This window comes from Phoenix dactylifera, chromosome 7 (assembly GCF_009389715.1).
Source record: "Phoenix dactylifera cultivar Barhee BC4 chromosome 7, palm_55x_up_171113_PBpolish2nd_filt_p, whole genome shotgun sequence".
In the NCBI taxonomy this organism is placed as follows: Eukaryota; Viridiplantae; Streptophyta; class Magnoliopsida; order Arecales; family Arecaceae; genus Phoenix; species Phoenix dactylifera.
The window spans coordinates 10,549,063-10,620,698 of NC_052398.1; the positions used below are offsets into that span (position 1 = coordinate 10,549,063).

General features: G+C 38.1%; 4 protein-coding genes across 6 annotated transcripts; 3 read left to right on the forward strand and 1 right to left on the reverse strand.

The window, feature by feature from the left end:
* The first annotated feature begins 7,027 nt into the window (after positions 1–7,027).
* Positions 7,028–17,908, forward strand: LOC103696592 (probable WRKY transcription factor 4). 3 transcript variants are annotated; one of them, XM_017840476.3, is made up of 4 exons: positions 7,028–7,503; positions 8,889–9,573; positions 9,656–9,812; positions 17,300–17,908. In XM_017840476.3, exons 1-4 carry the CDS (start codon positions 7,126–7,128, stop codon positions 17,733–17,735), a joined length of 1,656 nt encoding a protein of 551 aa, XP_017695965.1. In that variant the 5' UTR covers positions 7,028–7,125; the 3' UTR covers positions 17,736–17,908. The 3 variants fall into 3 exon arrangements, with proteins under 3 accessions (XP_017695965.1, XP_038984200.1, XP_038984201.1); XM_039128272.1 differs by having other exon boundaries at positions 7,030–7,503; positions 8,889–9,567; positions 9,650–9,812; XM_039128273.1 differs by having other exon boundaries at positions 7,030–7,503; positions 9,048–9,567; positions 9,650–9,812.
* A 314-nt stretch (positions 17,909–18,222) lies between these two features.
* LOC103696591 (phospholipase D Z-like) lies at positions 18,223–29,581 on the reverse strand. The gene is made up of 7 exons (XM_008778265.3): positions 29,259–29,581; positions 28,940–29,144; positions 26,243–26,444; positions 25,665–25,858; positions 22,134–22,287; positions 19,520–19,684; positions 18,223–18,898 (listed from the first exon to the last, which is right to left on the reverse strand). Exons 1-7 carry the CDS (start codon positions 29,407–29,409, stop codon positions 18,455–18,457), a joined length of 1,515 nt encoding a protein of 504 aa, XP_008776487.2. The 5' UTR covers positions 29,410–29,581; the 3' UTR covers positions 18,223–18,454.
* Positions 29,582–33,240: 3,659 nt separating this feature from the next.
* LOC103696589 (ubiquitin-NEDD8-like protein RUB2) lies at positions 33,241–41,633 on the forward strand. The gene is made up of 3 exons (XM_008778264.3): positions 33,241–33,520; positions 38,990–39,249; positions 41,225–41,633. The coding sequence occupies exons 1-3, from the start codon at positions 33,428–33,430 to the stop codon at positions 41,331–41,333; spliced, it is 462 nt and encodes a 153-aa protein (XP_008776486.1). The 5' UTR covers positions 33,241–33,427; the 3' UTR covers positions 41,334–41,633.
* An 18,554-nt stretch (positions 41,634–60,187) lies between these two features.
* LOC103711013 (transmembrane 9 superfamily member 8-like) lies at positions 60,188–70,504 on the forward strand. Its single transcript, XM_008796980.3, has 7 exons — positions 60,188–60,562; positions 67,766–67,930; positions 68,051–68,160; positions 68,265–68,373; positions 68,473–68,585; positions 68,705–68,858; positions 69,008–70,504. The coding sequence occupies exons 1-7, from the start codon at positions 60,443–60,445 to the stop codon at positions 70,163–70,165; spliced, it is 1,929 nt and encodes a 642-aa protein (XP_008795202.1). The 5' UTR covers positions 60,188–60,442; the 3' UTR covers positions 70,166–70,504.
* Positions 70,505–71,636: the final 1,132 nt, after the last annotated feature.

Genomic DNA, 71,636 nt, shown 5'->3' on the forward strand with positions numbered 1-71,636 from the left:
AGGAATAAAGATCAACATTTTTTGTAGATTGGATGAATATATTCTATTTTTAGAATAGTTTCGTGGTTCATAAAATTCAGGATCTATATCTCTTCTACCAATATGGTTTGCCAAAATTGCAGTTAAAATTCAAAGCCACTCTAGAAATGCTGTCAAATAAAATTTGTGAAACGATCTCTAGAATCTATTAAACTCTAAATTAATTCAGCCTAATGAAATTCTGTGGTACAACAAGCTTGCCATGGATTCTCAAATGGGAGCTTACTATAACAAATGATTAGGTTCCACTTTTTTTAGTTTGGACAACGTAATGTGTTTGATGAAAACCAATTATTTAAGGATATGTCAATTGGCTAAAACACCAACAAAAAATAATGACACATCAAGCAACATGAAATAATGATATATCAGGTAGAGTTACAAACATCTCAGGACCTAAAGAACAGAAATCCAAAATTATCTAAAAAGATCGTCGAATAGAAGATTAAAATCGTGTTTAAGACAAAATCTCCTCAACTACTTAGTATGATGTTTGGAGATATTTATTGTCTACAAGATATTCAAACATCTCAACTTTTGTTGATGCTTCATCATCACTTGGAGCCCATACAACTTAAGGCCAATAAATATTAATTAGACAATCCATGTCACCTAGTTGAGCAAATTATTACTTTACACTTAAACAAGAAAAGGGTGAAGAAATTATAAGTCTCTTGGATACAGAGGACTGATCTGATCAGAAAGATATCTCTCAACCGCTCAACTCGAATATCTCAAAACTCAATAGAAAAAAATGAAAAAATCACAAAAATAGGGCTTACGTCCCCTTTTTTTTAATGATGATCCATACCTCTTAAACTGAGGTACATAACTCCTATTTATAATATTAGCGAGGCTCTTCCCTTCAGAATTTAGGTCAGATCCTCTCTTAGTTTGAATAGAACTAAATTTCCAACGATAAATATGACAGATAGAAATAAAAAAAATAAAATTCTACATGAGGTAAATCTCGACTTCTACATCAACTTCGTCTTCTGTTGCTCCAGCTACTTCTTCACAAATTGAGAGATAATATCTAGTCAAAATCTTTCTCAAAAAGGAAGATTTTGGTTTGACTAGTCCGTTTTGGAGCTTAAACAATGAAATTTTGATATGATTCGATCTTTTAGAGAGTTAGCCTAAAGTTATAAATCTTGAAAAGCTACCCAATTTTTTTAAAAAAGAAAAGATCATCTCAATCGGGCGTCGTATGACTAAGTTATGGCCTCCGAAAACTTGGCCTGCGACCTAGCTTCTCAATATGGTGAATCTCGCTCCTGGACCTTATCCAGCCCTACTCGTAGTAGGCAAAATGGTCCAAATCAAGTCTGGGCATCCTCCTGGATTAGAGATCCTCTTAGATTAGAGATCTTCCTCTTTAGAGAATTTAGCTTCCTCTCAATCAGAATTAAAGGTGAGAAAATACTTGCTTCTCTATTTTGCAGTTGAACCACCTGGCTTTGCTCGAAGATAATTTTTAGCCTTGCTCATTTTTACTCTCCAGTCTTAGTAAGCCACTTGCTCTGCTCCTGCATCTAAACTTCATAGTAGGGATGCTCATTGCCATTTTTCCTCGTCTATGAAGACTACGGTGACTCCTCTCTTTCATTCTTAATAGATTGGTCAGTGGAACCAAGGAATGAGAGCTCTGCCTCTCATGAGTGGTATGAGCTTGTTATACCATCATCCCAAATTTATTGTAGGTATTAACAAGTCACTTCGCTTGGACAACAATTGTAAGGCATTGATCATAAACTCCTCATCCTTTACGAGATGATACTTTCTCTAATACATGTAAGATATAGGCTTCCAAGGATAACTTGGCAAACATCTAAAGAAACTATTTCACGAGTTACCTCATCAATATACCTCTTAATTATTGCAAGTTTCAAGGTAGATTGCCTGATGATCTTCAACTTGATGTTATTCTAAATCCAACCAAGAGGGTAAGAACATGGATGAGGCTTGTTCTACAACTTAGCTTTTGAGCTAGATTTTCTAAGATGAGGTTCTTCTGGCTTCCAAGATCTACAATAGCCTTGATGATTCTCTGCTTCACTTAGATCTTTAAGTGGAAGAGTTCCTCTTGCACCTTTAGATCTGCCTCAGCTTCTGTCTCGAATTTTCTCGCCATCAAGCTCAAATTGGAATTTACTTGCTCAAGCTTGGGCAACTTCTCAACTTTTACAGCATTGAGAACGCCTTTCCTTTCTTCTTGGAGTCCTCATCCTTCTGCGTCTTCCTCTTCAGCTGCAGCTTGGGGTGGAGCTATCAACACTTCTTCTTGGTATATCCATGAAGATTATAGTGATCACAATAATTTTTTTGAGTCATGTTGGCTTGCTTTTTGCCCTGTTCCTTCTTCTCGCTTGTTTTTTCGCTTCCTTTCTTAAACTTGTCGCCCTTCTTGCCTTCCCTTGGCCTATTCTTTTCCTCAATTCCCATATCCTTCATGTTGGTTTCATTGATGTTTTCAACCTTGAAGAGTTTCAGCTCTTTCTAAATGCTCTCATGAAGACCTCCAATGTACTTCATGAAAATTAATAGAGATTCCGAGAGAGATTACTTGCTTAAGAAACTCGGTGGTAGTCTTGGACAGATTTATCATACTGCTACTGTAGGTACTGCCACTTGATCAACTAATCCTCCTTATGATCGATTAGGTAGAACTGTTTCTAGATTAGGCTCTTAAATTTGCTTCTTATCCGATTAGAAACGTCATTGTTCCTCATGTATAAATCCCACTAAGTAAGCACATGGCTAGAAAACTTAAGATAGACAAAAGTTACCTTCTGAATACTGGAGTATCTATAGATATTAAAGTAGATCTTTAACTAGTCTAACCAGTTGTCTAGCTTCTCTGTACCAACAATCCTGTCGTATATAGAAATCTCGATTTGAGCTTCAACTTTAAAGGGTTGAAGAGAGAGATTTTGCATGCCTATAGGTTGCTCATCCTCTTTGTTGGATGGTGAATCTTCATCTCTAGATGTAAGAGAGCTTTGCAACAAGTGTTGCTAGTGCATGTGCTGAAGGTATCGCTATCTTGCTGAGTTGGGCAATCTTCTCCTCTAGCTGTGAGACGTCTTTTTATCTCATTATCCATCAAGAAAGAACTAGCCGGCATACTCATCTTTGTCCTTCGATATACTTGAAGCATGGATAGCCCTTCTCCTGATTGCTTGTATTATTCATGCGTCTAAACCATGAATAAAAGCCCCCACATATGTAAAAAATCGTTGCTCTGATATCAACTTGATTCGATCAGAAAGAAAAAAAAATTTCTCAATCCACTCAACTCAAATCTATTAAAAAAAATTATAAAAAGATGGAAGAATCACAAAAGTAGGACTTAAGTCCTCTTTTTATTTCATTAATGATCCATACCATCTAAATTAAGGTATATAGCTCCTATTTATAATACTAATAAGCTTCTTTCTTTCATAATTTAGGTTAAATTCTTCTCCTAATTTGAATAAGATTAGATCTTCAAAAATAAATATGATTAATAGAAATAAAAAATTAAAATTTTATAGGAAGTAGATCTCAATTTTTACATCAACTATGCCTTTATTGCTTTATCTAATTCTTTGCAAATTGAAAGATAACATCCAATCAATTTTTTTTCCAAAAAGAAAAGTTTTGATTGGACCAACCTGTTTCGAGGCCTAAACGATGGAATTTCGACCCAATTTAACCTCCTAGAGGGTTGGCCCAAAGTTGTAGGCCTCGAAAAGCTATCCAATTTTAGAAAAAAGATCATCTTAGACGTCGTATGATAAAGTTATAGCCTCCGGAAGCTTGGTCCACAACTCGACTTTCCGATGCAGCAGATCTTGCTCTTGGATCCTGTCCAGCCTTACTCATAGTGGCCAAAATGATTCACATCGAATTTGAAGATTCTCTTAGGTCAAGAACTATCCTAAATATAATCTAAAGTTAAGGGACTAAAGGATTCTGGACCACGCTGGAGATGACACGAACAAAAGAATAAAGTGACTTATGATGCCAAAGTAAGAAGCGCAAGTGATTTGTACAGTAGAGATTCCAAGGCAAAAAGTATCAAAATCCAAAACGAAGGGACAACATTTTTAGGACGTCCATAGTAAAGATTTCCAAAAATATTCAGCCGAGTCAAAGAAGTGGACTTTGATCCAGTTTACGTCTCTCTCTTCCTACCGCTTAATAAGGCCCTTAGCTGAAGCTCTAGACATCGAAAGCCCACTAGCTATTAGCACTTCGGTCTGCTCTAATTTAACTATTTAGTAATTTAGTAAGCTTGAGAGTGTTCGTAAAATTGTGCTTTATTGGATGTACTACTTCTGTACAAAGTATTACAGCTCCAGTTTGTAAATTTGTTTTTAAAGTAAACCTCTAATTTAGCATATATTTTGATAATATATCTGCAACTATAGACCCACTATGAAACGTTGTAGCAATTACTGTAGCATGGTGATATTGTGCCGCCACTAGGATCAAGAATTTAGACCTCTTATATAGTGGAGTCTTAGGCGAGAGGTACCAACTAATTGAGCTAATAGTTATTGTCGATATTTTAAGTTTGTTAAATTACTTTCTAGATACAAAATGAACGAAGTATAGAAAAAAATAATACATCGACTTTGTTTATAAAGATATTTCAATCCATTTAGTTTCTACATCGGACAAATTAAACTTTTTACGTGGAATAAATATAACTACTCAGGAATTGGATCTTGCTGTTAATTGTTTTGGAGTGATATATAGTGCTCACTTTTAAAGTTTCAAGTATAGTTAGGGCTAATGTTTTATTAAGATATTTTACTTGGATCTCAAAACTTTCTCCAAACTATGTGAGCATGTGTCGCTTCTAATAGAGTCAAAATTTCGTAACATATGATTTTAGATTCTTAAATACAATGTTTACCCTTTATAATGCTCCCATTTTAACAACCTAAGACAATAGGTTTTGAAGACTAATTTCATCTAGGTTAGGCTAATATTATTCAACTCTTCAGTTACATATTAATTTATTATCTAGAATATTGTAGACAAAATATATGGTGTTATGTTTTAAGATCTAGTACTTGCTGCTACACTTATTTTCTATGCTTTTGTTTCTTTTTCAATTGACTAATATGTCTATGAAGACCAACTTCAACTTAAGTGGCATTATTAATGTTTATTTTTTTTGTTGATCCTAAATCCATTCTGTTGCTGGAAATTGGACCCGGGGGCGACCGTCGGCTGAGAGGGGAGGAGCTCCGTTGCTAGAACGGTAGGTGGCGGCGCGTCAGCTGGTGGCGTCCTCCTGGAGAGTCCTACAAGAAGCCGGTGGCTGGAATCTCCGGCGCCGGCCCTCCAATGCTTAAGTCAGAGGGGGCTAGTTTATGAGTGGAGTAAAAGAGGAGAATGTTTGTTCTTGTGTCTGTCCCCTTTCTTTTTCCCCCCAGGTTTCCTTTTATAGAAGGATATTATGTTACCTGAGAGGTGACAGGGCAAATTGTCTTTTTCGTGATAATTGGGCATGATCATGCTCATTAATGGCGTTGTGGAGAATAAGACCGGATCAGACCGGAGTCAGCGAATTGTCATGGTTGATCGGACCTGTTGGAGTGGTTGAACCGCCGGCCGTGGTGGGCCTGGGGTTCGTAGATAGCAAGTGCATTAATTGCTGAGTGAACCAGTGATCAGGGAGAGCCATACGCTTTGATGGTCTAGTGATCCGGAGATCATCTTGAGCCGTGTTCATTAATGGTTGAGTGCATTGGAGGCCCGCAGGGGTCACACGCATTAATGATAGGGCGTACCGAAGGCCGGCGGAGGTCACGTGCCTTAATGGCTTGACGACGGTAGCAGAGTACGGTGGAGTTGGGTATCCAGTCGACGCCTTCCTGGTCGGGCGCCTTTCTAGTCGGGCGCCTTTCTGGTCAGCGCTCCTTTCTGGTCGAGCGCCTCCGGGCTGGCGGGACTTGGGTTTTCCCCCAACACATTCCATCATGTGTTTTCAAATATAAAACCACCAAATATACTCATGAAGAAAGAAAAAAAAAGAGAAGAAAAAAGAACTAAATTCTAAGTTTGGGTCAATCATCACTTTCTCTCCAATTCCACTTAGTGCGAATTCTAGGTATTCAAGATCAAATCAATCAAATTTGTCTATTTTAATCAATTTGGGTCTTGTAAATTCTCATATTAGATAGTGCCTATTCAAATAAAAAGATAATAAGAAAAAACAAAGATTTTTTTTTTCGAAGGCACAAAGTAAGCTATTTTTAGAAAAAGTCACCATCTCATGCACTTTGTGATACTCTATTTATTTTGCCTAGACTTGCAATTAATAAGTAGAGTGTCGCAACACAAATCATAATTGCTTTCTATCATTTCATTAATATAAGAAAAGTCAAATTTAGAGAAGCAAATATAATAAAATAAAACTTCAATATTCTCTTATACCAAACCAGCAATATCCCTCCCAAGTGTCCATCGCCATCAATTTTAATTACAAGTTCAAAGATTAGTATAGTTGACTTTTCAAGTGCATGTTGTCATCCCAATAAGATATTTCCTTTTAAGTCCATTAAACTATTAATAAGTCCTCCCTATTTACAATTTATCCAAACAAGTTGTTCACCTACTCAACCATTCATTCAGCCCCCCTCTCCTAAATTAGAAACAGTCCAATCCCTCACCAGAAAGTAAAATAGAATTAGCAAATGAAAAAGTTAAAATAAAAGAAATTAAAAGAACTCCCGGAAACTGAACTCGAGCTGCAGCGACCGGACCACGCGGTCCACCCCCCTCCGTTACTACGCTGAGGTCAAGGTGAAAACGGCAAACGGTTTTTACCAACAAAAATAAAAAACGGCGAACGGCCGTCCCCGCCGTCACGGTAAACGGCGGCCCCACTGTCTCCAGGTGGCCAGGTTCCCGGTCCTCCGTTAACGGACATTAGGACGCCGTTAAATTCCCCCTCGGTCAGTTCCAGTCAAAAGCCAAGGAACCCCCTGCCCCGCTCTCTCTCGACCTCGTCCTCCTTTCCCTCCTCCTATCCACTCTCTCGCCCTCTCCGAAGCTCGAAACCCTCGGAAGCTTCCGGAAGCTTCCATGGCCGAGAAGCGGCCGAGCTCCGACGCCCAGGTGGAGGAGAAACCCGACGCGACGGGCGGCAGGCCGCCGTCGCCGCTTCCTACGGCAGAGAGCTCCCTGCCGACCGAACCTGGCGCGGATGCTGCTCCAGCCGTGAAGGAAGACGGCTCAGAGGCCGTGGAACTGCCGAATTCCACAGCCGGGGAGAATCCGGCGGCGGGGGAAGCCGACGGGCGGTCGTTCTCGCAGCTGCTGGCCGGGGCCATGGCGTCGCCGGAGGGGAGCCCCCGCGCGAGGCAGATCGTCTCCGTGCCGGTCGACTCCGTGCGGCTCCCGGTGGTCGCCGTGCCTTGCTTCCTGGCTCCCGCTGCGCTGCTGGAGTCGCCAGGATTCTCGGTTGGTTTCCTTTCTTAATTTTATTCCGAGGGTTTTGCTTGTGCTTTTGGCTTTCTTTATTGGTTTAGTTAGATTCCGATACCTTGAGTGTTGCTAATTCTTCGGAGATAATTGCTCGTATCGTTCTCAGTTGGGTTTTGTGCTCGTTAGTTGAACTGGGGATTTCTATGATTAGTTTTCAATCAAGAAAAGCATAAAGTGGTACTCAGGTTGTCAATACCGTGTCAGGTCAGGCGTTCTTGGAGATGTCACCTGGTTTGATATATTTGCACTTGGCGGAAACTAGGTTGCAAGGAATTCCTTAGGGTTGACTGGATACCCAACTACTTTATCTGTGCAGGGGTGGGGAAAACAGTTTGAATTCTTGGTATGAAACTGAGCTAAGGATGGTAGATGGAAGTAGCGAGAAATAGAGGGACTGAAGATCAGATATTTGAAATTGAGCTATTATTTCCACAATTCCAAGTTCCTTATGATGGGATTGGTTTTGATCTGAGACTCCAACTATAACTAAATATGCACTCAGGTATCCTCTTATCATACCATTCTCATCCATATATAATAGTAGGGATCTTATGGATATCTTAGTGAGGTATTTAAACTTCCCTTTAATTTTGAAGAAAATCCCTTAGAGCAGGCATTAAATATACATGAGAAAATGGGCACTCTAATTCTGGTTTGGCAACTAAATGTTCAACCATCTCTCATGTGTCGCACTAATTCCTGCAAGTTGCATCAGTTCCATGTGCAACATAGCAGGAATACTTTCGCATGTACAGAACAGGTGTCCCCTGGCATTACTCTAATTTTAATACGCCAACCTAACCCATCTATATTGAACTGGCTTTACAGATCTACATATGATTCATTAGAATTTGAGAAAATTATGCAACTCGCTGTCCTCATTCTTATAACGTCCTACTGAACAATGCTGAGTTGGACCAAGGAAACTATTGGTGGGATTGTAACCTGTGTATGAACCTTAAAGAGCAGCAGGTAGGTAGGTTGCCAAAAAGGAAATATGTAGGGACAATCTCCTAATTGATAGATTGTTTGCTTAGCTTACTTGTTCTTTTATGCCCTAAAAATCACCTGGGCCTGTTACATCTATGACTTTCATGGTGGATTTCATTTGACTGGTGACAATCGCTCTGTTTATTCTTGGCATGATCTGCGAGCTGTTGTATTTTACAAATTTTTGTATCTGTCTTGGATGAAGTATTTGACCATTCTAGTTAGCTTAGGAGACAACTGTCACTTCTACAATGTTTTCAGGAAGGGTTTGTCATGATATTGTGGTTTGACCGTTTGAGTACCCCTTCTTTGCCTAAATATAATAATGTGTATGGCTGTTATTTATACCAGTCATTTCTTCTCAAATTTAGGGGCAATTTGCAATGACCCATCAAGCAGTCTTGGCAACAGTCACAGCTCAAGCACAGATGCAGCTACAAGCATCATATCCATCTTCTTCAACAGAATTAGTCTCGACTTCAGTTCCCCAGCCCATGTTGTCTAACTTTGGCCCTGTGTCATTTCAACAGAGACCTCTAGCAGTCTGCCAGGACAGTGTCTGTACGCCAAAGACTGAGCAGCTGCCTTCTTCTGACCGGAAACTTCAATCTGCCCATATTGTTGCAAAGACAGCTATCAGTGATGGGTACAACTGGAGGAAATATGGTCAGAAGCAGGTGAAGAGTAGCGAGAATTCCCGAAGCTACTACAAATGCACAAATACCAATTGTTTTGCTAAGAGAAAGGTTGAACGTTGTCCTGATGGCCGGATTGTTGAAATAATTTACAGAGGCGAACACAACCATGACCCTCCTCAAAAAACTAAATGCTCACAAGAGAGAGGAGCTCAGTCTGGTGGGCCTAATGGTGATAACGAAAACTTAGAGCTTCCAAGCAGAGAAATTAATGAATCTGATCCTTCAGCATGTAAGTCAGAACAGATTTCTGGCAATGATACCCCTGAGCGACAGTTATACTGTTCTAGTGATTGCGAAGGAGATGCTGGGATTAAGCCTGCAGAAGATATTGGTGAGGAACCAGATCGAAAGCGCAGGCAAGTAGTTAAAATTTGGCATTTGTTTCTTACTATCTTTTGAAACAAATTATACTGAAGCTTTTCTTTTCTTTGGAGGCAGGCTCATTGAAAGCATCATGAATATTTCAACGCCAGTACTCAGAACAGTGAGGGAACCCAAAATTGTTGTGCAGAGAGCATGTGATGTGGGGCATGTAAGTGATGGCTATAGGTGGCGTAAGTATGGACAGAAAATTGTCAAGGGAAATCCCAATCCCAGGTATTTCTTTTTCTATACATCTCATACAGTTATCTGTATCTTTTCTTTAAGTCAGCCTGGATTGTTATTTAATGGAGATGTAACCTTTACTCCTTAATAACCTAAACCTGCTCAGATATATAATATTGTTGTGGCCATAGATGCTGCATGGAAAGCTTATTTTTAATTCACAAAAAGTTAAAGCTGTTGTTTCTTTACAAAATTCTTTCTTCCATTCAAATAGCTACTCTAAACTATTTCAAAGGTGCATTTTCAATTATAAAATACATTCTCCTTTTTCTATTGTGCACAAAGACACTAGTGTCTAAAAAGTCTGTATGATACTAAAATTAATTGGTTCCTAAAAGTGAGTCGATCTGATTTTATTATTGCATATATTATCCTCATAATCATTTTGTTGTATGCTTGGTGCACCATTGGATATATTATATATAAGGTGGCATAGTTGCACGCAGGTTGGCTCCAAATTCTGAGTAAATGGAACCCAACCTAGATGGGTTTTCATATAACATTTTTGCACTGAACTTGACCGATTGACAGTTTGCTCCAGATTGGCCATTGGATGGTATGATCTGGTCTTCTATGGTAAACATTGTAGAATTTCAACTTTGGATAAGGTAACCTGAGTCCATTTTTGCTGGACCTTCACTTACAAACCAGTTCATTGTTGAATTACCTTTAGATTGGTTGCAAATCTCTTATCCACCTGCACCATTTTTAGGTGGTCTCCTTATGAGATGATATCTTATTTATTTTATAAACTATCCAAAATATTATGGTCCTTGAGCTGTCAAGTTTCCATTGATCGCATATTAGGATATAGGGTAATTAAAAGATTGATATGTGATGAATGACAATTATGAGGGAGAAGAGCTGTTGACTTTGGATGTATTGTAATAAAGACAATCTCGCATATTCAGTGTCAACTTATAGACATGTGAGGAAAGATCACACCATCCTTCGCATATATTGAGCCTGTTTTAGTGATTATCAGGTCACAAAGAGATTAAATAACCTATGTAGAAGTCCACGGAGCCCTTAATGTCTGCAAAAAGTTTAGCTAGCTGTTATTACAGCAAACAAGTTTTCTTAATATGTAAAAGTTATTTTAGTTTCAAAAGAGGAGGTATATTGTGGCAAGAGACTAAACAAGCCAACCAAAGACAAATGGTTTCTTTTCGAGACATAAAGAGAATCAATGAGATATAGAGGGGAGTAAAGTTTGTCCTCTGTGTGTGTGTGTGTGTGTGTGAGGACTTGTGTTTCAATTTGGCTCTTTGGCTTACAATTTTGTGCATCAGAGGTGAAAATAGCTCATTTTTTAAAATATTGACTTGTCATTAGACTTTCTCATGTCCAGAGAAACCATTGAATGCTGCTTGGTGATTGCATGAGCATAAAATTTGTAGCCAAGATTGTAGGTCTTCCTACAAACTGGCCTTTTAGGTTAGCACCAATTCAAGAGGTTGGCATCAGGTTGAAAGGCAGCCACAGTACTTCCCTAATTTCCAGAAATAATTTCTTGATCAGCCCCCATCATATAAAGAATTTGTTAGTTAAGGTCCTGCTTATTTCTTTCGCCTTGGTAACAGTCCCAGCTTGGAGTTATATAGCTGCTACCTACGGACTGGTCATGGTTTTTCAAGACAGCTGCCTTGGCTGACTACATGGTCCATTTGGGTAGGATTGCCTAGGTGCCAGCCTTAACATTTGGCATAATATTTATGTAGGGTGAGATCTTTCTATAAATTAGGATTAGATGTTGCCCAATTGATAGTTCCCATTAACTTTCCACATTTTATTTAATAAGTTATCTTCATTTATTAGCTTGTAAATATCTTTTTACTTTCTCCTTTTATATACTATTTCTTTTAAACTTATTATTTTTGGGCCTCCTTGACCTCTGTGCACCGACCTAGGCACCTGCATGGCACATAAGTGCAAGGTGTTCCTGGCTGCCTGTCTGCATCTACAGTGTTCTAAAAATTTGGGACTGGCCATCAGGATAATTTGGAATGCTAGCTTAGGGATTGAATAGTGGATTTTATTTACGATACTATGAGAAAACATGTACATTCTAACTCTTTTTCCCATTTATTTTCCTTCTCTTTTTCCTCTACTCTCTGCTTTCTTAATTTATTCCTTCTTGCAAATCTCATCTAACATAGTGAAAGCAGACCGGTATCAATGGAACCAAAATCTTCTATTCTCATTTCTATCATTTCCCAAAAATAAATTCCCCCTAGTCCTCTACTTACGACTAATCTGGAGTTGTCAAGTGAATGTGGTTAAAACATCCTCATTGTTTTGGATTACATCGGGAAAGCTTGGGCTAGCTGCATCAAAAGAAACCATTTGTTTATGTAGCTTGAGGAATTGAAGGGTACAAATAAGATTTTGCACTGTGAAGTCTTTATGTTTTTCACATGAAATGCGAAGTGGGTGGCCAGGATTTGGAGGATATCGTTTACAATTATGATACCAGTATCCTTATGAAATGATCTAGAGGAAGAGTTTGGGTAACCACATGGAAAAAACTGAAATAGCAGTTGCAAAGTAGAATTTCCAAGACAAACTGGCTGTTTTTTAAAAGATCAAATGTGGTGACGTCGATGGTAGATAAACTAGTAATTAGAGATAAGGTACATAAAGTGTTTGAGTTAAGCAACTTACAGGGTGGTTGACTCAGGTTGAGAATTTCTAAAGGGTTAACATCTGAAAGTTGGTAATTACTGGCAATAACATGGTGGAAGCATCATGAGTCACAAGAACAGACATAAGGGAGATTGCATTCATTTCTCTTTCAAGGTTCATTAGTTAATTTGAGCAAATCCAACCTTGCCTCTTTTACAATCTGACCTAAAGTTATTTGATAGTTGAAAAAGGTTTTTTTTTAAATTTATTCATAGTTTTATGAGGAACAAGTGACTTGGAACTTAGAATAACTTGTGGAGCATAATGTTGACCCATGAGATGGTTAGCGTCCTGAATGTCATGTTATCTAGATGCATAATATTAATGTCAACTGTCAAAGTGACCACGAGAATCTGCATGGCAGCTTTCAGAGGACTATACAGAGGGACATATCAAGATTTCATAAATGATAGTATTTTTTGACATTGACCAGCTTCCACATATCTCAAGGACTAAAACAAGATCTTCGATGTAATGATAGGCCTGTCACTTTTGTTCATGGTGACAAGAAGAGTCATTAAAGGAATCTGAGCATCGTATTACAATATGTAGAGTCAAGAAGCGCTATGTTGTGTCATGGAGTTCCAGCTCTCCACAGCATCCTACATTGTCCATCTATCCCAAATGTTTGACATGGCAAGGAACCTAAAATTTGAAGTTTCCAGGTTACTGTGAAGGTGGGACCTGGAAAGTGTTATTCTAGGGTTGATCACCATGAGGCTTATGATATGTCAGAGATCTTTCATCTTCAATGTGATGGAAAGGATAGGTTTTTGTCGGCTACAAAAGAAGTGCACTGACTCATGCATATTGCCCTTCTTTTTTTGCATTTGTAAATAGTTTTGCTATGGGTGTTCTTAATTTGCTTATGGGCTGTACCAGCTGACCCATTGGCTCTGCATTCTTCTGGACGGTTGTTGAAATTTGGTACAAGAAAGGAAACTCCATGATGAAATCAGTTTTGTTCCCCATTTTTGGTTAATCTAATGGTAACTTGTGGAATATATCTGGCTAAGGATATGAAGCAAACCCTTGAATATTTGCTAAACCCTCAGGGATTATGTTTTTGATGTATACAGAAACCTAAATAGACTGTCTTTTCATCAGCTAAAATATGGTTCCTTGTTGGATGTAAGGGGTGTAATTGGGGCCATTAGAAAATTCCAACCAAGAAAAAAACGAACAACAGGGACAAGAAAATCTTGGATCAGATACGAAAACAAAAAAAAAAATTTGTTGAAGACAATTATGGGGTATCAGACATTAACAAAGGTAAAACGAAAAAACAATCCAAGAAAAAGAAGGAAGCGGCAGAACTAGATTTCTTCCTGAAAAAATATTTCCTTTTTCAATTAAGAAGGGATGACTCCTTGCCTAATTCCAAGTGCCTGTTTATAAGATTATGGTGCCAAGTAGAGCACATGCATATTCACCATTTCTTTCACTACATAATCTGAAACCTGGGTCAACTGATGATTATGTGGTTCATTCGGTATTGAACAGTATCAGTTCTCACAACTAGCAGGAGAGATGGATTCAAGTCATTTATTATTTTGTGAATGATACAAGCACCAGCAATTATGCTTTTCAGGTAGTGATTGGGAACTAAAACTAAGTTGTTGATATAAGAAACAAGGAACATCACAAAGTGAACCCTGTTCTCATCTACATTTGAAATGGTTAATCATGGCTCAATTTGGATTTGAAATGTTACTTTTCTATATATTGAGAGCCTAAAAACGTTCATAGGTGGTGAAAAAGTCAAGTTAGTTCAGTGGCTAAAATGATGTGCAGCTGTTTGCCATGTGTACTAGCTAAGGAACTAGAGTACTTTTGGGATAAGATCAACTCTAGGAAACTCCAGATGATCTTAGAGTAGATGAATAGCAAAGCAGCTCGTAAGCAATACAAGAAACTGATATGAAGAAGAGCATAGATATTATTAAAGCTTAAATGCACCTATTGTCACATAAAGTTCAGTACAGCTGCTTAAAGCATAGAATGCCGTACCGTACCAATCCGGATGGTACCGGACATACTGTATCGTACCAGTTCGGTACCAATACCGGTACTGGTGGCGTACCTATCCTCGGTATGCTAAAAAAACCCGTACCAACACTATGCTAATGTGGCACCGCTACGGGGTCCGGTACTGGTAAGGCGAACCTCAGCTTAGAGTAGTAAAATTTATAAAGAAAACTTGATGATACTTATCAAAGCAGTACAAATGCATATGGAGATGGTAGCTGCCTCAACTTTTGATTAGGAAAAGGTGTAAGACTATAGGGGGTGATCCAGAGTTGAACAACTATAACATATGGCACATACAAAGGTCATGTAGCTACCCAGATATGCCAAAAAGACTAGACCGCCATAGAGATTGTGATGGTAGCGAGTACTTAGATGCTAGCCCAAATACCAACTAATTCTAGGCAAGATATGTAAGGAGAACCATACTATTAAGAAAATAAAGTGTGTTCAACTTGTAAAATGTTGGTAGCAAGAGATCTTCTCGAAAAAGCAGAAGTGGGGACTCAATAAGATCTTCTCAAAAAAGCAAGAGATAAGAAACCTCAAGGTAGCTGTGGGTCAAGCACTTAACAGGCTTAAAATATCTATAAAAGATTAGATCTTTCCTTAAATGGAAACATTGAGAATAAGGATGTTGCAGACAAATCCGACAAGGTTTAAGAGACCATCAGTTACTAAAAAATGCCTAGAGATAGTTGGAGGCTTGAAGAAGGGATCATGGTCCGGCAAAGACTAAATTAAGGGTTTTGGATCCAAAAATAAGCGAAGCTGACAAATAGAAAAGCTAAATATGTCAAATAACAACAAGCAAACAAAAATTTGGTGCGAAAGATGCTAGAAACAAATAGAACATGTGCACTTGGTGAATCAGATTGTTGCACTATAAAATGATCATATTTGAAAGAGACTGATGGCAGAATCGATGTAAACCTTTGTCCAACATTGACAAATCAAAGAGTTTAGTGGCCAAAGAAGACGATGATGAGCACGTAGCTAAGCTAAAGACATGCAAATAACAAAAAGCAAACCAAAAGATCGTGTATTATATGCTAAGATACAAAGAAAGTTTTCTAGGCTTCTATTGCAAGTAACATTTCAAAAGCAAAAGGAAAAAACATGTCAGCTCTGGTCCAGAAGTAGCTTCTGGATGGATCAATAATGCTTGCTAAAATTTGAAAGAAGCTTCAAGAGATCACTTCGAATGAAAGTATAGGTGTTAACAAATTGAAACAGCCATGGATCAGCTCCTCTAGTGGTACAGAACAATAAAAATGACCAAAAGAGATGGTTAACCGGCTTACATACTTAATTCTACCATATATACTCAATTCTACCACTTCAGGAACTCATGGAATTCCAATCCTGCACCTGCATTTTAAGTGCTTCCTAAATCTCTTTAAGTGCTCTTCTTCCCCGCTCGTATGCTTGAATCCGCTCCAGCGCCTTCGAAGCAATATCACCAGTTGAAACATAATCCAACCAATTTTTAGCTGTTGGAGGTTGTCTTTCCATTTAATGGCTATATATATTTGAAGACCTCTGATGGTCAGTGACAAAGTCACTAGATCCTAATGGTGCTTGGATGAGAGAATCTTGTCATATATGTCTATGTTGGTTTCGTAGATGTATGTTTTCTCTCAATTTTTTAAAAAGTCACTCTCATTTCCTTTTGTTTTTCTTTATTTATTTCTTAGGGGAAAAGAAGTTCAAGCATCTTAGCTCGTTGAGGAGTCCTAAAAAGTCTTATCACATCTTTAACTATTTAAAGGGGAGAGGGAAAGGTGTGAAATCAGTTTTGTTAATAAAAAATGAATATATTGAAGTATTTTTCTTCTCCATCAAGTATTGTGGCTCTTCTATCTTCTATTCTCTATATAGATTTGTCCATTAAATGCTTTTCTTCTCTATTATGTTCTCCTACTCCAATTTTCGCTTATTCGATTGCTCTCTATTGCTAAGTTTGCCATCTTAAATAGGAAAAATCAGATCACATCAGATCTGAAAATTATTTCTGGAATTTAAATTAATTCTTGCAGTCCAATCCTGCCAGACTGCTGATACTATAGGCAGAGAAATCTTCTTGAGCAATTTAATTTATTTAATCTTGCCAAGTTTGTAAAAGTGCCAACTCCATATCCATTGCTAAGGTTGGAGGTAAATTTGTAATGTTGAGTGTCAAATCCAACATGCTTTGAAACGAAATGCATTATGAGATGTTCCTTGAAGCAATGAGGAATGCGTTGCTAATTTCAATGAAACAGAACTCTAATTGCATATGATGCTTATGAGTTGTTTGAATGTGACACGATAGTTATCAGACACCACCAAGCTTATCTCCATGTTCAGACATCAGATAAGCATGTGTCATGTTTGATCATAGAAGTGTAAAATACTAGTGTCCCACCGAGGAAGAATGCTGTATCAGTTAGCTTATAATAGTTCGAATAAAGTACAATGTCTCCTTATCTTTTACAACATGCTCTATATTTATTCATCAGCCCAAGTTAAAAGTCCCTGCCTTGTTGATGTTATTGGTGCTTAAAGATTATACTTGGTTACACCACATTCTTACAGACTGTAATCATGTTTCAAGGTTATTTTGAGATGCTTAAATATGTGATATATCAATATAAAATTGGATAAGTAGCAGAAGCTATTAGACATTTAAACTAAAGTAGGTCGATGCTTTAATTTCTCCATCCTAGTTGGTGATTCTGTCATCTTTTAGATGTCTCCTGATCCCACCATGATATTTTTTTCAGGAGCTACTATCGGTGCACACATAATGGATGTCCTGTTCGTAAACATGTTGAGAAAGCTTCAGATGATGCAAAAGCTATGATTATAACTTATGAGGGCAAACACAACCATGACCGGCCGACCCCCCAAAATACCAGTGATTCACCAGCTGCTGATCTTGTTACTGCCGCGACAGCGGATACCAGTGAATTATTGAATAAATCTGATTTGTTATTAGATCAGAAGCCCTCCAAAGAAATGCGACCAGATGTTGGTGGAGACTTTAGTGGTGAGAGGGCAATAGAACTTGGAGGTGAGAACGCATTGGAATCTGCTCAAACTCTTCTAAGTATTGGTTTCAACTCCACATCGGGAGAGGCCACCAGAAATAATTCCGACGGTGTGAAACACCCACTTTTCAGTGAAAATCCTGCAGCCGTACCAGTCCAGAACTCTTGATGTATGTTGTAGTTTATTTGCTGTTATTGTCAACTTCTATTGTTGTATTTGCTTCCGTATAGTCTGGTAATGGCGTCCGACATTCCATTGTAGTATCATCAGTTCATAAAGAGTAGACTGATTGCAGTTATGAAGCACGGTTTCCATGCCCTGTAGAGATTTCCACGCCTGTATAACCTTGGAAAAAATTATTTTTGCCCCAACTTTGCCTGTGTTGCACTTACAGCCCCTATCCTTTAGAAAATTTCAATCAGGTCCTTTAAGTTACTTAAAGGATCTAATGTGATCCTTTGCTCTATCCGTCATCCAAACCCTTACAGAACCATTTCAAATGACGAAAATACCTTTAATATTTACAGAGCTTCAGAAAGGACTTAAGAAAAATAGTAAAAGAAACAAGAACCGTTCAATGTCATTTCATCAAAACACTTGTGGCCTTCTTGGCCTTCTAGCAACGCATTCAAGCTCTGAATTTGAAAGAGAAAAAGCCAAAACATATGCAGATGATTTTTGCATTCTTCATTAAATGAATTATTAGCTTATTAACGTGGTAATCTTTATGAAGATTTCCAAAGAGCAAATTCCAGACATTTGATGCATTATTAAACTAAAATGAGACTCACGCATCGTTCTCTCAAACAACCATAATTACAATTGCTTGAGATTTCAGAGTACTGGCGTAGGGGCCCTCAAATTGTTGACCCTTTTTTTGATATACCTCAAGTTGACTTTAATGGCTCGACTGGTACAGCATACGGTGAGTTCCAATCAGCATCAAAGATCTCTTGTAATTGTTCTACAATGGCAGGATTATATGTCCCAAAGCTCACACCTGCTGTTGTGTAAAAGTAATCCCATACGAGATTGCTGGTTCCTATGTGTGCCCGCAAGTCACTAACTGCATATTTTCCATGGTTGACCCGGGAATAACCAGGGTAGATATTTCCAGTAGCATATCCCTGGCTTTTGGCAGCTCCAGTCTTGTTATAACCAGGCACCATGTAATACTTGATATTAACCTTACCACCACAGTGGTTATATTTGGAAGATGCACATAGAATGTCTGAATAGAGGAGGGACTTCAGATATTGATCAGTGTTTGGAATAAAATGTGCCCAATAGGCCACTAGAACATTGACTGTTGCATTACTGGAGAAGACAACCTGTTTTGAGATGCACCGTTAGCCTATTATCCAAATAAAATAAAATCATTGAAAATGCAAATATAACAATAACAGAAAGATAACCAGCAATGTAACTATGGCAATCTTGTATGATGCAATTTAGGAAGGCGTATCTCATTCAGGGATCTCCTATGAAAGTGGAGAAGAAAAGCCAAGATAGAAGGATACGAGCGAGCAAACCAGTACTTGTCATGTGAAAAGCCAAGCCCGTAGTTGGATGATGCTGAGGTTTGAAAGACCATCTACTCAAGTTTCTAACATCTTCTCTTCCATGTTGCTATAACATGAGATTTATTCAAAATTACAAGCCAGTGCTTGTCAGACAGCCGAACCAACATGGAGTTAAGAGCTATGTGTTCAGCATGACTGAAATCATTTTATGAGATGTTTATTCTGCACGATGGTATTGAATTTTCTAGCCATATTCATGCTAACATCTAGATTTTAACTAAAATGAACCAGACATCGGTCCAAAGGTTGCATTTTGTGATGTTTAAAGACAAATTCCAAAATCAAAATCAATATGTAAAAATGATACCCAAAGCAACCAGGATGGTTGAGTGCGATGAACACAAGCATGAGCAAATAAAAAGCACATACCTCTGATATTGCAGATGAGAGAGAGGACCAGTAGACCGTTTGTTTCAGATACTGTGATTGCCCAAGCCAATCCATAGTACTAATTCTGACAGTTCCTCCAAACGGCACAGATTTAATTGTCTCCACCCATGCATGTTCATCCGCTTGGAACGTACCAAATGACAGCTGCATAACATGTCACGTAAATAAACTCCAGGAAAGAAGCCTCCATCATAGGATACTAGACTAAATAGTTCTTTTTGGTTTCTGTGGTATGTAAGAAATGAAGACTCGACATCATTGATGAGCATTTCATTGAGCTATTTTTTAAAATTACAAGATGTTTCTGGTACAAATATACCTCCCCAGCTTCCAAACAATAAATAAAAGAAAAGGAGAAGCAGTTTAGTGTTGATTGTTATTCCATTACAATTACTGGCCTCATTTTTCAATCTTTCATATCTGTAGTATCAGTAGACTAATTGAAAGTTAATATTCTTTTCATTCAAAAAAGAGCATGATGAACATAGCGGAGATAATGATCTTAAGGTGATATGTGGTAAAATAAAAAGACAAATGCCATAAATGCAAGAAATGCAATCCAGTTTTAAAAGTTAAAGGAAGCTCTATAAATGATGAGAACAATTTGAAATAGGGTATCTGCAACATAGCAATATAGATCCTCTTGACAATTGTGCTATAGTTTGTATCAAGGTTTGAGCACTTTCAGAACTTCTATTTCAAGGTTTACCTGAAAAAATAATGGAAGTAAAAAAATACAGAAGTAAAAGGAAAATAAGACGAGTCAACAAAGCACATTAATTGTCATTTTGTAGCATACTCTATTGTTCGGAACTTCTGAGCATATTAGGTATAGTTTTATAGTTTGAAACTCATTGATAATCATCGAAAGATATTTATAATACAGAAATGCAAAATTCTGAAACCAATAAAAGAGAATGAATATTAAAATAAATCAAACAGTTTTATACTTGATGAGAATCTTATACACCAAAAACATATGCAGTTACCCACTCATATGAAAGTAACAAACATTTCCTTACTTTTTGCAAATATATATTACTAATCTATAGATTTTCATTATTCTGTGATACTAGATGAAGCATACGGAAAGTTTTTCTCGATTTTTACAAATATGGAACATTATCATAACATTTACAAAATTTAACCCTTGCTATTCAACTCCTAATTGTTACTAAATCAACTTCATACCCAGGAATCCAAGTTTAGTCTTGTGAACATCCTTCGAAAGGCTCAATAATCATTCATGAGAAAGTTTAATCCAAAAAATCAAGAAGTCGAAAATGAGAGTTGGGCTTATATTATTTTATTCCAGCTGAAATCATTGAAATGAGTGGAACTCATGTAACCAAAAATATTTTAGCTGGACAAAGAAGTTAAGGAGTAGAACCCACATAAAAAGGAATTAGTTAAAAGGTAAATCATTTTAAGATATTTGATTAAGAGCAATGAATGATATCCCCATAGGAGTAGAGATGGAAAAGTTCTGTTTGACACAATTGGTCCAACCAAAAGACAAAAGGTCTGGATAGTAGCTACAATACTAAAAATTGGATGCCAAAATATAACTTTTGGTACGATTTAAAAGCAAGTCTTCGTTTGCAAATCTAGAGTCCGGATCATTAGGCTCAATACTAGACCAAACCCGAACATAGATTTGGACTGTTTTCTCCCTTAAATTCAAAACCCCGACTGGCTACCAGGTAAAAAAAAGATGAGACGCCTATTTTCTAGCTTCTCCCCTTCCCAAAACTGATAGATTCTCCCACACCCTCTCCAATGTCTTTTGTACGACTAAACCAACCTTCCAATTGCATGTGCTTACTAGCTATGGCTACCCTCAATGGATAGCCACCAATCCCCACCTTCCACAGTCGACGACTGCATCTCGCTTGCCCCAACAATAACTTTGAAAAGTTCAATAACATCTGTTAAAAGAATCTTACCTAAACTGGACTTGATATAGCTAGCACAAATCTGAATTTGATATTGATTAGATTTTCAAATATCGTTTTGCAGGTTGCTTGATCTGACTGGTGTTGTTGTATCCTTTCAGCAAACAAAGATGTAAATTTGTTCCGTGCAATCTTCTGAGTTAAGGTTCTTGATTAGCCCAGTGACCAATCTAGCATTGATGACTATTTTTCCAATATACAGTAGACAGCGGACAGTTGATGTGGTAGTATGTAAAGTTATAAATTATTTATTAGAAAATTTTTCTTAAAATTATCTAAAGTCCATATATCTTCACTGCAGAAAAAAGATTTGATATCCTTGTCCACACTGAGTTAACCGTAGTGTTAACCCTGGACCCAATAAAGAGGGATTGCAGATAGTTATGAAGGTCAATAGCAGGGATAGATCGCAATCAGTAGGTCCAGTGGGACCTTGGGCACAGCCACAGATGCACCATGGGAGTGTGATCGGAAATGATAACTATACATAAGAAGGATTAGTGGCATGGTTTTATCAGGATGCAAAAAATTAATTTGATAATTTACCAGGTCACTTGTTTTTCTTATAACTTTATAATACTCAAAAATCATAACCTGCAATCACGTTATTAACAGATAAACACATTATTCAAGTTTACCTCTGGTGGGGCAAATGAAAGATAGCTCGAGTTAAGCAGCATACTGGATGTACTAAACCCAGGGGTCTCAAATGGAATCTGAAACATGTAAGGGTCCGATAATACTGGATAACCATCTACATGTGGTACCTCGATGGAAGGAGGAAGTGGTGACCTGCTCAGAAAATGAAAATACAAATCATTCTAAACCAATGCCAGGGTAATCCTGGAGGGCTTGAGGATCTATCATCTCATACAATTGTGTTTACACATTAACAAATGACAGGATAATATTTCCAGACCTTATAGTGTCTCAGTCAATTGCTCATTTAGACAAAAAATACACTAAATGAACCCTTTGAATTTAGGATCAAACAGATATTAACCACTAAAATGAAAAGAAAATAAAATGATGTAATAGTTATGATCGTTCAAGCTATCCAAACATATATGTATAGCAAAAGCAATAACTAATAATTTTGTGAGTGTATTATAATACATACATGATCCCAATCTAAGTATAATTCTTCTATCATTCAAGAAGATGGCTTAAGTATGATACTGACAACCCTACCACTTTGCAACAAAATAGATGTTCAACCTTCAGCGATGCTTCTTAACTAAAACTACGAGAAGAACAAATCATGGTATGCTGTACCAACCTGAACCGGGTGGTACGGAACGTACCGTACCATACCAATTCGATATCGATACCTAGTATGAGTGGCGTACCAACACTCGGTACACCAAAAAAAATTTTATACCGTACTGTACCTTACCGTACTAACAATGTGCTAGTATGGCACCAGTACGGAGTCTGATACCGAGATGGCGAACCTTAGAACAAATACTAAGATATTATTTTCTATTGTTACAAGTTGGCACCAAATCTAATTGTGCTATAAGTGAAAAGTAGAGTTCCTAGCAAGGTCTACCAAACCAATCCGAAATGCTTGGTTCAAGGTGTACCAGACCGAATAGGTATTGAACTAGATTGGTTTGGCCTGTCAGTTTAGAACTTGGTGCGAACCAGCTTGAACCACTCCAAACTAAGTGAAATGGAAGACTCCACTTGGTATTACTCTGTTCAAGTTAGTTTGGACCATTCCCTAACCGAAAGAGCAAATACCATGGGATGCCACTCTCCTCTCTTTTCTTCAAAAATTGTACAAGGAAGGGATGAGTTTTATGAGGAAAAATCAAGGAAGAAGAGAGTTTTGTTGGTTTCAAGCCCAAATCAAAGCCAAATCAAGTATAATCCCCTCCCTCCTCTTAATTCTTCTTTTTTTTAATTTTTAAGCCTAAAACAAGTCAAAAGTTGGTAAAATCAGGAGAAATCATGCCAAAATTTGTACTTTAGCATGATTAATGATATGCTATAGGACTAAGAATAATCTACATATTGAAGAAGAAATGATTTTTCGTTGATCATATAATTTTTTAAGATTAAAAACATAGTTTTATTTAAAATAACAATGAATAAAATAATTTTCAAAAACTTTAAAAAATAGTAGAATATTTGGTGGTATGCATGTTACTTGCTATATTATTTTACTAGTAATTTATTTAAATTTGGGCATGGTTATGGCTACCCAAACCAAAGCCCTAATCCAAATAAATTTGAAAAACAGGTGATGGTTAAGATACACCCGTGGGCTAAAAAGACATATAGGGGTATACCTGGTAGATTTCTAAATTTATCCAAGTTATAATTAATATTTTAAATATTTTATTAATCAATTTTTTTTTGAAAGTAATAAAAAGTATTCAAAAATAAATAAATAAATATATATAATTTAAATTTTGTATCGATAATGTGGAAGAATTTTCTGAATTAGTTTCATCCATTTTTATATTATAATAAAAACTATCTTATTTTTAAATATTTAATAAATTAAATCATTATTAATTCAACTAAAAATCATTAAAAATAAGGTGATATGCATTAGCAATAGGTCCATATTATCTAGGAAAATATGCATGGGATGTCTACAAGATCCTGATGCAAAAGTGGGCATAATATCTAGTTTATAGTCAAGTCCAAAGCCTAGACTATGAATAAGATCATGATATCTACGAGCAACATTGGCACTCCATGAGTGACTAGATATCAGTATGTATTTTGTAATCCAAATCAATTATATATACATATTCAAGCTCAAAAAGATGCATTTTTTATTTTTAAATATTAGTAATCTATGTTTAATTATTATAATACATCTATTAAGCAATCATACCATCTCTTGGCACCAATAAGAAATAAGATAATACTAAGATACACTTACAATCATAATTCAAAGATCCATAAACCCTAAAATAACCTTAAAAATCAAAAAACTTAAAAACAGAAAAAAAATAAAAAGTGGCAAAAAGCAGTTGACAAGTATCCAACCGGAACATTGAACAAGTACAGGTTGGTTTGGTAGAGTATGGTACTAGAACTTGACTAGTACAGTCCCTGGTATCGAGATTGCGTACGTTGGTTCCTAGCATATAAGCATGGTAAGAGTTTCTTTAGAAGGTCATCTTGGATCTCAGATCACTGATGCCAAACTTTCATGAATCCTCATATGGAGGTATATGTTCTATTTCAAGAAAAAATGGACCAACGTATACGATTAGACAATTTTGAGGATTGCCTTCCTGATGACAAATCTTGATGCACTTGTTGCCTTTTAAGAGGAGATCAGTTGTATTTAGTTTTCAATTTGTCAAGGAGCAATCTATAGACTAGTCGCATTATTTATATTTCATCCACTTAATATTCATGATGCAGCAAATGATATAATTGTTATCAAATATTGAAAATTATAATAATTTTCTCACAGATTTGTTCAGCAAATTGATAATTGTAATCACAGCTCACAGCCATGCTCCTTGAAAAAGAATAAATAGTTAATGAAGAAATATTATATTGGCACTAAGTGATACTAAAAAGGAGTCAACCACAAAGAGTCTTATTGAATGATACTAACCAAGATACGCTGTCTTGATACTGGGCCCTGTACCAGTGCCATGCTATCCCTATATCGGTACAGTACGGTATGGGACCGATTCGGCATATCAAGTGTCGGTACGCCCCCATACTGTATACCACTATACCAGTATTAAACCGATATGGTACGTACCGTACAGTCCGATTCAGTATGGTATGTTCTGTACCATCCAATTCGGTACGGTATGTCCCATACCGTCCGATTCGGTACGGTGCGGCGTACCATGATACTAACTAAAGAAACATTTCTAACTTTTGTACCCTCACCTAATGGACATTAGGTATAATTTTTTCATAGATGACCTTTTTTAATTACAAGAGAACAACCACTGACTTACAAGGTAGATGTGGTCAGAGATCAATTCGCATGTACTATATCAAAAAAATATAACAACATGATAACTCAGATAAAATTATAAAGATATGACCAAGGTTAATAGCATAAGCACAGTATTACAGACTTGCGGTAATTCGATGTTCTGGCAATAACCAATGTAAACAAGAAGAAATTAGTCTAAGATTAATGATAAATACTTGATTGCACTTATCTAATGTACCTGCATCTCTCATTGTAATGGATGAAATGTGACCAGCAAGGCACTTTCCTGGAAACTTGCGCTTGTTCATCCCAAATTAATCTTGTGTAAGCAGCTGAATTCAGTGATGAAAGTTCCCACAGGTTGTTGAAATAGATTTCCAAACTTTTGGCTATATCAGGGCAACCAACGAGATAGACCCCAACCTCTTTCACCTAGAGAATAATTTGGGAATCAGAGAGCTAGCAAATTATACGATAATTTTATATTTGAGAGAATGGAATTCCACACTCTATAGGCTTTAAATTTGTACTTTGGAAATTAGATAAAGCTAAATTCTAAATGGGGAGTGCATACAAGTCAAACATGTCAATCAATATAATGTTAATTGGTTATCCAAAAGAAGTACTTAAAACTACAGTCCCAAGTGACATTTTGGAACAAACATGTCATTTCAAGCAATAAAACATATTCTGAAAACCTGTCATCTAGGTTATTTGAGTGAATATACTCCATAAAGCATATGATAAAAGCAGTGAATAACTGAGAGCGTTGCATAAATGAAATCAGTTTTTTTGTGCATGAATATAATGAGATACCTGGGTAAGAGATTTCCAGTCATTATTGGCTGAACCAATATAGATATCTTTACCATCAGATATCCAAACTTTTGCATGGACAATGCCAGATCCCCACCAATCGATAAGCAGTAAGGTCACATTCTGCACATTTGGTCTTCCAGAAGCAAGATCAGATGACTCTCGATCATAGTCAGGATAGACTCCGGAGTGCTGCAAAATCCTAAAACATGAAACCACAGTTTCCCATAAATAACTGGACGCTTTTTAAGTTATTCAAGTTGCATGAATCATTTGTAGAATTTTTAAGCTCCTACTTTAGCTAAATGATTGTGAAGGGGGCAAAATGAATTCTTGAATTCATCATATGACTCTTCTTGTCAACCAATATTCACATGTTAGAAACCAAATGAACCTATGGACGCAAACCTAAATTTTAGGCCTGGTTGGCATGACCCAACCTACTCAGCCCAGAACTGGATAGGCTTGCACGAACATTTCAGGCCCGACGGGCCAATTTGGGCTCTGGTTTGCTCAAAAATAGCCTAGCCCATCTTGACTCAGCACGATAATATAATATCATTTATATAATAATATGTTAGTATCTAATATCCCATTCATTAAACTTTCCCCTTTACTAATGAGAGAAAAACTCCTTCTGCTTGCCCTTTCATCTAGAGTTTCTCTTGGGTGATAGCAATGCATTGAGGAATACCATTATTCACAGCAATGCAAGTCCATTCTACCTCTTTTGCTCTCCTTTCTCTTCCTCTCTTTCCCCCCTCCCTCCTTTCTCCTCTCTCAACACTGTGGGCTCCTTCACCATCACCATCTCACAGCTTCCCATCACCGCAGCTGCAATCTCACCACTACTCCCCCCTCCCCATGCTCTCCTCTTCCTCCCTTCATCATCATCACCACCCTACCCTCACTACTATTACTTGCTCAAGACCCATATTCTCCTCTTTTCATCCCTCCTCCACTTTGTGACATGCAAGGTTGCTGAGGAAGGCCTGCAATTTGGGATTTTGTCAAAGTCATGCTAGGTTGGGCTCAGGCTGAAGGGTTTACCATCATATTGAGTTCAGACTATGAAAGTGAGGCCTGAGTTCGGGCCAGGCCATGTTCAAGTTGACATATATGTTCTTGACAAGTAGCATTTGCCAGCCTCGACAGTGCTTGGGCACATATATAAGATAGAGGAACCTAAAAGAATAGTAAAAAGTAGCAACTATCTACAAATGAAAAAGGGTTCAGTGGTCTAGAAAGCCAAAACTAAAAACCAAGGATTATTGTACCGATCGGTACCGTACCGTACTAGTCCGTACCATACCATACCAGTATGCAAACTCGTACCATACCGACACTTGGTATGCCTCGTCGTCTCATCCCTTACTGCATATCGACATTGTAATAGGATGGTAGCAATACAGGGTCCGATACCGAGACAGTAAATTTTGCTAAAAACACATCATACCAACACCTATGAAAATCTTTTTGGACACCTAATGCCTAGGATTGGACATCAATAAGAATCCAATCCAACATGTCTTTAACTCACCCGACTTTTTAGTTATTTTATATTCTCCAAATCTCCCAGTATATATACTAGAGAAATGAGAGCTGACTTATTCATACTAACAATGAATATAATACAATTTCACTACCCAAGAAATGACATAAAATTATGAGCAGCCTAAGAAATGGAACTTGTTCTGTCACATTTCTATATCATGAGAATTTTGCATTAACAAGAAGATAATTAAGCTTAAGCATTCATCACATTTCTATATAATCAACAAGTTCTATCAACCACCATTCTTTTCCAGAAATTGCTACAAGTATGCATTTCAAACAAGAAATCAAGCTAGAGAATTAATTAATTTAAGAGTCCTTAGGATCACAAGTAACACTATTGAACATGTAATTATGCCCCATTTGTGAGAAGGATGTGAAAATAGCTGCACAGAAGTTACCTCTTGCCTTCATCTTTAACACATCCTATCCTCTGAATTAGAAAGAAAATGGACGATTTGATGCAAAATTGTACTAATGCACATTCCTCAAATTGATCTCAAAGGTTCCTGCAAAAAGCCACACACGACAACAGCTAAACTCCATTCTTACTTTTTCTTCACTATCACATAATTATTACTTTTTCTTCATAATCTTTTACTCCAACAGGTTGACCCCATATCCATGGTCATTTCTTTACACAAGTAGGGTTAGAGTTCACATCCTCCAGTTATTAAGAAGCCCTCCAGTCTGACCACCACACCCCGTCTAACAAAATAATACATTTCTTCATTCTACCATAAATTCCTTCAGTTTTCCTTCCAACATACAGGCTTTCCCAAAGAAGACCTAGAAATATATAGAATATAAAATGGTATCTGTTAAAATGGCGATTTTTCCCTTTGGAAAAGTAATCCCTCATCACAAAGTTTTGATTGACATCTATCGTATGCATAATTCAAATCCCAGGTTCTTAACCTGACATCAACACCACCCCCTTGTTTGCAGCATTTCTACAAGAACGTGATAGAAATACGACCAAGACAACAATCCTATGGAATTTCATAAATAAAAACTTTCAACATATGTATAAACATTTCTTTTGGTGGTGGTCCAAAATCTCATACCGTACAGAACATAGTTAGATACTAAAGCATGCAGTTCCATTGCGCAAAAAAACTGGAAGTTGAAGCGGAGGATTACCTGATATTAACCATCCGATCAGCCGCATTCCCCAACGACTTGTAGACCTCGCGCCCTTCATTGGCTCCGAACCTCTCCATTTCGGATGCGGAGTACCCGTAGTCTCCCGACTCCGGGTTCCCCGGCTGCGCCTGAAGTTGCCAGTACTGGGCGATCAGGTCCAGCTGCCTGGTCGCGTTCCCCGCCAGCCACCGCAGCACCTCCCCTGCCCGGTCCCCATCAGATCAAACCCTCAATCAACAAACTCCTCCCTCGAATTTTTCACCCAATTTTTTAGGAGGCTTACAGATGGATAGAGAGAGAGAGAGAGAGAGAGTACCGGTGGAGAGGACGCCGGGGACGCGACGGAGGAGGGGCATGTCGGTGGGGATGGACTGGACGAGCCATGCCTTGCAAGAGGGAGGAGAGGAGGCGGCCAGGCTTGTGGAGGGCGACCACACCACGAGGAGGAAGAAAAATAAGGACTTCATCGGTTCCCTCCTCTTGCTCTGTGAAAATAGGCTGTTACTTGGAGGGATGTTTACCTTTTATAGCATTCGGAATTTCGGACCAGAGAACGTCCCTCCAAAGGTGTCATCCGGGCCAGATACGGTCACTGTTCGTGGCTTTTAGAAGTATTTTACGGGCAATGGTCCCGGGAGGCCATGTCGCTAAGTTGCCCCCCCCCCCCCCCCCCCCAATAAGAGCTCGAGCTACGAGGTGTCTTTGCTGGCATCTAATAATATTTGATTTTTTTAGTAAATTACAAAAATCTCTCAGACGAACGCTTGCCTCACTATAACTTATTTATATTCAATACTTTAAATCATAGCTTAACAAAATATTAATCAAACTATTAATTTTTAATACGATCCAAATACCACATAAAAAATTACCAAAATAATTTTATAAAAACCTCCTTAAAATTTATATTTATGACACTTACATCCAATATTTTATAAAAATCTATACTTACACCCATTTAAATTGTCAGTATTAGTATAACCGTTTATCTATTATAAAAAGTCAAAATTATCTCTATAAGAAAATAATATTCCTTTTTCACTTTTTCAATCCTCAGAACTCTTAGAAGTATTATGTCTTCAAGAATCTTCTTCACTTTAAAATTAAGCATCTAGGATTTTTTTCCTACTTCGCCAACCTACCACGAGCGCATCTTCATGACAAGCGGCCAACGACAAGCTTCCTTCTCAACTGACATTCGACGACGAGCATTCTTTCCGACCAGTTTATGTCCTTCCTAATCAAGTTTTGTTTTCACTTTCTCGCCCACATCATAGAGATCGAAGATGCCGGTATATTATTAGTTGATTTTGAGTTTTACTTGTCAAATACTGTAAGCATGATTTTTTAACATTGTCATTGTGAATGATGATTCCTATATCTACATATGGAGTTATAATAGCTCTGGCAGCCTATCATCAAAAGAATCCAAATCAATACGTATGGAGAACTTTTTTTTTTAGAGGGTGTATTAGTTGTAGTTCATAGTCTAGCTCGGACCATGGACAAGCTAGTTTAACTGATAAAACTTTTGATATTAGTTACCTGCAATAGAAAATTTTAAAGGCATCAACTTATTTGAGAGATATAAATTGTTTTTTTCTTGGCACATGCCTCTTTTCTGATAATTCATCAACATTAAGCCCCAACCCATGGCACCTCATGGCTGCTCTCCTTCTTGGATGGATGTTATATCATTTAAGGTTAGTTTGGTCATTTTCTAAATTTTTTCTTACGTGGCATTTAGGCTCCATTTTTTTTTTGGCTAAGGCGGGTGGATCATACCTGATAAGTACGGATACACCAAATAAAATCAAAAAACATAATACTTCGGAGTGCCCGGGGTAACTCCCCATCTTCAGCCCACAGGGTACTACCGGGGTGACTTACTACATAACTAGCCACCTAGTCTGCAACCCTATTAGCTTCATAGAAAATATGTTTTGCCTGGAAGGCCCATTGTCCCTCACCATTGCTCAGATATCTCGGAGCAAAGGATGGACACAATCATTACCCCTCGGGGCTCCCCGGATGCAACTAATGACTGTGGCCGAGTTCCCCTCCAGGGCAATGGAACTGGCCCATAAGACATATCGGGCGTGACGAAGGTCCGCCTAAACAGTCCTCAACTCCGCACTCAGAACCGAAATGTCAAGTTATAGATTAAAGTATTGGATAAAAACAAACATCAAGAGATAAGCATAAATTTTTTAAATTATTGGATATCAATATAATGTATCTTTAATTTTAGTGTTTTTTTTGTAATTTAGTTATCATTTATAAGTAATTTTGATTTTTTATACGAGATAATGGGTGTAAATTTAGATTTTATAAATTATTAATATAAATGTAATGAATATAAATTTTAAGGGGAGCTTTTTTATTTTTTTTCAGGTATTAAAGTTATTTTACTTTAATAACTTTCAGCGAGAATGTGAAATCAAAGATTCCTTCTGTCCGATTCTTTCACGGAGAAAATATTTACATGCGTGATTTTCGCCATCGTTTCCTTTTTGTCATGCGTGATTTTCGCCGTTGGGACGCCGAAGTCTCGCGCCGTTTGGACGCCTTGCCATGTCCGTCGGGGCCACCGGCCACCGCTGATCAGACGCCAATCCATCGTTTAAACAAAGCCGGAAACGGAGCCCGGGAGTGCAACGGGGGCGGATAGCTACTAAACTTCCGCACGTGCTATTCACGTGAATTGCGAGGCTTTGCTAAAATGGAAGGGTCCAAATCTGAGCACGCTTTGTAAAAATCATTTGCTTTCAAAACATCTGTTGGTACGGTAGATTTCTGCTTCAATAATTGGTTATCTAAAGAAATTATTACTAATGGTGGAGGTACCATAGAAGGAATAAAGATTACAGTTTCTTGATATAGAAAATAATTAAAATTTGGATGGAGGGTGTTTTCTTTACTATAATCTCGTGGATCCGCCGTAAACATAACAAGCAGGTGCCTTATCATCCTCCTTTTTTTTTTCAGTTTTGATCACATCTTTCTATACTTATAAATCAGAAAGAACGGAGAAAATTAAATCCCTCTTCAAAATCTGTCTGAAATATTTACATTTTTCTAAAAAAAATATTTCTATACTTATTAAACATAAAGAAAAGAGAAAACTAAACTCCTCTTCAAAATTCAGAAAATTTTTTATAAAAAAAATATCTAAAATATCTAACTATCTAAATCTATTAAGAACCAAAGATATCATGCCTATTTAAGGCTAATCCATGTTTATCCCAATACGTTCTTAGATTTCCTTTCTAAACAATAACTCTTTAGCTCCCTCAACATCCAATTTTCCTTCCTTCCTCCCTCTTATGATCTCGGTTTTGCCTTGCTTTTTACTGTCATAATAAACCTAGCTAAAAGGAAGAACGCATCGACTTGAAAGGATCATGGTTATATATAGATTTTTATGGATCTTAAATATCAACTGTTGAAGATGCTGGTGTACCACAAAAAAGAGAGAGAGTGTGACATGATAAGATATGCAAAGGTTACTTGAGTGGGAATACCATGGATAGGCATGGTAGGGTCTTGTCTATTTGTTTGCATTATGGGTTGAGCATCCCATAACCTACTTATCAAGCTTCCTCTCTCTAGTCTTGTGCAAGAAGAAAATTTTAGAAGCTAGAGATACATCTCTTATAACTCACTATTATAGTCATTGGATATTGCACATCTATGCTTGGTTTGTGAACTTCAATATTTCCTATAGCATTCTTAAATAGTATAGCAAATAAACATAAAAGGTTTTCTTCTTCTTCTTTCTCTTCTAAAATAATCCAACATTTGTTTTTTATCTTTAGTTTTCAATTAAAATTTCGAGGCATTTCAAACTTTTTGTCTAGAAATGATGATAAGATCTTTACATCTATTTGAAGAAATCTTATCTATCTAAATTATTTGGGACACTTAAGAAGATAGATTTCCAAAAATCAGAAGAAAATCATTACAAAATTAGAGCTATAGCTTTCTACTACGTTTCAATCCAACAATATTATAATTTTTCTGAGAGTTATGGGATATCAATTGTATGTTTCAAAAAGTTCAAAACCACTAAATGTTTAATATAATTACATATCAAATATTTTTATTTTTAAAAAAGCTTTAAAATAAATATTCAAGTAATATAATATAATTTTGATGAAAGCCATCAATTATAATTTTTTATTTTTTATGAGCTATCATTTTTGATTTGGATCTTCTGAATTCGCACATACATTTTTACTAATAATAATAAAACAAAAAATATTATTAGTACCACATGATAATAAAATAAAAATATTTTATTTATTTTCCCTGGAACACCAACTCCGAGCGCGACACCGCCAAGGCTTCCGCTAGGCGAGTAGAAACCCAATCGCAAGCAGCTTCGACCGCGCGTGCCGCAGCTGAGCGCCAGCGGCAGGTAGACGAGAGAAGTCTCCTCCTACACCCCCAACTCCGGCCCAGACAACGCCGAGACGGGACAGGATGCAGATCTTCGTGAAAACCCTAACCGGGAAGACCATCACGCTCGAGGTTGAGAGCAGCGACACCATCGACAACGTCAAATCTAAGATCCAGGTCTCCTCTTCCTCCTCCCTCCAAATTCCTCTTTTCTCTACGGTCGTGCTTGTTCTGACCTACCTATGGATTTCTTTTTTTCTTTTTTCTTTTTGATACGATATAAATCCACCTATCATAGGTTGACCGAATTAACGCTCTTCTCGATCTTGTCATGTTCTCAAGTTTCTTGATTATTTTCTTTTTTTAAATTGTATCGTGCCGTAGTTTATATTGTTATGCATTAATTTTCACTTGTTCTTCTCCTTTTTAATGTAATGGAATTTATCGAGTGTTTCTGACTGCTTGATGCGCCACAATCCTGTGCTTGTTTGTGAGAGTAAAAATTGAGAGGAGAAGAAGGGTATCAGATATTAGTTTTGAACCTAGGACGGCAGGTCTTTCCACCACGGAGGGTGGCGGCAAGCTAGTTCATTATAAAATCGTTGATTCATTAGGGAAGGTGTTCTAATTATGGTTTTAATCCATAATAATTTCATGGTACTGCAGTTACAACATAAATATATATTGAGGAATCATAAACATATGCTTGACATGAAGCACGCCAACGTCTCAGATCAGCAGGGGCCTTCTTGTAGGATGCATAGTGGGGAGGTCACTATGGCTAGCACTGCATGTTGGTCTTAAAAACATTCACTTGTTATATGCATATATATATATATATATATATATAACTTCATGCAGGCAAAATCCAAGAAGGCGATGTTACCATTGGGTAACAAATAGAATTAGGTGTTAGGCCAATAGGACTTATATTCCAGCTGTTTGGCACACTTCTCTTCGGTGCATGCGCTAGGAGCAGTTCTGGATTCAAGCCCAAAAGGTGGCATGCCAACATATTTCTTGGAAACGTAAAAAAAAAAGAAGAGAGAGAATATCGTGGTAGGGTTTGGTTATAAGTCATAGAGGCATGTTAAGGTGGTGTGCTGGGATAGCCCTTTTTCCCTGTCTGTTATAGTTGTTATTTAGGTCTGGTTTGTGAGGACATTTTTTTGGCATTTCAGAGGTTCTTTTTTGGGGATCCATCATCTCAGCTTCTCATTTATTCTGCTCCAGCAAACTAAGCTTAAATGTAGAGGGTCTTCTAGTGTAGGAATCTTGCTCATTTTCTTTTGTTTCCTTTGAGACGTGAATTTTATTTGTTGTAGGCATGAGAGAATGGTTTCTTCCTCCGGGGCTTTTTTTCTTGTTATATGTCTTACATCTTTTTGAAAACTAATTGTATAAATATAACATATGATGACCTCGAGAGAAGATTCAATATAAGAATTTAAGATTTAAATGTTGGATCCAATTTTGAAATGATTTTCCTTTGTGTGTATGTGAAAGAGGATTTTGTTTTTGCTGGCCAAAGAAGCCAATTTCCTTAAAAAAACATGGCACATGTGCTTCATTTATGCTATGTTTTTTAAACAAACTAGAAATAAGTTATGTTCCAGTGCAAAGAAGCCTACAATGACTGAAGAATCTTCTATTTTAAATTGATCTACTATTAAAGGTAGGATGGATAAGTTCAAACTTCAAAGATGTTTTCGTTGAATTGTTTGTAAGGTGGTTAACAAAGTAGTTTTAAAAAAGAGGCATACAGTTGGTGGACCATAGAGGGTATGACAAGCAAAGGGACTATACTAAGGATGAACTACCTCCAGCGACCAGCCATCTCCCTCAGAGGTGGGACTGTGTTGGGACTGTTAGATGTAGGTGAGGGTTCAATTTAGGGTCTGGAGTTTTATGCAGTGTTGGGCATAGAATACGTCCATGTAATATTAATTGGAGACCAAAATGCCATAAATAATTAATAGTTTGCAGAGAATTGTTTGAAATTTTACAGGATTTGGGTCAGAACTTGAAGACTTCATCACAGTCCTGTATTCCTAAATTATTATACTATTAGTTCTTCTCCTTCAACCTCTAATGTAGAGGTATAAAATAAATTTAAAAGGAGAGAAATGAGATTTTTGTTGTGGTCACTGTGGAGAGCAGAAAATAGATTTCTTAATCTCTTTGGAGAAAGCTCCATTCAAAGGCATTGGGTAAGACATCTGATGATAATGTGAACTAAAGGCTGTGCAAATATAGGTGAGCAAAGTAGCTTTAAGGAATTGTTTGCATAATATTATCCTTTTTGGAGAAGATTAGAAGTCAAACGAGTTTAACCCTTATGGATTTACCATGCAAATGGAAGTTTTCCTTCATAGTTTGGAGAAATGTTTTGCTATAATTTCTTCTAAAATAGTTTGAAATTGCTCGTCAATACCATGTATTCTGATTTAGTTACTCTGGAATTTGCTTCCCATTATTTCTTTATAGCCTTGGTGGAAGTAAGAGTTCAAATTTTGCAAGAAAGAATTTTTTTTGTGCAAACATATTGCTGGCAAAAACAGAATATATTGAAAAGTTAGCGAACGATAAGAACTTAGGAAAGAGAATGGGTTGAGGGGATGTAATTACGAAACAAATGGGTTTCTGAGAGGTGGTGGAATATCGAGTTCCACAAATTTTAGCTTTTGTGCTAATGTCAGTGTTACATGAAGTAATCATGTCACAAACTACTTAACCAAAGCACAAAAAAAGCCATTTCTGTTCAACCAAATATCAAACAAAAATAAATCAATTAAAATAAAACTTAACAGATCAAGGAAACTGAAAACATGTCAAACCCGATCACCAACTAAGATGCAGAAAATAGGTTTCCAGGAGATGATGAGATATTGATTTTTCCACTCATTCCAACCTTTTCTTCTGATTTCTCACCACATGGCCATAATCAATTATAGAAAAAGAGGGTTTTTGGTCTTTTTCATATGATATAAACAAAACTGAATGCTAACCTGACAAAGTGAAAATCCAATGAACTAAGAAGCTGGAAGACATCAAACCAACCATATTATTTATTTCACTCCTATGCAATCATTTATTCTAATCAACATGACATGATGATAGGTAAATGAAATTCATTCCTCAATGTATACCTGGCAAAGACTGGGCATTTGTTGCCCGCTACCTTGTCAAGCTTTCTTCCTTCATGTTGGTCTTGGAACTGTAATCCTCTCCTGCACTTTTCAAAAATTTATGCTTCTTCAATTTGACCCTAGGGAGCTCCTTCTCCCTTGCATACATGTATTTCTTGTATCTCTTGCAGAACTTCATTCCTTTCTCCACCTGCCAACCAACAAAAATGTTCCAACCTTGAGCAATAAATAGTAGAATAAGATCCATAGATTAATAAATTGCGGAATTCTAGAAGGAACCCCACTTCAGCATCTATCAATAAAGAACATTGCCTTCAAAACAAATCTCCATGTGAAGCTCTTCTCTTCTTCTTTTGAGGTTATTCACCCAAGTTTGGGCAGATCACAGAGAGAGAGAGAGAGTGGCGCAGCTACAAAGGTGAGCAGGTAGAAAACTTGAAATAAGAGAGAAAAAGTAGCAAGGATATTTTGCCCAGAAAGTATATAGAATATTTTGAAATTTGATATAGTACGTATTTATTCCTTATTTTTATTATGATTTATTTGTACTTTTCTAGTTATATATATGTATGTGTAAATACATATAAATGGCAATTAGTTTTTTTTTTTTAATAGAATCTGCCTAGAATCTACCTAACTGCTTGGCTTCTATATAGGCACTACGTAATCTCCATGCTGCCCACATATGGCAAATAACCATTAGAGTACTAGAAACATTTTAGTTGAAGCTTTATTTTGAACAAGTTTGTGTTGTCAATTAGATTATACTGATAATACCTCTCTTTTTGTGAGCCCAATCTTGTCAAATTGAAAATTTTATATTTCTTCTTTTCTTTGAATGGATGACTAACTTAAGAGTGAAAACAATTGGAAGTCTGGTGGAGGATGACTGAAAAGGGTCTGGTGGATTTTTTTGTGATACAAGGTGATCCATCAATGTTTTCAAATTGTGAATATTCGATGATTAGTTCTCAACCTAATATCAACTCTTTATATTTCTATCAAATTCTTGACTAATGCAATTTTGGGAAGAGGACCTTGCTAGGAAACCTAGAATACCAGTTAGGGAGAAGGAAAGTGTACCTGATTGGTTATACAATCTAAGTTCATGCAAGCAGGGAGCGGGCATATGGATTTCACGTAGATTTGGGAGTTCTTTTTGGACTATGAAAGAATTAGCAAGGTTGGTTTCCAGAGGCAGAGCAAGACAGAACCAATTCAAAACAAGCAAATATGTTGAGTTGATTCCATTTGGATGGTAAAGATTGATTTGTTGTTGTTTTTGTTACTTCTTTATGGAAGGATGGCATTGGATTAAATATATTATTTACTTAAATCCTCCCAATCTTGGATTAATTCAAGAAATCCAACAAAAAACAAAATAAAAATAAAATAATTCATTTCAGATTTGTTCGTCAGTCACAGATAGAATGTTCTAGTGGAGAAAATTCTGGTCAGATGTTACACTGCTTTATACTTGCTTGACCTAGAGGTCAATTTAGCTTCATCAAACTGAACCAAAAGAAGGGTTTTTTTAGGAAAAAGATTAAAGAATGTTCTTAGAAATGTGCCTCCTTGGGTAATCTGGACATGGCTGCTGAGCTCATAATTCGTCACATTATGCACTCGGAAACATATCCCTTATTTTAATGCTCTACTAAGATTTATAAAGCCTTGTTTCTTTTTACTTTTTCTTTTTTAATTTAACAAGTGGTGGGATCACTGTTGTCATCATTATTGGTGTCCTAGGACTCTTGGTTGATTTGTGCCAGACCATGTCCAGATAGGGAACTTCCCTTCTCTCCAGTCTCTGTGTACTTCATACACATGTTTTTATTCCTGAAAGCATCTCTTTAGTGCTATCAGTATCCACATTTGATTTCTGAAATACATTGTTAACTAATTTTATGGTAACTATTTTGAAGATAATCTGCCTGTGACACCTAATGTGGCTGATTGGTCTTTTCTTTGAAGTTTACTGTGGCATTTTCTTTTTGATTCCAGTAACTTAGATCCTGCATCTATGAACATTTCCTTGTTTCCTTTGAATTGTTATTTGCATCATGTGGAAGTAGAACCAGCTTGTTATATTGATGAATTTGATCAGTAAATTTCAGTAAAGTTCTTGTAGAGATGATTGATAAGATTATGAAACAAAATTGAGGTTATAGAAAATTGTTAATCTGTAGAGCTACCAAGGGATCTGCATATGTCAGCTTAAGGATTTTCTATCAATTGCTTTGCTCTGGGAACCTCTCTCTAAGCTAGAAATATTCTAAAATTTAACAAAATTAATTTAACAGAACTCAGACATCTGTGATTACTCAATCCAAAAGATATGTGAATATAACATATATTGTTTTGTAGCATTAACAATGATGCTTTATGCTTAAAGCAATTTTCATGGTTGATCAGTATGGATTCATGCCTTTCAATATTAAAGGCATTTCTGTTTTTGTTTAATGTTAGATTGAATGTCTTCTGGATTATGCTGCAGGACAAGGAGGGTATACCCCCAGATCAACAAAGATTGATTTTTGCTGGAAAGCAGTTGGAAGATGGTCGAACCCTAGCTGATTACAACATTCAAAAAGAGTCAACACTGCATCTGGTTTTAAGGCTTAGGGGTGGAACAATGATCAAGGTGAAGACACTTACTGGAAAGGAAATTGAAATTGACATTGAACCCACTGATACCATTGATAGGATCAAGGAGCGAGTAGAGGAGAAAGAAGGAATTCCACCAGTGCAGCAAAGGTACCCTTTCATTGAAATTTTTGTTTTATATAAGCAAATCTTATCTAATCTATATTAGCTGCTATTGTTCTCTTGACATCAATGTCATCAGAAGCATCTTCAGTTGTTATTTTCAATGTGCATTGCTTTTATGCCCATTTTGTCTCCATGAAGAATTAATATTCCATTTTAATATTTGCAGTTCATATTGTGTTATGCCTAACAGAAATTTCTTTACAATTCAATTGCCATTTAATTACTGTTATTAAATTTTATGTGAAAACTTGATCTTGCTTGGCATTTTGTACGTTAAGGAGCAATTTCAGATGATAAATTTTATTTCTTTTTCTTTGAAACTTGTTTATCAGTATGATAGATTTCTGTAGTAACAACCTTTTATTTTCCATTCATTGATGTTTACTTGAACAGTTTTACATTGTATATACTGGGAAACAAATGTTAGTGCGGAAACTAAAGAATTGGTTATGATACTTTGATCACAATATGCGTATAATAGGCGGGGGTTACTGGTGAAGCAACATACCCAGATTACCTCATTTTCATGTCTATCAAACATCCCCACTAATGAAGGAAAATATGCATTGCCTTGCAATTTTCTGTTGGATTATTTTAAAACTTAGTTAGCTCTTGTTAAAAATTTATGAAGATTGATTCCAAACAGCGGGCAGCTAAATTCTGGCTAAAATATTAAATACTCCTTCAGTTTGTCCTCTTAAATATAGTCTTTTAAATGACTATGTTGGCAATTGGCGACGGATTATCTTTTTCTAGCAGCTACATTGATCTTGGACATAATTATTGAAGGTTATTTATTTGCCTCTTTTATGTTTCCTCATCCGTCGAACATAAAAATCAGAAATTAGGTTTGTTGCAGATTGCAGCTGATGGATTTTTTCTGCTGTTTCACATGGGATCTGATCGGGCTTCCTTAGTTTCATGGACTCAAAGGATATCAGTTTGGTTATTAGCCAAATGAAACTGGTATGATTTCACCAAAACGCACAAGGGGGAGGGGGAGAGAGAAAGAGAGCGCGAGTGCGCGCGCGCGCGCGCGTGCGCGCGCGCGAGAGAGAGAGAGAGAGAGAGAGAGAGAGAGAAGGGGGGGAGGCCAAAAACTTTTTCATATGTGCTTCTGATGCACATAGATCATGATTTAGGTGAGCATTCTCAATTTCTTTGGCTCATCATGTACTTGGCCCTCGAGCCCTACAAACACCCATTTTTTGTGTCAAGTTGGTTCATTAGCAAGAAATTTCCAAGTTTCTTTTTTTCCTTAAAATTTTTAGGCATTCTTGTAGATCATGTTTGACTAATATGTGAAATGAAACACAGTTGACCTTCCCACATTTTTGCTCCGAGAATTTTGTAGCTCCCTAGTGTTATTGTGGATACAGATTTATAATTTAGATGGCCTGTGTTTGTATTTTGCACTGATTAGATTTGGATTGAACCTTAGAGTTGTAGCTCATCCTAGTGCAAAACTGGAACTGCATGGCGTAGAGATCTCAAGTGAACAAGGGGTATCCTTCATTTGTTTCAGATGATTTCTTTTAATTGTTTCAGTTGCAATTATTTTAATCGCATATTCGTAGATCATTGTGAGCTTACTGTTGAGCTTTCTGTCTATATTTTTTTTTGTATTTCAACTTCTCTATTCTTGTTTGCTGTTTTCTAATATATAACTTTCTATTTTGTAATTTTGAACCAAAATCTTGTGTTCTCCACAATGGCAGATGAATTCTGTTTTTTTTTTTTTTGTAATCTTTTAACAAGAAAATTATATCCTTGCAGTCATTGTTATGATGAGCATTATGTAAAACTCTGAGAGCAATTTCCACTCACTTAAGTGGCTTAGGTCAAAACTCCTAGTTGGTGAAGGATGGTCTATTACTGATATTGGCTTATTTTTATTTAAGATGTGTCTCTCATTGCTGGGTTGCATTGCCCCATCTCAATATTTCATTTCCTTGTGCAGGCTCATATATGCAGGAAAACAGCTTGCTGATGACAAGACTGCCAAGGATTACAACATCGAGGGTGGTTCTGTCCTTCATCTTGTGCTTGCTCTAAGGGGTGGTCTGTAGCAGGAGCTCATGTATGTACTACTGCAACTGTTGTGTTTTTGCAGCTCTTGACATCAAAATAAATACTTGGCACCTTTTGGGAGTGGTTTTATATGTTCCAATGAGAGGCAAATTTGCCGCTGTTATTGAAATTGCATGAATGCTTAAACTGATTAGACTTGTGAGCTTCAAGACTTGCTTGTTGGATATTATGCTGTTCCTGTTATTTAGGTCTTCTTATATGGCTTTGTTGTAATTTTGTTCTTTAAGTACTCGTTGAGTAAAGAGATAAATGTATCAGTGTTTTTATGCATTTACCTATGGGCAGTTGTCAATATTGCTTGAGCCATTATACATGAATTACTGGAGCAAATGTTGGATGCAAGCTGGTCCTGGATTGGCCCATGGTAATCCTAGGTGGTCGAACATAGAGTTTTACAGTGGCTTGTTGACTGTAAAATGTAATGAAGACCACTATTATACGAACCTTTTAGGTTTTTCTAGTGGGATTAGAAGTAATGTTAAGCAAATAACTGAAATGGTGAATGTATTCATTTGCTACTGTTTTGGTTGGTCTGGAATATGTTAGTGTTTATATGGTTGACATAGAAATCAGCCAATTCTTTGCTTATTTTGAGTAGATATAGGTGTAACATACTCATGAAATCATAAGAATATTATTGGAACCATAATTCGATCTATCGAAAGCAAGCTTAGGGATATAAACTTGTTTTGTGTCTATTTTACATATGCCATCAGACTGATGGATCTATACTATGAGCTATATTGGAGCGGTTGTTTACTCGCATTTGTTTCATTTCCCCCTATTTAATTGAAAACGTTATGGGGTGAAGTGTAGATCTAGGTTAAAATCAAGTTAATGGAGAGTCTAAATTTTAGGCAGATCGAAGCTGCTGGATGCAGTCTAAATTTTAGGCAGATCTAGGTTCTACTTTGAGGAGAGTGTAGGCTTTGGTGCAATGGATGCTAATAGTAGGCATCTGTAGTGCACATGAAATGGGGTGCTTGAATTTTCCATCAGATAAAATATAAATTTCTGTTGATTAACTTGGTAAATAAACTCTATTTGTTGGAAGGTAAAGTCCTCTTGCTTCTCTCTTGGAAGTAGGGTGTATTTAGTAAAAGATGGAAGTGGTTACCTGTAGTCCGCATTCTAGTAGTGTAGACATGGGTCGGTATGTGCACTGACACATTCTGATATCTTGGCTGATGCAGTAGCCGGCTTGGGGCGCAGCATCTTGTACTTAATCCACTGTAGTATGGTCTTTAAATCACTGATGAGATTTTGATTCTTGCTGACAGTTGACATTGCAACTAGAAATAATTACCACCATAATCATTAAACCTGGTCCCATCTATCGAGTGTAGATTATGAATTCTCATTCAAGAAGTATCATCTAGCATTGTCTTAGATATTGTTTATTACTTTTCTCTATTTTTTGTTATCACTTGTAAATCATTTATATTATTTCTTTGCCTCTTTCGACATCGTTTAATTGGAAATTTAAGATTAAGATGCACAACCATGTGGCTAGAAGACGAGGGCTTCAAAAATTCTTTAAAATTATTATTTCATGTTGAAAGGAGTGGATTATCAGAAAATAAGATTGGCACCATGTGTTCTCTTATGTTTCAATAGAAGAGTTATGATTTTCTCAAAATGATTATTTGCATACGTATATGCTGATAGAGTAAAAATATATCTACATTTTGGCCCTTTTTTTATGGCAGTTTCGCTTAAGAGTCTACTTGTATTTATATACAAGTTTCCAGGCACTTGTGCACCAAGTATTTAGTAACCAACAGCAGTTTCTACTTTTCTCTTTCCAGGTGCATCAATATGTGCTATATTGCACTTCCAATTCTCACTCGCTTGTAGATGGCACAATAAGTTGACATATTATTTGCCTAATTACAAATTTCACATTTTTAATTATCTCCTCAAGTATTTATTAGAGATTTGTAGATAAGGAAACCTTTAAAAAACTAGAGCTATGATCCTTGTGCTTTTGATCGGCATCAAAAGATATGGTCAAAATGTTGGTGTATTTTTTTTATATGTAATTCTTAACCTGTTACTGTGAATAGAGAATTTAGCATTAAACACGTATTATTTATATTTCAGCAAAGAATCTTATACTAGACTTAATTGGATTCTTGTATGTCGGTCATAAATTTATGAAGATTCTTTTCTTTTCCATAGAAAGGCAATCGTTTAAGAATGCGACAAAGCTTGAATTCTTTACTGTAGAAAAAGATATAGCAATATTGTGCATTGCTTAGAAAAAAAATGTAGTTGTACCTTGCTTTCGACATTTAGCAACAATTAATCCCTAAAGACAAACTAATTAAGCTTTACGTCTAAAGCCATATCTCCAAGCGGTGATAAACTTTGTCATGTTTTGGCTGATGAATATTATCATGTCTGAGATATTCAATGCAATTTCCTTATCTAGGTTCATTCATTTCATCCTCTTGGTTTTTTCTCGGCCTTCCTTTGTGATGCAATTTTTTTGCCACTTTCGTGGCCTATTATTGCTATCCATATTGGTTATAGAATGTGATACGGTGAGATAGAATACAATAAAAATAAAGATAAAATACAATAGAAAGAAAGATGGAGAGTGGGAGTCCAAGCAAATCTTTAAAATTTAAATGGTAATTAATTTCTGATCCTTCCAATGGCTGCGCTATAACAAAATATCCCTCTCGATCGGAACTTCTATTTCTAGTCTACAGTTATCGGTCTTTATAATTTTCGGTCCATGATGGCTATTTCAGTGTTCTAAAATTTTGAAGATGCCCCCCATGGCCCCTACACTATAGCACGTTGATTATTCTCGATATCCTAGGTGATCCTAATTAATTGTATTCCCTTTATATTCAATTTCTAGCAAGTATATCAAAGAGAAATTTAGCAGTGCCACCAAGTCAAATTGTACGGTTTATAACACCTCCATGAATAAATCCATCCTAGCTAAATTGTACGGTTTTACTGCCTTCTTCCATTAGTTCAAGCCTGTTCGACCACAAGACTATTATTCACAGACGCGCAGTGGTCTAAGAATCCAATGGAACCCATGTATGCCTGTAGCCATGGAAGATGACCTTATCATCCCACTCCAAATAGTCCTACGACTGGGGCAATAAGATCTAATCCACTCAGGATGGTCTCACTTTTTGACGCAAGCATGTCGATTCCAGCACATAAAACTTGCTTTCCCGAATAAAGGAAGCATCTCAGTTGCTCATGAAAATATTCATAAGAATGAAGGGTCATGATAACATAGCTTTTACGTTGAAGCTCCATAATTTACTATAACCTCTAAGAGTATGTTAATTCCCAATCTCCCAAAATCCAATCCATACTCTCTCTCAGTATTCAAGTCCCATTCCGATTTTGATTCCGGCCATTCTGATTCGGGTTCCGGTTCCGATTCCAGTAACCAGACGCACCCTAAGTTTAATAGGAATTTTGACTTTCTTGATCATGACATAATTGTTTAAAGGAAACCTCGCCATGCTTGATGTTAAAAAAGTAAGACGAGCTTTTCCCCCGGAGCTATATGTGTGTAAGCTAAGAAAAGAAATGTAAAAGGTGGATGTCTGTCTCCTTCCTTTGATCGTTTGTCCACGATTTGTTGAAAAAGCTCTCTCTCTTTTGTCTCATTTAGTCCATGAGTGTCTTCTCTTTTTTACTTGACCATAAAAATGAGGGACCACAATAAGCTTGGATCTGAGGGAATCTAGATTGCTAGGTCTAGGACCGATCTTGGCCCAGTAGTAAATGAACATCCTGGAACAGCCCAGCTCAATCCAGCCCAAACATAATATGTTTACCATCTCCATGTCATCATAAGGCCTCCAGAGAAAGAACTAGAAATCTCGGATTAAAAAAAAAAAGAGCACATTCAGAGTTTTTTCTGAGAAGGGCGGGACCGATCCTACATGATAATCCTTACACATAGCAGACAAAACATAATTCGGTACCAGAATGAAGGATGGATTTTAAGAATGAGAAGATATGCGGCTGAATTGGATTCTAGGAATTTGTCCATGAAAATCCAACCTATGTCAAGTTCTTTGAATTTGTTCTGCTGCTAAATTTTCTAAACTCTTACAAACCACACAATTGTTAGGCTCTCTCTCCATGATCATCTGTTAGCTATCCTTTTATGATAGGTACCTTGATGAACAATGAGAGCTTCCGAGTCTGTCGCCTAGGATTCACTCTCCAATCCTTTTGCAGGACTCTTAAACTCCAACAATGGCTGAAGATTGTTGAAGCACTTATCAAGTAGCAACTGTCACCATGCCATCTCCCACCTACATAAAACGGTGAAAAATAGCAACTCGTAGCCCACAGTTCATGTGTGGGAGCCTACCCACCAACTCGTGACTAGGGTATACAGCACAATATGGTATTGTTATATCATCATCAAATGTCACATAGCTGCAATAGCAGCAATTCCGCAAGTGGCTTTGGATAATAAAAAAATTTAAGGTCCAGAACACCTGATTAGATTAGATTTCTTTTCCAGATAAACTTTTACATAAATAGCAACTCAGACATGTCGCTGACTCTTAACTTGAGGAAACTCAATTTTATCCATTCCTACATGGCGAAAGGATCTCTAGCATTTGGTACAAGGAATGCAAAAAATGTGCTAAAAATTAGAGCGAAATAACAGTCTCCGATAAGTTAAGGACTCTTATGGTGCTTATATACTCTTAGGACTATTCATCTAAATATTCGAATTTTTAAGATAGGATCTTATCACGATATCAGATCTATTGTGCATCATAATCTAGATCTATCAGTTATATCGCCCCCTGCCGGGAGATTCTAAGGTTGTGGAGGATCCGGTAGAGCGGAGTAGGACCCTATCAATCAACATCCGGTGAGAGGTGAAAACTTTTAAAGTTTCTTCTTCTTTGACTAGAGGTGAATAATTTTCTCCTTGTTCTTTCCCCATGTTGCCACCTCTTTGATCTGGACATGGTCTCCCTCAATAAAGCAACTCAAGTATTGTTATTCAACTTCTATGCCAACCCTTGCTTGATGCACTAAAATAAAATATGTATGAATCCTCTTCTTTATCACTTGACATGGGTCCAACTCCTAATTGATAAAAGGCCTTATTAGGCTAAAGAACACTTGTCACAATGGGCCTAACCAACTACCACCAAACAATCTGACGTTCCATGGGAAAGGATTTAGTTGACAGGCATCGCTAGATCTGGATTCTATTCCAGATCCATGTTCAACCAGTCTGTCCTAGTTTGATAGTTGATGACACCTGGTCTACCCTCATTTGTATAACAAGATTAACAATAACATAAGACTTTGGATCGGCCATCAACTCTTTTTGTAATCGTTTTTAGCGTTTACCAAACATCAGCAAACGACTGAGACATGCAGTGTCTACGCAGCGGATATATTTATTTCTTACCGTAATTTGGAGGTGGAGTACAATCGAAACGGCCGAAATCATGATCCGTTGATGTAGAAATACCAGCCGTTTGATTAGCTTGATCGAATGCTCTCTCTCTCTCTCTCTCTCTCTCTCTCTCTCTCGTAATAATGTACAAGATACAAAAGAAAATAAAGCTAAAAGGAATATAAAATAAAAGTTAACATTTTCGCATTCAAAGGCTTGTTATTGCATCCATGCAAACTATTGCCGCCGAGAACTGACTTGCCCTAGGACCGAGTGAGAGAGATGCTGGAGTGCTTGGCGACGAGCTATTTTGATCGTGCATAGCCGTAGTTGGAATGGAGAGCTGTTGTCAGGGTCCTGGCCTACGATCAAGCTCCGACCAAAAACAGTAAAGACAAAGAAGTCCTCTTTCTGGAGTGTGCTTGGCGGAGACCCTTTAATGCTTGAGTCAGGATGACGCTCTGTGATTAGAGAAGATTCTCAGTGGTTCGTCAAGGCATGCGAGCACTTACCGAAAGGTTTCCTGGGAGTAGATTGTATAGGCATAGGTGCAAGCCTGTCACCCATAATTTGGGCACGTGAGTCGGCTAGGATTGGCAGGCCCCCGCACATTCCAAGAATCAGGTGCTGGTGTTTCACACACAAATCATGTCTTGACCGTTTGGCTGGAGTGATCTCAGAGGTTGTTCGAGATTTCGACCGAGATGTCGCTATCTATGGAGAGTGTTTAAAATTTGAAATTAGTTGCACGCTTCTGGGCTGGCCATATGGCGAGCTTTAATTAGTATCCATAGGCTTCATGGCAAGCTTTGGTTGGCCGGCCTTTCATACGAGCTTTGTGGTTAGTTCGGAGACCCATGACAAAGGATAGAGGAAAGGTCAAATGGAAGGACAGAGGAATGGTTACAATCAGTGTCTTCCTTCCACGAAGCTTGCCAGTTCGCTGCAGCATTTGCCGCGCTATACATATGTCAAGTTGACAATGAATTCAGGGAGGCATACAGCCGAAGGATATCTCCTAGCAATGGATTCTGAGATGGAATTCTAGGGCCGTTCTATATGTATAACAGAGTCACCTTGAAGAATTAAGTTGTTTGCAGATCAAGCCCAAAATAGCTTCCTTGAGCCCCTCTCAAGGCTCCCCGAATTTCTACATCTGGGACAGCGTTTGCGAAGAGCCTTCTTAATGCTACCAACAAAACCCGTCCATCATGAACCATTATTATGAAGCCGGCACCACCGTAATTATCCTCTAGAGAACCATTAAAATTAACCTTTAGCAATCCATAGAGGCTGCCTCCATAGAGTGCAGGACTTCTGGAGCCAGTAGAATGTAGTCGGTAATTTGCTTTGCCTTCCACAAACGCTCCTTGTTCTTTTGAGACAATACTAGGCATGAGATACTTCATTCTATGTACCAACAACTTAGGGCTCGTTTGGTTCGGGGGAAAAGAAGGGGGAAAGTTTGGTCAAAGAAAAAATAATGAGATGCCACTTGTTTGGTTGGAATTTTCAAAGAAGAGAGATGAGAAAGTTGTATTCTCATGGGAATATGATTCCCATATTTCATGGCAAAGTCTTTTCCATGAGAAACATGGAAAAGTTACTTTCCCATGAGGTAGGAATCACTCTATCTTTATTTTTTTCCAAAAAGACCCTTCAGCATTAAAGAGACATTAAAGATCTATTTTTTATTAAGAGTATAATAGGAATTACACATAATTTTCTAGGAAGGTGGATGGTCAACCAAACATAAGCACTTTGAAAATCTATCACTTTTCCATATTTAACCAAACATGCCAAAAGTACATTTATAGGCATTCTCTTTCTAGGAAATCTTCTTTCCAGAAATCATATTCCTATGCACCTTAGGGATCAGCATTAGCTCTGTCGGCATAGCACGTGTGTCCAAATCCTCTTGCACTGCTGCTAGAACATTCTCTTTGATGATAGGCCAAAAGAATTTCAAACACGAGGAGGGAAGATTTATACGCACGTTGTGAACAAAGGGACACCACTTGCTCTGAAGATGGTCATATAATAAACTTGCAATCTCCTCCTCTGAAGTGACTTTTGTTCCTTGCTGGTTTGGAAATCTTGTTGTTCCCGTTCCTCCATCTTCTTAAAATGGTACTTCTATGGAAAAACCTTGTGTTCATAGCACTTTCAGCTAGCCACAAGCTTGGAGCTTTCTGACACCGCAAGATTTCCTTGCTGCCAAAGAATTCTGGTATGCTCCCTTAATTTCCGAAAAAGTGTAGCATACCGAGGTTGAGGAAATCCAACCAATCTCACATCTTTCACCTGTATTTTTTTTAAATAGATTACTGTTAGAATAAGTGACTCATATTAAGTGGTATTCTTATTTGAGTGGACACTGGTATTCTAACGGAGCGGAGCGGAGCGACAGGGTATTTATCTTTAGGATAATTATGTAATGTTTTATTTTACCAGGGATGCTGATAGGGATTGGGACTCTAGGGTTAGGGTTTTTTCTATATATATCTTGTAACCCTTGTTATTTGGTGATAAGAAAAGTTACGGCCGTTTCGCTCCCGTGGACGTAGGCACATTGCCGAACCACGTAAATCTCTGTATTCAATTTTTTCTTCCTCTTCCTTTCTCAATTCTGTGCATTGTTCTGTTCGCCGTTTGGATCTTGTATTTTCGCAACAATTGGTATCAGAGCCCAGGTTATCTTTCCTGCGGCCGTGGGCGGTGTTCTTCACGTGGGGAGATCAGAGGCGTCTTCTCCCAAGCCGAGGAAAGGCAAGAGGTTTTTTTTCTCCCGGTGGGTTCTCTCTCGAACGCCGTGAAGAACCAAGAGAAGAGAAAGGGGTTGTTCCAAGCCGTGGGAGGTTGTTCACGTGAAGGGAAGGGAGATTTGTTTTCTCTGTTTCACGGGGGGGAGGGGGGGGGAGGGCTGAGGGGTTTGTGTCCTCTCTCCCAAGGCTCTCTTCCCAAGCCGTGGGTGGTTTTTCTTCACGCAGAAGGGGGAGTTTTTTGGATCGCAGGAGGGGGAGTTTTTGGTTTTGACATTTTCTTCTTCCCAAAGCCGAAAACGTTCTCGTCTTCTGTTCTTCCGACGGCTCCCGAGCGGAAGGAAGGAGAAAGGCCCCTGTGACGACCGGCTGGAGGTGAACAAAGGAGGAGGTTCTGATTCAGCGGCGGAGAGGAGATCCGCCGTGTCCTTCCATTGTCGTGCACCGTCACGCGCCTAGATCCAGCCGAGAGAAGAGGAGCCGTGCGTCTCCACCGCCACGTCCTCCCACCAGCGTCCGCATCCGCCGTCACGCGCCTGATCCTGTGTGAAGGGGAGGAGAGGATCTCTGCCGTTCGTGGCCAGAACCAGAGAAGAGGACCTCCCGTGCGTTCGCGCCCGCTGCCGCGCGTGGATAGACTCGGAGGAGGAGCACCGTCTGCACCCGTGCTGCCGCCAACGCGCATCTGCGGCCGTCCGTGGACAGATCCTGAGAGAAGGGGCGTGTTTGGTATTTTTTCTTATTTTTCATCAGATCCTATTTTTCTCTATTTTATTTTGCAAAAAGATAAGATTGTAGGGATGTTTTCTGCAAAGTTCGATGTGATAAAGTTCGATGGAACTGGAAATTTCGGGCTATGGCAGAGGAGGGTGAAGGATCTGTTAGTATCACAGGGTATGGTGAAGGCCCTGTATGGAAAGAAACCAGATGACATGGGTAATGCAGAGTGGAAGAAATTGGAGGCTAAGGCTGTTTCAAATATACGACTTTGTCTGGCTGATGATGTGATGTATCATGTCATGGACGAGGAATCGCCGGTGGCAATTTGGTCAAAGTTGGAAAGTCGGTACATGTCCAAGTCATTGACGAACAAGCTCTATCTTAAGCAGAAACTGTACGGTCTTAAGATGATAGAGGGTGCTGATTTAAGCCAACATATCAACGTGTTCAATCAGATTATCAGTGATTTGCAGCGAGTTGATGTGAAGTTCGAAGACGAAGACAAAGCGTTGATGTTATTGCATTCTTTACCCGCTTCTCCTACGTACGAAAATTTGGTTACAACTCTGACGTGGGGAAAGGAGACCCTAGAGTTAGAGGACGTCATTGGAGCCTTGTTAGGTTTTCATCAGAGGAAGAAAGCTAGTGCTGAGAGTTCTCAGGGAGAAGGTTTAGTGGTGAAGGGTAACCAGGAGCGTGGAAGAAGCAATACAAGGAATGGATCAAATCGCAGTAAATCTCGGTCTAAATCTAGAAAAAAGAAGAGCATAACGTGCTACAAGTGTGGAAAACAGGGTCACATAAAGCGGAATTGTCCTGAAAAAAGAAAAGGTAAAGATGATGACAAATCTGAAGGGTCCAAGTCTGCAAATATAGTGAAAGAAGATACAGAGAGCAGTGACGGTGACATACTTTCAGTTTCGTCCAGTTCAGATCATCTCGCTGATTCTTGGATTCTGGATTCAGTATGTTCCTATCACATGACGCCCAATAAAGATTGGTTTGACACCTACAGGTTAGTTAATTCTGGTTCTGTTTTGATGGGTAATAATGCATCTTGCAAAGTCATTGGAATAGGGAATATCAGAATTACTATGTTTGATGGTGTGGTTAGAACGTTGTGTGATGTTAGACATGTTCCAGATTTGAGAAAGAATCTAATTTCATTGGGTACCTTAGACTCTAACGGGTTTTGTTACAAATCTCAAGGTGGAGTAATAAAGGTTAGTAGAGGTGCTATGACAGTGATGAAGGGGCAGAAAGTAGCAGGGATCATCTACAGGTTGATAGGAACTACTGTTGTAGGTGGAGTTGCTGTTGCAGAATCTGAGTCTGATAATACAGTCTTGTGGCATATGCGTTTGGGTCATATGAGTGAACGTGGTATGCTGGAACTGCATAAAAGAAATTTCCTGAAGGGTGTTAAAACTTGCAAACTGGATTTCTGCAAGTATTGTGTTCTTGGAAAACAGAACAAGGTTCAATTCAGGACTGCCACGCACAAGACAGAGGGTATTCTTGACTATATTCATACAGATGTTTGGGGACCAGTCAGAGTAGCATCACGGGGTAGACATACATATTTCGTAACTTTTATTGATAATTTCTCGAGAAAGGTCTGGGTGTACTTCATGCAGCACAAGTCAGAAACGTTTGCCAAGTTCAAGTTGTGGAAAGCTGAAGTAGAGAATCAGACAGGGAGAAAGATCAAATGCCTCAGGTCAGACAATGGGACTGAGTACACAGATTCAAAGTTCATTGAGTTTTGTGAGCAGCATGGGATTAAGAGACACTTCACAGTACGCAAGACACCTCAGCAGAACGGTGTGGCGGAAAGGACGAACAGGACTATAGCTGAAAGAGCACGGTGTCTCAGGTTAAATGCAGGGCTTGCAAAGAACTTTTGGGCAGAGGCAGTGAATATGGCATGCTTCTTGATTAACAGGTCACCTAGGGCAGCACTAGATGGTAAGGTTGCAGAGAAGGTATGGACAGGTAATGAGGTAGACTACTCAGGTTTGAGAGTATTTGGATGTCCTGCCTATGTGCATATTCCTAGTGAGGAGAGGTCAAAGCTAGACCCGAAGTCTAGACAGTGTATCTTTCTGGGGTATCAGAAAGGGGTGAAAGGGTACAAGCTTTGGGATCCGAAGGCAAACAAGGTGGTGATCAGCAGAGATGTGGTTTTTGATGAGAAAGCCATATTGAAAAGTACTCAAGAAGAAGAGAAGCAGATGCCAGAAAGTTGCAGCAGCAATAAGCAGGTGGTGCAGGTGGAGTTAGAGAGTTCTGTCAAGGAGAATAATGTTCAGGGTACGGAGACTTCTACCTCAGTCGATCAAGAGCAACATAATATAACCACAGACAGACCCAAGCGTACTATCAAGCCACCAACTAGGTATGGTTTTGAAGATTTGGTTTCCTATGCATTAATCACTAGCAGTGGAGATCCTACTACTTTTCAGGAGGCAGTACACAGCCAGGAGAAGAGTAGATGGATGGGTGCTATGATGGAGGAGATGGAATCTTTAAATAAAAATCAGACATGGGAGTTGGTGGAGCTTCCGGAGGGGAAGAAAGCGATAGGATGCAAGTGGGTGTTCAAGAAAAAGGAAGCAGTATCAGAAAAAGAAGGGGAAAAGTTCAAGGCACGTCTGGTAGCAAAGGGATACTCACAGAGAGCTGGGATTGACTATGATGAGATTTTCTCCCCAGTGGTCAGACACACTTCCATCAGGGTAGTGTTGGTATTGGTAGCACATTGCGATATGGAGTTAGAGCAGATGGATATAAAGACAGCTTTTCTTCATGGTGAGTTGGAGGAGCAGATTTACATGCAGCAGCCAGAAGGGTTTTAAGAACCTGGACAGGAGCACTTAGTCTGTAAATTGAGAAAGTCACTTTATGGGCTAAAGCAATCTCCGAGGCAGTGGTACAAGCGTTTTGACTCCTACATGATTCGGATTGGCTACAGGAGATGTGAGTATGACTGTTGTGTTTATGTGAGGAGCCTTGATGATGGTTCTTTTATTTTTCTATTACTTTATGTGGATGATATGTTGATTGCTGCGAAGAGTATGAATGAAGTCAACAAGTTGAAGACTTTGTTGAGTAGAGAGTTTGACATGAAGGATTTGGGCGCGGCCAAGAAGATTCTTGGGATGGAGATTCGCAGGGACAGAGATTCCAAAAAATTGTGGTTATCTCAGGGTAGTTATATACAAAAGGTGTTGGAGAGGTTCAGCATGGGTAATGCGAAGCCAGTGAGCACACCTTTAGCGAATCATTTCAGATTGTCTACCTTACAGTACCCAAAGACAGAAAAAGAAATTGAAGACATGTCAAAGGTTCCATATGCTAGTGCAGTGGGGTGTCTGATGTATGCTATGGTTTGTACCAGGCCGGATTTGGCGCATGCAGTTAGTGCAGTGAGCAAGTTTATGGCGAATCCAGGGAGACAGCATTGGGATGCAGTCAAGTGGATTTTCAGATACTTGAGGAGTACTACAGACCATGGTATCATGTTTGTCAGACAGCAGGATGATCCTTCAGTCGTGGGGTATGTTGATGCAGATTATGCAGGGGACTTGGATGACAGGAGGTCGACTACAGGCTATGTATTCACTCTTGCAGGAGAGCCTATCAGTTGGAGGTCCATGGTACAGTCTCTAGTTGCACTATCTACGACTGAGTCAGAGTATATGGCAGTGGCTGAGGCTGCCAAGGAAGCATTGTGGTTAACGGGATTAGTCAAGGAGCTGGGTGTTCAGCAAGGTGGAGTTCAGTTGCATTGTGACAGTCAGAGTGCGATCTATTTGGCGAAGAACCAGGTGTATCATGCGAGAACCAAGCACATAGATGTGAGGTATCACAAGATCAGGGAGTTGGTTTTTTCCGATGATATATTGCTTGAGAAAGTTCACACTTCTGAAAATGCAGCAGACATGTTGACAAAACTCGTTACTGCAGACAAGTTCAAGCATTGCTTGAACTTGGTTAACATCTCTAGGTGCTAGAGAGGATGTGTTCCAACCTATCAGCGTCAAGTGGTGTCCCAGGTTATTTTTCTCCTAAGGGGTGAATATTCGCCAAGGTGGAGATTGTTAGAATAAGTGGCTCATATTAAGTGGTATTCTTATTTGAGTGGTACACTGGTATTCTAACGGAGCGGAGCGGAGCGACCGGGTATTTATCTTTGGGATAATTATGTAATGTTTTATTTTACCAGGGATGCTGATAGGGATTGGGACTCTAGGGTTAGGGTTTTTTCTATATATATCTTGTAACCCTTGTTATTTGGTGATAAGAAAAGTTACGGCCGTTTCGCTCCCGTGGACGTAGGCACATTGCCGAACCATGTAAATCCCTGTGTTCAATTTCTTCTTCCTCTTCCTTTCTCAATTCTGTGCATTGTTCTGTTCGCCGTTTGGATCTTGTATTTTCGCAACAATTACCAACAATCTCTTTGTTCCAATTTAGCGATCATATCCAATATGGAGTAAATGTTCGATCTTGGCTTCAAGGAGATCACTATAGTCGACATCTCCCAGACATGCCTCCATTGAATGCCATTGGTGCTAGCATAGATGACATCAAGCAGCCACCGCTTGGTATTGGGACAAAAGACCACATCATACGCTGCCCAATGAACCCTCTGAAGGAATTGCAAACTTGTTCCATTGGTGACTAATTACCCTCTGTGTCTCTAGCAAACGGCAAATTTCTGGATCATAGGTTCCTATGATTTTCTTTTAGATTATTGGAAAAAGAAGGCTTTTCAGCCCCTCTGTAGCTCCACGACATAATACAGAGCAGCATCCTGCAGTTCTATTGCTTTAGAGGAAGGTCAGAAAGTCTCATCCAAACAAAAGTATGGCAGATTGAGTCCAAACCAGGATGGAAATTCGGGCGCCATTTTTCAATAGCTAGCTGCTGACTTGCAACAACCTATGGCCCGTTGGAGAGGACTGAGGACCCAATCCTTCTCCTCCTCTGTTTTGAAATGAAACAACAAACGGCGCAGGGGAATAGCTTTGATTTCACTTACGATCTTCCTCCGTGGTTTCAGTTCTCTAACATCAAACTCCAGAGGCAGAACCAGCACCAAGGAATTTTCCAATCAATGATATTGACCATTTCTAACAAACATCATACTCTTCATCGGTGTTAGAATTAAAGTTTTTGTTTATATAAAGGATTCTTTCTTTTCGCCTCGGGAGGATCTATCTTATTATCGAACGAATGGGAGGAGCCGTAGCAGTGAGTGGGGGCAAATGAAATTAAAGAACAATTTCAGAACTTTCTTTTCATAGGATTGAGAACCTCAACTGAAATGAAAGATCCATACCCTGATTCGGGTTTTATTGAACGAAACCTCCTTTGATTAGGGTCAATCTTGGCAAAGGACAAAGATTGATGAGTGGAATGATCTGTTTTCATGATGAAATTTTAAGAAAAAATATAATTTTTGGATAATACGAAAAATATTATTTTAGAATATTATGATGATATATCATCTTATTATAGATGTTATTGATTGATTTTGACACCACATAATTGTAGAACTGAAATATGAAACTTGAAACTATTTGAATTTCGACCCGGCTATGTTGAGGATACATTGACATATGATTTGTCATGAAAATTGTATCTAAGATTAATTAATGACATATCGTCAGCGAACCAGCGATCTTGAAGAACTTTGCTGTAAGATGATGCGCAGCTCACCATCAGAATATTAGTCAGTATTATGACCCTGCCAAGGGATGATGTGATCATAGCTTAGGATCGATAAGATGAAATTAATATTTGAAAGAATTTGAAACCATGAATAGAATTTTAAGATTTTAAGAAGAATATGATTCATATATTGGTATTCCATATATACTTATTTTCTGCAAATTATTATCTATCTGATTGCCTAATTTATTTAGCTAAAGTGATCATTGCTTATTGGGTTGTTTAGCTCATTATACATTTTTTTATTTTTTTTGCAGATTCAGAGAACTAGCCTTCTGAGGTTTTCAATATGGAAGAGCAACTAGAAAAATTGTGTCATAAGTTATCTTAGATTAGAGTTTATTTAAATTGATGTTTTACCTTAGACTAATGTTAAAATTGTAAGACATTGTAGTTGACTTAGTTAAAGAAATAAAGTTTGCATATTATTAGTTAAATTATTTCGCTGCATATTTATGATATCATGTTGAGATTAAGACTACAAATGGTTCGGATTGACTCATAACCCAACCTGACCCGCTTAAACCCAACCAGACCTGTTTTGGAGGACCCATGGGGTCGGGTTGGATCCTAAAATTGGACCCGTTCCATTTTTTGGGTCAGGTTTGAGTTTACTGAATTTAGACCCGACCCTACCCATTTGAAATTTAGGTAATTTTGAATTTTCAATCCTACGACCTGATTCGACCAGACCCGATCCAAATCTATAACATTATTTGGGCCCGTGGGGATGCAAACAAGTTCTGAAGTCATGGATGAATTGACCCGAACTAGACCCGAATTTTTTGGGTTGTGTCCAGATTATATAGGGACCCAATCCGATTTGAATAACCCGTTAGGTCAAAAATTGTAGCGGTGGATCCGATCTGACCTGACCTGATCTTCTATTGGATCGGATATGGTCCAAAATTAGGACCCAAACAAGGAACCGGGTTGGATCGGGATCACTCATCACCCGATCCGACCTATTTGCATTCTTAGTTAAGATGTCTTGCATGCTTGTGAGAAGAATTTTTTATAACTATGCGGTAGTTGATGCGGCCCGTACTTTTGGGCCGGAGGCGTGACAATCAGTGAATACAATAGCTTCAGCAAACTTCTGTTGCAACCGGCTGATTTCATCCTCCCAAACTTTTTGTCTCCCACTGATATCGCCGTCTTTCTTGAAGGACTTGAGACCACAACCTGGATGGTTTCTCCGTAGATTGCTCTGGCCCTTGACCTGACCTCCATCATCTGGCTCTTCATGCTTCTTGGTAGCTTCCAGATTAGTCACCATGTTCACTCCTACCGAAAAGATTCGCTGGGAATGCCGGGACAAGGGTTTACTCAGGCTATTGGGGCGAGAGCTCCTCGTATTCTCCATAGCCACATGAAATGCTTTCGTACTGTTGTAATCTTTGAATAGTATCCTGAATACGGGACGATTCTGAACGTCGTCTTTTTCTACTGCGTGATAAAAGAAGTCTTTTTTATGTCTATTTCTCTCTGATCAACATTTAGACAAGTAGGCAAAAGAAGAATGCATTTATAAGAAAAAGTATCATAATGATCACCCCATTTTAAAAACTTTCAAACTTTAGGTTGATTCCGTCAACTAGCGGCTTTGTATACCGACCTCTAACACATGAAGTGTCTATAGGTCGGATAGCTTTGATCTCATCTAACAAATTTTTTTTTTCTTGATGCATTTGTTCCTTATGCCAATTATTATGTAACCATGGAGATTTTTGAAAAAATAAATCATTTTTTTCTCGCACATGCAAAAAAACTAGATTAATGTAAATGAGTCAAGCTTAAAGTGCCTTATTTAAGTTTGAACAAGATTCAAGCTATGGACGGACTGCTTGTTTTAGAGATTTGATTAGAGCTTGAGATATTCAATAATAAAAAATAAAAAATCATTATTACATTTTAATTATAAGCATAGAATATTTTATATTAAATTATTAAAATAATATATAATATGTATAAACTTTATATATGTATATTTTAAATTTAATCCGTCTTAGCCCGAGCGAGCCTATCCAAGCTCTAACTCTGCTTGCATATTAATTGACATGAGATATGCTTGAGTACAATTTTAAGTTAATTCCAATATAGTTTATCAAACAACTTGCTCTTTTGTAAGTCATCTTTTTTTTTTCTTTTTTCTTTACATAGGAATGATCCATTTTAAATTTTCTGCAAGCCATTATAATTGCGTTCATATATATTCCAATATTCTTTCTTCATATATGAAAACATACATTTCTTATTTCCTTTTTAATTTTTGGAATAGAAATTCAAACATTTATTGCATGATAGTAAGCAGATTGATAAACATGTAAAGATATATATTTTAAATAGCCACCAAAGTGAGGATGTAATGGCTAATACAAAAGAATAATTTCTTAAAATATTTTACATAAATAAATACAAAGTATAAAATTCTTGTAAATTTTTGGATAATATAAATATTAGAATATATATAAGACAACTGACATGGCATGCATATTTTACCAATAGGATATTAGTCAAGCCAATAAAATTTAATAAAATGCCATCAAAACATACGATACATCAACTGGCTCATAAAATAATCCATCTTGTATTACTTTAGATGATATTATTAGCTAGTTCATAGCTTCATTTGCTAGTTTATGGATAATTTTGTGACCTTCATAGGCAAGATCACGTCTCTTATTATGAGTTTGTACACACACTTCTAAAATCATTTGATCGGCTACTGTATTGAGTGCATTTCTTCAAAAGTATTCTAAAGTTTTTCCATCCAATTGTAGAATGGAATATTATAAAAAAAATTTACTAGAGCCATGCATGAATACTCCCTTAAGCCACCAGCATGACACCTGACATAAAAATTTAACCTAGAGTGGAATATATACTGCAACTTCGATCAAATAATAATAATAATAATAATAATAATAATAATAATAATAATAATAATAATAATAATAATAATAATAATAATAATATAGTAAAAAAATAAAAATTTAATCTAGATTTTACTAGTAGATTTTACTATTACTTCTTTTAGTGATATAACTCGCTGTGCTCATATGAGAGCGGTTTAAACAGCGGAACCACCAAAAAATAAATAAATTCAAAGCCATCTGACCACGTTGTCCTCCCAATTTACCCGTTTTCTACGAGAAATAGTAACGGTGACTACAAGAACGGTAACCCCGAATCCACACCCAACCACGTCGTACGAGAAGACCCCAATGGCAGACACGGTAATTATCTCAAAAGGTCAGGACCATTATATTCTGCTCCCCTATTTCCTTCGCATCAACGCGAGCCAGAGGGGGTAGTTCTATATACACCCCCCCTATTGCTAAGGACACCCCCCAAAAACCAAAAAAAAAATACCCAAACTAACCTTTAGTGTAATTACCATATTGCCCTTGAAATTTTCTCATACATCCCTCCCCCCTTCCTCCTCCTCCGTTTCGTTTTAAAAAGAAAAAAAAAAAACACCCCTCAAACCCCCCTTAAACCCCTCGATCCATTTACATCGTTTAGGCGATCTTTGAAGGAGATTTAAGCCCCATTCGAAGCATGGACAAGCAACTAGTGATTTGGGACGAAGAATCGGCCGCAAAGGTACGTGTTCCACCTTGTTTCGAAATTTTTTTTTTTCACGGTTCGTGCTCCGTTCGGCACTGGATCGCCGAACAAAAGGCTTCTGTTCGGCTGAACAGTGCCGAACAGAAGCCTTCTGTTCGGCAACCCTCAACCGAACAGATCTGTTCGGCTGCACAGTGCCGAACAGAAGGCTTCTGTCTGGCACTGTTCAGCCGAACAGAAGTCTTATGTTCGGCGATCCAGTGCCGAACGGAGCACGAACCGTGAAAAAAAAAAATTTCGGGAGAAGCCGGCGAGGTGGTCGGAGATCGGGAGAATGCCGGCGACGAGAGGGAGAAGGGGGAACGGGAGGGTTTTGGGCGTTGGCGAGGTGTTTTGGAGGGGAAGAGCGGGGTGGGGGGGTTTGGGGGGTGTAGAGAGCAATTTAGGTGAGGGGGTGGGGAGGGTGGGGGGTAATTTAGGAATTTTTAATTTTTTAGGGGTGTCCTTAGCAAATGGGGGGGTGTAGAGAGTATTTAATTTTTTTTTAATTTTTAGGGGGTGTCCTGAGCAATAGGGGGGGGTGTATATAGAACCACCCAGCCAGAGGGCGGAGCGCCGTTTGAGATTCGCGAGTTTTTGAATTCCTCGCCTCCACTGGTCGGGGCGAAAAGTATACGCTAAAAAACAAATAAAAAACAAAGCAAGAGAGATTTGCGAGAGACGAGAGAGGGAGAAAGCGAGAGTGGCGTCAGATCTCGATGTCTGCTTCTTCTTAGCTCTCCGGGATCTCTCAAACTTCTCCCCCTTTCGCCCCGAGAAACCCAAGCTTTCCCTCGATTCCTCTCTTCGTGTATCCCTCCACTCCCCTCTTCCGATGGCGATCTCTCGATCGCTGGCGGTCCTCCCATGGATCACGCTGGTGCTCGTGCTCTCCTTCGTCACCGGCGGATATTGCTTCTACCTCCCCGGCGTTGCCCCCGCGGATTTCAAGATGGTCAGTTCTCTCGATCTCGCTTCTACTAGGGTCAATTCGTTTTGAGTGATTCAATTATTTTAGATCTGGACTTCTTTCACTCCAAAACCCTCATTAGGAGAATCTCTAGCTTCGATTTGGTTTCAATTTCGGGAACTTGGTAGCCGATTGCTTGCGATTTGATGCGGATTTGGTTTTATTCCTTGGCATTTTCCTGGATTCGTTCGTGTTTTTCGACTCCGTGATATCTTGATTAAGATCCGAGATTTGATCTGGTTGAAGGATATATGTGCCAAGTTGATGCGTGCCATAAGATAGGAGATCTTGTATGAAATGGTTAGATCTGGTTTTAGCCGACCTGCTCGAGCCGTTTAACACTGTTATGGTGCTATTTTTGTCTTAACTTTCGTTATTGATGATCAGGGTTGATGTAACGCTCGTTGTGGTTTTGATTTCTCTTATTCTTCAGGATTCCATTGCTTTTTAAATATTGTTTCTTGCGTGCATTCCTTTTTTCTATTTCATGATTTAGAATTTAAAAATATATTACAATCAAGACCTGGCCTGTTGACAGTTAGATTTTGGCTTGTCTGGGCTTTTAATATTGTTGGCCATTGGATCTATGTATGGCATGAATTATCCATACATTTGAAGGGTTGAACCCCTATGATGTGATTCATTGCATTTCCTACCAAAGTACTTTTGGTGATTTGCCTAAGGAATTCTAGACTTAAACATGTTCCAGCTTACGCATACTTACCTCTTCTATCTTTACAATATACAGGCCATACTAATGGAAAGGATATTATAGATATTTTAAGCTTATTATTGATTTGAAAAATAGCATTAGAATTTACTTGATTTAGAAATGGAAAGAAAACATCGACAAACTCCTGATCTTAAGAACTACAAGTTTATAAGCCAAAGGAATCAAGGTTTGAAGTCCTGGGCCCGCTTGGGATGGGGTGGGACTATGAATCCCATCCACACGAGGAAAGGAGAAGAAAGAGAAGAAAGAAAGGAAAGAAAGAAGAAGAAAGATAAAAGAAAGAAAGAGAGGAAAGGAGAAGAAAAAGGAAAGAAAGAAAGAAAGGAAGGGAGAAGCAAAGAAAGAGAGGAAGAAGAGAAAGAAGAAGACAAACGAAAGGAAGGGAGAAGACAAACGAAAGGAAGGAAAGAAAGAAGAAGAGAAGGAAAAGGAAAAGTGAAGGGAAAATATAACGCTTAGCAACTAAATCCTTCTAAACCTTACTCCCTCTTATTTCTTTGATGATGTCCCTGTTAATTCAATCATCTTATATTACTCTATTATGTGATATGGAAAAATCAGCCTCAAATTTTATCAGATCATTTTTCACCTTTTCAGTTTATTGAATTCTTATATCTATGGCTATTGAGAGCACAAGAAAAAATGATTTTTTTTTTGGATTTATAATAATTTGCGATATTGTTAGTTCATGATCTTAATCTTTTTGGGAGTTCCACTTCTCTGCCATGCATTTAGTTGAGGAAGACATTCAATTTTTGTGCTAGATGTTTTGTAAATTGATTTCTAATTGACGTGACGTCGTCTAGGGGTTCATAGGTTATTCCAAACAAACTTCTTATGCTTGCATATGATTACGCAAGAATGAAGAAAAACTACATGGGGAGCATGCTTCCACCTGCAATAACAGAGGGCCTAGACCAACCATAGATGGATCCATGCATTACCAAATCTTGCAAAATGAAGGAAGGTAGTGAACTATGGTGGTGATTGAACGATTGGAAGCATAGCCAGGCAAATATCCACTAGGAACTCACATCCAAGAATCAACATGGTTCAAATCCAAAAAGGAAAAATACTACTACGTAATCAATTGATGCATGCACAAGATGCCACCAGTTAGTTGAATGGAAACGATGGCTAGAATCTAAAATTTATTTATTAGCTTCTAGTTCTTGTCTTGTAGGAGCTTAAAACTTTTTAAAGAAAGAAAGGCAATCAGATAGATGTGATTTGAAAGATTGAGACTCTTCCTAATTGTGTACCAGCCAAAGTTTGGTCAAGAGGGGAAGCAATAAGAATGAACAAAGGGCAAGCAGAAGATGATTCAAATCTTGGTGGGTCAAACCTTGGGATGTTGGGATGGGGCATCATCCCAAGTGTTGGAACAAACTTGTCCCATTGTTATACCACCATCCCATGTGGTGTGTCCCAGGACATCCGCTATCCCAAGTGTAGGGACGAGATGGGACAGGATGACATTGTGTCCAGTTCATTGGAGACAGCCCCGGTCCACCGGATTTGAGTCATTAAGCATTTGGAAGTTAATAGCGCTAAGAAGTTGCTAAAATGTAGGAATTTGGATGGTTGCACATAGAAATTAGGATCAGCTTTGATTCCACTACATTGGAAAGGAACTTGAGTTTGAAAGCTGGATAAAATGCACAATAGTAAGCAAATAGATTGAGCAATGTAAAGAAAGATTGTTATGGCCGGTCAGCATGCTACAGAGACCATGGGTTCCATGTGAATCACTGCCATGACTTATGAAAGTGTCACTTGTTTGCCTCCTTCAATTCAACATCAAGATGCCGCTAGAACTTCCTACAAATATGGCACTACGTGATTGGTAGGGAATCAGCACCCTACTATAATTACACTTGAGCAGTTGATATCAAACTTGACTATACAGCATCATTCACAGAAGGCTTTTCTCTTCTAGGCTCTGTTGGATTAGCAAGACTTGCAGATATTTTTAGAATTTAGGGCTCGTTTGGTTCGCAGGAAAAGAAGGGGGGGAAGTGTGGTCAACAGGAAAGTAATGAGATGCCTCTTGTTTGGTTGGAGTTTTCAAAGGAGAGAGAAGGAAAAGTTATATTTCCATGGGAATATGATTCCCGCATTTCATGGAAAAGTTACTTTCCCATGAGGTGGGAATCACTCCATTTTTACTTTTTCTCAAAAAGTCTCTTCAGCATTAAAGAAGCATTAAAGAGGCATTAAAAACCTAATTTTTATTAAGGGCATAATAGGAATTATACATAACTTTCCTAAGAAAGTGGATGGCCAACCAAACATAAGCACTTTGGAAATTTGTCACTTTTCCATGGTCAATCAAACATGCCAAAAGTACTTTCCTAGGCATCCTCTTCCTAGAAATTTGTTTCGCAGGAATCATATTCCTAGGAGGAAAAATGCTTCCCGCGAACCAAACGAGCCCTTAAGTCAAACCCATAATTTCACGAAAGGAAGGCAAAGAGAACCGAGCCAATCATTTTGCTTGCTGGGAGACATTCTAGGCAATTTGGTGCGTACTATGCTGTCTCAAATGTATCGAATGCAGAGGATGAAGGTGCAAGATGCACCTTTGACTCCCATCCATACTAGTAAGATTTATTGTTGACATCAAGCTGATAGCAGTATATAGTGGTCCTCTGGTGCATTGGATGAATCCAACAATCAAATATGGGCACTAGGTTGTTTACATGTTCCAGCTTGTGCAAAGGCTGATTTCATGCTGATGTTGCATTTCCATCAATTCACTTTGAGTTAGATCATTTCAACGGAATCCTGAAACCTAGCTTGATATAGAATTTGGCTCATCATCTAAGACTACTACTTTATTAGGTGCAACGTTCACCAAATCGATCCGAACTGGGCGGTTCGGCACATACCGAACCGGACCGGCACCAAATCAAGATAGTTCGGTGAGTCGGTTCGGTTTATAACCCCCTTTCCCTCGAATTGAGCTGGCTATTTGGGAGAGCATTTGCTCTCTCTCTTCTTACTTGCTCAGTTGCTTGTCCTGCTTGCTTCATCTCTCTCCCCTCTTCGATGCCGATCAATGTCCATCGGCATAGATCGACGCCGAGGTAAGCCCCCATCTCTCTCTCCCCCGCCTCTCCCTCTCTCTCTTCCTCTCTTTCCTCCCTTTTCCACCTCTCTATGAGCCCCCTCCCTCTCTCTCCCCCTCCCTCTGCCTTCCTCCCTCCTCCTCTCTCTCCCTCCCACTCCTCCCTTTTTGGCTCTCCCTCTCCCTCTCCCTATCCTTGGTTCAGTATGGCCCGGCTCGATATAGTACGTACTAGTACTATACTAAACGTGTTGCTGGTTGGTACAGGCCCCGGTACTGGTTCGGCATACCTAATATTATTCAAGATTCCTACCAACCCTTGAATTGATCTTGGTATGAATCTCAAGGGAGGGCTGACCTTGGATGGGAGAAAATGGGTTTCAGGCTCCAAAGTTTGGCAGGGTTTTGGTGCTTTGGAAATTTGAGGATGTATTCTTTCTTTTTTTGTGAATAAAGGTAAGTCTGGAATATAAGGTTGAGGTCAAACTTGCCTTGGAGTGCTATTATTTGAATGATGGGACTCTAATTGATGGACAAGGAAGGTCTAGAATTGATTATCTCTTATCCAAATCAAATTTTCAGCTTTGTTGGAACCTAATATAATTTGAATCTATTTTTTTAGAAGGGGATTGTGTTTAATCAACTAATTGTTGCAATATGAGCAAACATAAAGGAAAAGATTTCAATTTTTCCCCATAATTGTGACTATTTTTGGAGGATATTGTCACTGCCATGGTTTATCACAACCAACTGAAGGAAAATGGTTGAAAACGTGGAAACACTTTTTACCAAAGGCATCTGACAAAAAAAATTGGAGTTTTTTACTTTAGCCTTGGGCTTGATGTAAATGAAGTTTGGCCATATTTCTTCATGTTTATCTTGCATCCAGTTTAAAAATCCTTATGTTAATATTTTGTGTTTTTCCCTTCCTTTTCCTATGATTTTTATTGGTAAAGTTTAACTTTCCCCATTTAATAATGGAAATATCTGTGCTGCATGGACAATAAGATATGTGAGTCCACACATACTCTCATGATATGGTGCTTTTCCAATTATCAAAATTTGAGAGAGGTCTCTAGTTGTTAAGTTCTGATGATCAGTGGAGCAGAACATTGGGTTTTGAGATGTTCATATGAAGTTTCGTATTTTAAGTTCCAACTAATTATTATTCAAAAGGAGAAATATCAATTTGGCCTTTCAATTTTACCATGAACTTTGTCTCCAATATCCCATTCCTAATAAATGCTATAAATTTTTAATCCTTCCATCTTGCTCAAGGATATAGTAGTCAATTTAGATAAATACCAAAAAAAATATTGCAGGTTCAAGTTTTTATTTGGACCTCCTCAGATGACAACATAGTGGGCAATAATTGTTTATAGAGCTTGTGACTTTGGAACCATGGATCTAGTTTTAATTGCATTAAGAGTTCATGGCACACTTTCTTGGGGTTGTAGCTACCTATTTAACCCCATCTTAGGTGAAGTTGCTTGTACTTCATAGGGTCTTTGAATGACCAAAAATTGAACCTAGACTTCCAATTTATGCAATGGAAGTTAATAATTTTGGGTAATTACTGATTTTTGGTATATCTGGAGTGTGGTCCATCCACAATTTCATGCTCATGGACACTAGGGACAAACTTGCTGCAGTATGATTGGGCATATTATATAAAGAGTGGAAAAACAGATTCTTAATTGCTTGTTGTCACAAATCATGAAATTTTGATGGAATTATGAAAGTATGAAGAAGAGATGATATTTGACAGACTCACATAACATTGCCCAGTACAAAACTAAATAGTACATATACACCACATATTTGTTGAAAATGTAATTTATCTAAGACTTGCATACTTACAATATGGCTATGATTGTCAGTCTCTTCGCACTTATAATTTTCCAGATTTGCCATACTAGCTAGATTTTTATTCTCCACCATGGCAGTTCCTCTTAAAGGAAAAGAGAATTCTGGTTTATGAAGAGCGCCCCATTTAGTTAGCCCGACATATGAAGACTCAAATAAATATATCATAGTTGAATAATTTTGGAGTTGCAGGGGATTCACATTATGCTAAACATTTTTGTGTGTACATCACCTTCTAGATTGTTAGTTCCCTCTCCCACTCCATTGAGTTCATTTTGAAGATTGATGCTGAAGAAAGTTGTTAACCAACCGGGAGGCTTGACATTAAGGGCTTTTCTGTGGTCACTCTTCCCGCCACCAGATCTTTCATAACCATAACCCAAAGCCATCAAGCCTTCTCCAGTCATTCTTATCAAGGGATAATTCTTTGTCGCAATGTGTCTGTGTTTATGTATATGTGTATACACAGACATTCGTGAAATCACTCGACCCTTCCAGAAAGTTAGATATTTATAACAAAATACTTGGAACCAAGGTCGGCGAAACTGGTACCGGGCATTGTACCGGTTCTCCGGTGGCACGAGTTAGTACGGGCCTACGTTTTGCTGTGCTGGGCCAGTATCGATAGAGGAGAGGGCGACATAGACCATGGGAGAGAAGAAAAGAGAGAGAAGGGGGAGAGAGAAGGATGCGGTCTCGCCTCCTGCCTAGGCGTCGACCACCACTGGCCTTCCGCTAGCGTCCGCGACCCTATGTCGGCCTCTCCCTCTCCCTCTCCCTCCCTCCCTTGCTCGCTCTCTCTTTTCCTCTCTTTCCTTCTCCTTCTCTGCCTCCGGCAATGGATTTCTTTTCTGTTGCCGGTGCCGTACCGGTGAGCCTTTGGTACGGCTCGAAACGGCCGAAATGGCCCGGTTTGGGATGGTTCCGCCGACTCTGTTTGGAACAATAAGAAATAAAAAAGAAAAATAGAGAGAGAGAGAGAGAGAGAGAAATAGAGAGAACCGAGTGAGAAAAATGAAATCCTCAAACATTTATGTTTCGTCTAATCTTTTTATTGTTCTTAAACTTCTCTCTATGTGGTTATTGATCTATATCCTTGACTTAGTAAAAGAACAGAAGCAATCCCTTTAGATCATTTAATTCCCTTTTAAGGGTCATTACTTGATAATTGCTGCAAAGAAAATCTAGGATCATGAAGGATTTAAGCTTGGTGGTTCATTTATTATTCTAAATAATTAAACTGGCTTTAGGTATGTGCTAGTTTTCTGATGCCCTCTTGAATTTCTTTCTGATTTGGTTAGTTTTGTTTAGTTATTGAATTATACTGTTGTTGAATTCCATAATTGATGATTTTATTGTGTTTGTACTTTTCTTAATATTATAGCTAGGAACTTTAGGTTTGTCTAGTTCTTTGTGATCATTCAGTTAACTTATAAATTTGATCTCTTTTCCCTTTTATTCTCTACTCCTTGTTTTCATTACCATCATGAGTCACACAATGTAATGGGTATGGCTGCAGAAAGATCCACTTCCGGTGAAGGTGAACAAATTAACTTCTACAAAAACCCAGCTTCCATACTCCTATTACTCACTACCTTACTGTAGACCAGATACTATAGTCGATAGTGCTGAAAATCTTGGGGAAGTTCTTCGTGGTGATCGTATTGAGAACTCTCCTTATGTGGTTAGTTGCTCTGTTACATTTTCAAGTTATCTTTTATTTGTCCAATATTACAACTTCCTTTTGGGTTTTTTCTGACTTTTCTTTTTGGGTTTTTGGTTTTTGGTTTTTCCCTTGCTTTAGTTTGAGATGAGAGAGCCCCAAATGTGTCAAATTGTCTGCAAGATTACACTCAGTGACAAAGAAGCTAAGGACCTCAAGGAAAAGATAAAGGACGAGTATCGGATCAACATGTATGTCAACTAGTATTAACCAAGCTAACATTTTTTGCAATTAAATATGAATTTTGAAAAATTCAAGCCTTATAGATTTTGTTAATGCTCATGTTGAATCACAGGATTCTTGACAATCTTCCACTAGTTGTTCCTGTAAAAAGGCTTGATCAGGATTCCCCTACAATATATCAACATGGTTTCCAAGTTGGTGTCAAAGGCCAATATACTGGGGTAAATACATCTGATAGTAATAAAAAGAAACTGCTTCTCCTTTGTTGTTTTAAAAAAACAAATGGATCGTTATGTGACTAAAATTTCATCTTGATGTAGAGCAAGGATGAAAAGTATTTTATCCACAATCATTTATCTTTTCTAGTCAAGTATCATAAAGATGTTCAAGTGGATCTTGCAAGAATAGTGGGTTTTGAGGTCAAGCCATTCAGGTTGATTTTAACTTTCATGATGCTATTTTTGAACTAGATATACAACGTTTCAGAAAGATCCCTTTCTTACTTTTATTGTCGAATGTGGACTATTTGTTTGTAATTTATGTATATTTCAGTGTTAAACATGAGTATGAAGGGGAGTGGAATGGTGTTAAGACTCGCCTGAGCACATGTGACCCCCATGCCAAGCGTTTGGTTGTGAGCTCTGATTCTCCACAAGAAGTGGAAGCAAACAAGGTGATCATATTCACATATGATGTTGCATTTGAGGTAAGATTATGGACTACTATGAGTTCCTGGTAATATGATCATCCAAAACTGGGTCTAGCATGTATAGGGTTGCTTAATTATGCACTTTTAATGAAATATTGTCAAGTTTTTTTTTTTTTTAAATAATTTTCTTTCCTATTTTATTTCAGGAAAGTGATGTGAAATGGGCATCTCGATGGGATACTTATCTTTTAATGACTGATGACCAAATTCACTGGTTCTCTATTGTCAATTCATTAATGATTGTCCTTTTTCTTTCTGGGATGGTGGCCATGATCATGCTGCGAACCCTTTACCGAGATATTTCCAAGTACAATCAGCTGGAAACTCAAGAAGAAGCCCAAGAGGAGACGGGATGGAAGCTTGTCCATGGGGATGTCTTCAGGCCTCCAGCAAAGTCTGACTTACTGTGTGTTTATGTTGGCACAGGTGTCCAGTTCTTTGGCATGCTTCTTGTAACCATGATTTTTGCACTTCTCGGTTTCCTTTCTCCATCAAACCGTGGAGGTCTGATGACAGCCATGCTCCTGCTTTGGGTCTTCATGGGTCTCTTTGCTGGGTACTCCTCTGCCCGTCTCTACAAGATGTTTAAGGGTACAGAATGGAAGAAAATCACCCTCAGGACAGCATTCACGTTCCCTGGAATCATGTTTGCTATCTTTTTTGTCTTGAATGCCCTTATCTGGGGGCAGAAGTCTTCTGGCGCTGTGCCTTTCACCACAATGTTCGCCCTTGTACTGCTCTGGTTTGGTATCTCGGTGCCTCTTGTGTTTGTAGGCAGCTATATCGGGTTCAAGAAGCCAGCAATCGAGGATCCTGTGAAGACAAACAAAATCCCCAGGCAGATACCTGAACAGGCTTGGTACATGAATCCAATGTTCTCAATACTGATTGGAGGCATCCTTCCATTTGGAGCTGTATTCATTGAGCTCTTCTTCATTCTTACGTCGATTTGGCTGCACCAGTTCTACTACATATTCGGGTTCCTCTTTCTTGTATTTGTCATCCTCATTGTCACCTGTGCTGAGATCACGATTGTGCTGTGCTATTTCCAGCTGTGCAGTGAGGATTACTTGTGGTGGTGGAGGTCTTATCTAACCTCGGGGTCTTCTGCACTGTATCTTTTCCTCTATGCAATCTTCTACTTCTTCACAAAGCTGGAGATTACAAAGCCAGTGTCTGGCATTTTGTACTTCGGCTACATGCTTATTGCCTCATATGCCTTCTTTGTGCTGACAGGCACAATTGGCTTCTATGCTTGCTTCTGGTTCACGAGACTGATCTACTCGTCTGTTAAAATAGACTAATAGCATGGTTGCGTCATATGAGTTGCATGTACAAGGAAGTGATATTCATCTCAACAGGTTCCCATTTACCTCTTCTGGAGTCTAAGAATCTGGCCTCTTTTTTTGAATTTTAATGTATGTCTGATTTCAATGTGATTCTAGTGCGAGAATCAGTTATACCCACCCGTTTCGGGTTACTAGGATGAATATGGCTTTAATCATTTTTTCTAATTTGTTAGTGTTTCTGATGACAAGGAGGGTGGCTAGTGGTTTAAATAAGAGTTCCTATACATTGTTCTATTTCATGTGTTGTCTATATATTTTAAGAAGTGTTACTTATTTCATTGTTCTAGTTGTACCCATGACTCTGATCGCGTGTTCATTTTTTTTGTCTTTATTGTTTCCTGCACTTCAACAGTCATAGAAGATCACAGATTTAACATAGAAATTGCTTGTTATGTCTCTCACTGCTGTTGAACTTCGGGGATACTCAACTGAAATTGCTTTTGTCCTTGATACATCATTTCCAGCTTCTTTGATATGGGAAAGAATTAGAATCATTGTTTCTGGGCACCGTACCTTGTATACAAAGGGTGGTGTTTTAGGATTTTTGGCTTGTGAAAGCTTAAGGAATGTTATGGCTTTAGTTTTTGGGTATATTGTTTTTGTTGCGGGTGGTTGAATGAAAAGACTGCGATGTAGGTGTGCATGGTGAATTGTTGTCTAATTCGGGCAAATCTTTGTCCAACTTTTCTTGTTTTATGGATGATATAATTGCTGATAAAATTTAATCATATGTCATAACAGAAGAGAAGGTAGCGTCCATCATGTTACAATAAAATGTGTCGGTCCTGCCTCTGCTGGCTGGAGAACTTGAGAACTTTCCCTCAACGACACGGCGAATCCATCATCGCGGGTCTGTGTGGAGATTTGCTGCACCGGCCACCTCTAAACTGTTACCAATCATTTAAATATTTTAAATATTGAGGTGGGATTCATCTGGATGGATGGGATTTGATGGATAGGGTCGGACGGATTTGTGATGGGTCCACCGGACATGGATCATCAATAGTTAGGTGCATCAATTGTTGTTTGATAGTCTAAAAATTTTGATACCAAAAACTCTTTGCAGAGATGTCTTTGTTTGCAAAAAGAAACATCATTATTTATTTTCAAAATTAATCCATTTTAAGATTTTTTAGACTGGTACCTTTATTTCCTTAATTATATATGTTCAAATTTATCTTAAACGTTGTAGGCAGTAGTATTTGATATTAAGCATATCCTTAATACTTGGAAAGTTTTTGTAAGTAGACACGAGGTCAGAGATATAATGGTCCAATAAAATTTAAATCAATTTGTTTCTTAAAAAATAATGGTTATATTTTTGGTAAATTCAGTTAGTTTCTTTGTACAGAATTATCTTAACTACATTTAGTTTTGAGGACCTTGCAAAAAGAGAAAATAACCGCATTATTCATTTTAGAAAGGT

What these genes read in the sequence shown, in the direction of transcription:
- LOC103696592 (XM_017840476.3), top strand. Translation starts at nt 7,126, where the DNA reads ATGGCCGAGAAGCGGCCGAGCTCCGACGCCCAGGTGGAGGAGAAACCC. An exon ending in TGGAGTCGCCAGGATTCTCG is followed by an intron (nt 7,504 to 8,888) that starts GTTGGTTTCCTT and finishes TCTCAAATTTAG; the next exon opens with GGGCAATTTGCAATGACCCA. An exon ending in AAGGGAAATCCCAATCCCAG is followed by an intron (nt 9,813 to 17,299) that starts GTATTTCTTTTT and finishes TATTTTTTTCAG; the next exon opens with GAGCTACTATCGGTGCACAC.
- LOC103696591 (XM_008778265.3), bottom strand. Translation starts at nt 29,409, where the DNA reads ATGAAGTCCTTATTTTTCTTCCTCCTCGTGGTGTGGTCGCCCTCCACA. An exon ending in GATCGGATGGTTAATATCAG is followed by an intron (nt 26,445 to 28,939) that starts GTAATCCTCCGC and finishes TTCATGTTTTAG; the next exon opens with GATTTTGCAGCACTCCGGAG. An exon ending in TCTCATCTGCAATATCAGAG is followed by an intron (nt 18,899 to 19,519) that starts GTATGTGCTTTT and finishes ATCTCAAAACAG; the next exon opens with GTTGTCTTCTCCAGTAATGC.
- LOC103696589 (XM_008778264.3), top strand. Translation starts at nt 33,428, where the DNA reads ATGCAGATCTTCGTGAAAACCCTAACCGGGAAGACCATCACGCTCGAG. An exon ending in ACGTCAAATCTAAGATCCAG is followed by an intron (nt 33,521 to 38,989) that starts GTCTCCTCTTCC and finishes ATTATGCTGCAG; the next exon opens with GACAAGGAGGGTATACCCCC. An exon ending in ATTCCACCAGTGCAGCAAAG is followed by an intron (nt 39,250 to 41,224) that starts GTACCCTTTCAT and finishes TTCCTTGTGCAG; the next exon opens with GCTCATATATGCAGGAAAAC.
- LOC103711013 (XM_008796980.3), top strand. Translation starts at nt 60,443, where the DNA reads ATGGCGATCTCTCGATCGCTGGCGGTCCTCCCATGGATCACGCTGGTG. An exon ending in TCAAAGGCCAATATACTGGG is followed by an intron (nt 68,374 to 68,472) that starts GTAAATACATCT and finishes ATCTTGATGTAG; the next exon opens with AGCAAGGATGAAAAGTATTT. An exon ending in CATATGATGTTGCATTTGAG is followed by an intron (nt 68,859 to 69,007) that starts GTAAGATTATGG and finishes ATTTTATTTCAG; the next exon opens with GAAAGTGATGTGAAATGGGC.